We start from the raw sequence: 71,345 nt of genomic DNA on the forward strand, positions 1-71,345 counted from the left end.
GGAAGGTGTTCGAAGGGTAAAGTAATATTTGATGAATGACTTCTGACAGTTTTGATTGGAGGGTCTGGCTGTTAATGTCAGTGTTACAGTAGGAGGATATTGTGTGATGGGGCATTTGAAATCCAGGGGTTCCTAGTTACAGTGACCATTATTAAGAATGGCTGCTTGCTGAATTTTTCCAAGTCTTAGCAATAGTGAGTGACCGTGTTAAGGTAACTCTTCACGGGGGAAGATGTAATTTTGATCCTCTGGGGCTGCAGGAACCAGTTTCTCCTGGTTGAGGTGGGCAGCTTACTGATCTGCAGGCTGGATGTGTCTTGCAAAGACAGATGATGTGATGCTGGTGTGCTTTGCCCTCCTGTAGCATATGGTTCAGTTCATTGTCTGATAAACAGCAGCAGGGAACTGGTGAACATCTGGTTTAGGAACCCAGACCTACATTGGTGTGAAAGACACTTGGTAAATTCAGGTTACCTCTAACAAGTTTTTAGTAAGCCCAAGCGCTGGTCAGTAGACACAATGTATTTATGAAATGCTTCTCACCATGTTGAAGCCTCTGTCTGATACAGATTGAAACTGGACAAATAAAGACATCAAACCAAGTTGTCTTGTTCTTATCCCTCATAGTGGTTAAAGTATTTAAGTGACTCTTGTAGTACTTGCATAGAAGTCCATTTCTTTCTCTAAGGAAATTTCACTTGAGTGGTTTTCATCTGTTCTGAAGCTGCTCCTTTTTCTCCCTCAGAGCAAGTTTGATAACCTTTATGGCTGCAGAGAGTCCCTCATCGATGGCATCAAGCGTGCCACAGATGTGATGATTGCTGGGAAGGTGGCAGTGGTGGCAGGATATGGGGACGTGGGTAAGGGCTGTGCCCAGGCCCTGCGGAGCTTCGGAGCCAGAGTCATCATCACCGAAATCGATCCCATCAACGCACTCCAGGCAGCCATGGAAGGTGGGAGCTCAAGCAGAGCAGGAATTTGGGCATCTGACAGGGTCCCTGCAGTGCAGTGTAGAGCAGTAAATGAGAGCTGGCCAAGAAGGGTTCAGTGGGTTTCAGCCCTGTCCCTGCTGAGGTACAGTTGCAACCAGTTTAATTGTAGGAATTCTTTCCTTGCAGTTAGGAAAGGGGTTTGTCACTAGAGGCCTTGAAGATGTGTTGGAGTCAAGGATTCAGAGACCATAGGGTGGTAAGGCTGAGGGATTGTCCCTAAGTTATGTGGCTCTGATCTCCATTAAAAAACACCTTCCCCCCTCAATAGGCTTTTTTAAAGAGCAATGCCATACTGTCTTTCCAGCTGAGCTCAGGGATGCTCTGGAGCTGTTCTCTTCTGTGTTTGCCTCATGTAACTGTGCCTCTTGGTATCAATTTATCCCATTTCTGTTCATACCTGCCAAGAACTGCAGGTGTTGTGGGGGCATTTTTGTAAATTCAACCCCCTGAACCCAGTCTGAGTGCTGTACCCCAGACTATTCCTCTGGGCATTGAATGCACAGACCCACAGATTTGAAGAGGGTCGAGGGATGGATGGTTTTTGTGCCATGTTGGTGTTTTGCAACAGCAGAATCCCACTACCTTGTATCATCCCTAGGCCAGGTGTGGGCAGAAACATTTGACTCATTCTTTCTCTGTACTCTCCTACTTCTGGTGTTGTGTCCCACTTGTTAATAAATGTTGGAGGTTGTTTAGAGAAGTAACTTCTTCTCTTTTCAGGTTATGAAGTTACAACCATGGAGGAGGCCTGCAAAGAGGGCAACATCTTTGTCACCACCACTGGCTGCACTGACATTGTGCAGGGCAGGTATGGCCAAGCCACTTGCTTTAGTGAAAGCATACCTATACAGTTAGATTTCGGTTTTTAAATACAGTCATAACCTGTCAGCAGTGTGGTTAGGGTTACCACACAGTCAGACTTCTGGACATCAGAATTTAGCATGAATTTAGTGAGAAATTAAGTCTTTGGTCAGTTTTGTTGGCTTTTGCCACATTGCAGTTGTTCCTGGCTTATGGAATCTAATGGTGCAGAAACAAAAGCTGCAGAGCGATAGATTGACTTTTGGAGAATGAGGGCATCAGGGCTGAATTCTGTGTTAGGCCAGACAAATGTGAACAGAGGAGAGGAGGCAGGTAAAGGTTGAAAGTGATTCCATCAGTGGGTGCATATAGCAGCTGAAACCAGCCTGTTCTCAATGAACTGCCCTGCAGCGTTTGGTTACTGCTTTGTAGATGTCAGTTTATAGCCCCAGCTCCACACAGACTCCTTCCTTTCTTTGCCATGATGACTGTACATGTTGTAATGGAAGATCAGATTAGGTAGAAGGAGATCAGGCTATTAGTGTCTAGAGATGTAAAACTGCTGGGAACTTCAAAGTCATGAAGAATTTTTTTTCTGTGTAAAAAGTAAAGTAACTGCAGGTATTTGTTTTGACCAATAAAAATTTTATTACTTTCCACACTGGGAAAATACTTTCTCTCCAGTAAGCTCTTATATCCTTGGGAAATGTCCTTCCCTAGAAGCTTGAAAGTCTTTTCCAGTAGACTTCCCATGCCTGGAGGGGTTACCAGCCCCACACACTTTGTGAGAGTCAATGCAGTCACTGGGCTGGGCACTAGTCAGGACTGCGGATTAGAGCATCTGCTTTGGATTAACTTTTGATGCAACTTTTTGTCTTTTGCAGGCACTTTGAGCAGATGAAGGATGATGCTATAGTGTGTAATATTGGCCATTTTGATGTGGAAGTTGATGCCAAGTGGCTGAATGACAATGCAGTGGAGGCAGTGAATGTCAAACCTCAGGTGAGACAGCCTTTCCACAGGCTCTCCTCCTGGAAAGAAGCAATGGCTACTCAGTGTCTGTTTCTAGAGAGTATTTCTCTTCAGGTTCTTTGGTGTTTCTGGCTTTGTTGGAAGCCACTGTTGCTCTGGTCAGAATGCAGATTCTGCTAACCTGGAACAAGCTGCACATGATATTCTTGGTTGGACATTAAAGTGATTGTTCCAGCCAGTGCCCGAGTCCCTCTGGAGAGAGGTACCTGGTATGGGTACATCTTTCTCCATGTGTTCCCAGTTCCTTGAGAGGCAGGAGCCTACCCTTAGTGCTTGTTGTAGAGACAATTAATGTAATCAAGTCCATTCAGCTTTGATATTTGGGGCATGGGGTTTGCACATGTGCTTGCTTTGATAGCCCTGAGCTGAAAACAATGCCATAGCTCGACTTCAGAAAGCAAGTTAGATGAGAAATACAGAACAGATCATTAGAGACCCTATAAAACTTAAGAGCAGAGCCCATAGATTGCCTTGTGCCTGCCCTGAATTTCCTCTTGTAGAGCTGTTTGCTCATGTACTGCTCTGTAGCAGAACAGATGTGATCCTAAGGGAATCTCAATGGAATCTCTTTTGGGATTCTATCAAGGTTTGAAAAAATTCACACCTCTTTGTTTTCAAAGTGTAGTGTATTTTTTTTAGTCTACTCTGAGACTGAAGCTTCAGGAAAGCATATCTGGATCTCTGCCAAACTTAGGTTTCTCTTCCAGACTTGGTGGCTTCAGTTTAGAAACCAGTGTGGGCAGACCAGGCAGGATGTTTCACCCTTGCTCAGCTTGCATGCCCACCATGTATTTGCTTTTAGCTCTGGCTGTGGCTGCACAAGGAAAATCAGAATCTGAAAATTTCAGGTTTTTAGCTGTGTGTCTTAAAGCAGAAAAACAAAACTGAATTAGATCAAATTTGTTTTCTGACACCAACACTGAGGGAGAACATCACATAAAGCAAACCAGGCTTTATCTGACTTGGTGTGGGACTTGTGGTTACCTTTTGAAGAGGGAGTGTTCTTGCTGATAGCAGGATTCTGGGACAGGTTTTGTACTTTTTAATAACACCACACCCAAATATACCTCTCAGATCTTCATCTGCCCTTCCAATTTCCATAACTCCCCTGTGCTTTCTTGGCCACCTGCATCAAAGTCTTACCAAGTGCTTGTGGGAGGTATGTTGGGACACTTTGCATGGCCTTAACCAGGTATGCAGTTACACCCTCAAGTTCTCACTATGTTCAGGTTTGTTCTTGCCTTAGTGGAGCTGACTCTGTTCAGCAGCTCTTATCCTAAAGGAGCCCACAGGTACCTGCCTGCTTTCTGCTAGCTCAGGTTGTTTTAAAAATAAATCTTGGACTGCTTGAAGAATAAACGCTGTTGAAGGTTAAATTTGGTGTTAATATGACACCATACAAACTGCCCTCACAGAGGCAGTAAATCCCTTTTTATATATTTTGCTTTGAGAAGCAGTCTGGCATTGATAAGGTGCAGTGTGGTCCCAGCTGTGAAAATTGTAACAAGTTTCTGATTGTAAAACAAATAAAATTACCTTTTGAAAAGGATGGAATTTGGGTCAGGGTTGTCCATATGGGTTAATGCTGAAGAAATCTAACTTACTGAATACTCAGATTTTTACTAAAGCTTGGCAGCTTCTTTTCTGTGTCCTGAACCAGAGAGGGGAATATAGTACAAGAGCAAAAATCCCTGACTTTTTGTGAAGACACCTGTCTCTTGATAAGAGGATTAATGCCAGGGCTGAAGGGGTGGTTAACTTCAGTTGGAGGTACAAAGTAATTGAGACTGTCCAGCATGAAAGTTTGAACACTGTGCTGATTTAAGAGCTATTTAGTACTTTAATAAGAACATCTTACTGTGCCATTGTGACTGATGTGTTGCTTTCAGAGGACAGGTGAGAAGGAAATAGGTTTTTTACTGGAAAGCTGGTGGGTTGGTTTGGCTCTGGGTTTGCACTGCAGCCTTGCTCAGCTGTGTTTGGGTATCAGAGACTGACCTGCAGCACAAACTCAACTTGAGAGGTCAAGCAAAGGTCAAGGTCAAGGAACTTAGGCCTATAAATTATTCCCATATAGTGTGAAGGGAAGTGCAAAGCAGCCAAAAAGTCCAGAGCTAAGTAAATTCCAATGGGGAAAAGGAGGAGGCATTTGTCTAAGTGTGGAGAGAAGCTTATTGCTTAGGTAATTTGAATTCTACTTCTGGAGCAATTATGTGAGTTTATGAATCAGCCTGTATATGAGATGTGTTCCCACAGTACTGATTTAAGCCTCTGCTGGTGCCACTACTATTTTTGTATTTCTGTGCATTAATTTTATATTTTCTGTGTTTCTGTGTGCATTGAATAACTCCAGTCAGTACAGGTTGCTGAAGGTGTGGGGTTCTATGCACAAGCCAGCAGCTGTCCAGGGGCAAGTTCTATGGATATTATGAAAGGATTTAATATTTTGACATCTAAACCACCCAATTCAGACTTGAAAACTGAAATGCTACTTTAACTGCACAACTATCTTTTGTAGTTCCATCTGTAAATGCAGATTTGTTATAAGCAATACTGTAGCTGTTCTCAGGGTTTTTCATGTTCTGCTTCCCATCTGGTTCCTTCTTTATTTTTTGTTACTTCCTCCCATAATCTCATGATGGCCCATATGGTGTTTTTTGGGTGGACTGAGCACTGTCACTGGTGGTCCACAATGGAGAATTTGCATCCAAAATAACTGCAGCTGCTCAGGGGGGGATCATTCTTACCCCACTTGATGAGTGGTTTTGGGCAGGAGAAATCAAGGCTGACTTAGGGCTGCTCTTTGAGGTGGTTACTTCCTGCATGTGTCTTGCTAAAATTACAATAATCTGTCATGTGAACCCGAGAGGCAGAAAATGGTGATTGAAGCATAGCTGGAGCAGGCAGGTGGAGGCACAGACCTGCTCTGAAGGCAAAATGCCTGTTACAGAAAACATGGTTTGTATTGGTTTGTTCTTGGCATCTCTGCTAAAGACCCGCACAAGGATCTTTTTTCAGAAATGGGTATTCTTGCAATTACAGTTTCATCACATGTGTCTTTTAACTTACACACCAAAGCTTTAAGAACAAAATTGAAAATTGTGTTTTACTTTAGAAGCTAAAAGTTATTTAATATTAAGTTTAAATAAAGCTGTAAAGAAGGACCCTTTTAGGTCTGTCACAGTTGCTTTGCAGTGCTAGCAGAAGATAAATGGTCTGAAGCATTAAGTTTTGTCAAAGTTGGTTGCTGATTGTTTTAAGTATTTCCAAAGTGCTTTACTCTCAAATACTTGGTATGACATGAGCAGTAAGTACCAGTTAATACTGAATATTCTTGTGACTTTATGGGCCATATTGGTGTTTCATTATTGCTTTAATGTTGTAACCTCCTCCAGGGTGAAGGCAGGGCAGAGAGGAGCTATTGAGAGTGGAAAGGAGAAGCTGGTTTAAGTTTAACATTGCAGGAGTCCAGTCTGCCCTAGGCAGCTGGGGCACATGCTAAGTGACATTATCTCCTGAGCTGTGTGGGACAGTGACATTATCTGTCTCCTGAGTTGTGTGGGGCTCTCACAGCTGAAGCCCTGTCTCCTTAGCCCATCTGAGCCTGGATTCTGTGTGCAGAGTCCTGCTGTCCCTGGGGTGGATCCTCCCTTGGGGAGATCGTGCCTGTGGTCCCCCAAGAGGAAAGCAGGAGCCAGGACAGCTGTTTATTGTATGTATTGGCCTTGCAGAGGTGGGAGCAATTCCAGGGGACCTTCAACAGGCTGAGGGCTCTGGCTGTTACCCTGTGTTAGATGCCAAGGCTCTGGACTGCTGCATGCAGAAGGTGTTCCCTCTTCCCTGCCACTACACACCAGTTGAGACCAGTGGGCATAGATGAACTGGGATTTACTGCTAGCAGCACATTCCTGTCACAGCTGGCTGGGACTATACCACTACATGTGGAAAAGCCAGGAGAACTGGAGAGCTGGTTAAAGAAACTGGAGAGCTGGATAAATACAAAGCAGATGCCAAGATAAGTGTGCTGTGAAGCTCAGGATTGCTGCAGGCTTTGGAAACACCTGGGATGGAGATGAGAGGGGTGTCTCTGTTATAACTGAAGTGCTGAAGGGGGGAGGCCCCCTGAGCCCCCCAGGTTTGCCCCATGGCTGACGTGGCTGTGGCACTGCTGTTCCCACAGGTGGATCGCTACACGCTGCGCAACGGCCGCCACATCATCCTGCTGGCCGAGGGCCGCCTGGTCAACCTGGGCTGTGCCATGGGCCACCCCAGCTTCGTCATGAGCAACTCCTTCACCAACCAGGTCCTGGCACAGATCGAGCTCTGGACCCACAGTGACAAATATGCTGTGGGGGTCCACTTCCTGCCAAAGAAGGTGAGTGACAGCCACATAACGGTGCTGGTAAGGAAGCCAACATCAGGCGTGGCTTTGTTTGTGCTTGTACTCATTTTCCTACTGAAGGTTCTGTCCTTCAGAGATGTTTGGCTTCAGACATGCTGGGTGTGAATGGGCTGTTCTTTGGTGTGCAGAACTGGGACTTGGCTGTCCTGTGACAGAACATCAGGCACTTTTTGACTTCTCGAAGGTGCTGGGAAGCCCTGTACTGCCTTAGGGTAGTTGGAAAGCTTCTACCCAACCAGCTTGTTACTTCTACAAACCTGTCCAGCAGAAAAGTATCATGGGCAGAGTTGAAACTGGAGTGAAACTGAATCCCTTTTACTATGGTTGATAGAGTCCCGATCCCATTTGCACCTGAGAGAGCTTATCACAATCTGGTCCTAATAACTTCACAAGATGCCAGATTTCCTTGGATTTCCCTTTAAACTTATCTCTGCATTCTTTGTTCTTGGAAAAGTCTGGATCATGTCACAGCTTGCACATTCCTTTTAGAAAGCTAACATGGTTTTAATTTTCCAAAACAAGCCTGAGAATTTGAGATGTTCATGAAAAGAGATGCTGGAGTTAAATCCCACTGCCTTTGGAGCACAACCAGGTGGGAGAGTAAATGTGAAAACACTTTCCATTTGGGAAGTAGAATGTGTATGTTTGTGCTTACTAATGAGGTGTTTCCTGAAGAACTTTTTGCAAACTCATCAGTTAAGGATCAAGTCAAACATACCAGAAATGCAGTGTAGGAGTGGATCAGCAAACTGCCAGTTGATTGAATTCAAAGGAACAGTCTTACTGACAGCTCTCTTGAAAATGAGAGCCCAGTATTGCTGATAAAATGTGGCTTCATCCTCTCACTGAATAACAATTTTTAATAAGCATATTTGAGGTGGAAATACATAGAAATGAGAAGAAATGCCCAGAGCAGTTAAACATGAAGTTTCCTGTTAGGGGAGCATGTGGCAGTGATCTCCTCAGGTTCATCGACTGTGATAAAACACTTCTGACCCTCTGTGCTTCACAGAGGGTTTTACTCAAAGAATAAAGCAGTCACCTTGTCAGAAACAACAAAATAGCTTTCTCTGATAATTTTTTGGGTTAGTGCCTATCCTTGTTCTGTGCAGTTGTTTTGAGGTCCAAATGTAAGATTTAACAATTACCAAGTACCTTACACTGCACTTTCTTTGACTGCAAGAATATTGCTTTGATCAGCCATTACAAACATGCACACATTTCTGCAATGTGTGTTCCTGGAAATCTAGGAAAACCCTTGTCTCCACATTCTTGGCACCAAATCTGTCCTGCTCAGCTTTGATTTTAAGGTGAGAATGTCTGCTTACCTTCATCTAACTTTGTGTGTCTCTTATGTCTGAGTCTTGAAGTCCCCAAGCTGAAGCAGCTGTGAAAAAATTGATCCCTGCTGCTGCTTGAAAATCTCATCTGGGAATTGTCAGGGACTCTGTTCCTTTTTAAGTGGATGCAATCTGTCTTACATTCCCTGGAAATACACCTGTGAGAGCTTCATACCTCAGTCTAATCAACCAGATAAGAATACAATTTCTGACCCTCCTTTTTTCTGTTTCATGGCATCCTGACAGAATGTACTAGGTTTAAATACTTGATTCCCTTCTAAACACATGCCTTCCCCTAAAGTTTTCTTCTTTTCATGGTTTGCCTGTCTCTTTGGTGGATTGCATGGTTCATTTCCACCATTTCAACCATTTCCCCTTAAGTTTCTGATTTTGTCTTGTCACTTTTGGCTGTACTGGTTCCCAAGAGGCAGGTCCACTGTGGTCATTGTGAGCAGGCTGAGCTGCAGTGAGTTACACCCTGTGCAGATGGAGCTTTTTACCTGGCTCAGCAGAGTGGTGGCTTTGTTACCACAGGCCCTTGGATGGGGAAATCCAGGACAAGTTTTTGAATCATTTAGGCCCTGCTGGTTCACATGAGCTGCTGGTTTGGCCCTTGATTGTTTTGTTGATTTACTGCTCTTCAGTTACATTGCAGCCTTTCATGTCTGCTTAACTAATATGAGGGAAATATTGCTGGTTTTCTCTGTGCCACTAGGATTTAGACTTACCTTGTATCTGTTTCTTTTGCAATGATTCCCTGGTTTTTTTGCAGGAATTACAAATGGTCAGATTTGTCCCTGATCCCTGCTTGTGCTGTACTTTTTACCTCTGAATATCCCCTCTGGCTGTACATCCCCCTCTGACACAGCAGCTTGTTCACCACCCTCCTGTTTGTTTTCTGACTCTGCTGGAACACTTAACTGCCTTCTAACTTTATACATTTTTCAGTTTCTTGAGTTTACACATCTGCCTGACACTTCTGGGACAGAGATACTATATCAGCTTTTCTGTGCTTGTGTCCTACAGCCCACCTTGGTTTTAGTCTTCATGAAGACAGTGCCAGTAGATACAAGTAGATCTGCTGAACTGGAGATTCTGGAATGAATTTCATTATTCATGTGCCCCTAGGATGGGATATCTGGAGAATGCAGGAATTTTTTTCCAGTGTTAGGACTTAGATAATATTGTAGGATATTTGGTATGTCCAGGTGTCTTTGTAGTGGAAACTGGGGCTTTATCATTCTACCAAACTGGGTATTCTTACCTCTGAAGAGTTTGAACTCTGCTCTTTGCTTGCTGGATGGGTATGAATGTGTAAATGAGATTGAAATGGATTTGATTATATAAAATTTTGTCTCACTTAAGCTTGACTCCATCAAAAGCACAAGCTCTTCCATGTGAGCACAAGTCTGTGCTCAGACAGGTGAGGGATGTTGGCAGGAAAAAAGCTGTGTCAGTGTATGTCCTCCTTGGGGCTGCTGTTGGTTTCCACATATTCATTTCTCCCTATGGACTGTGACTTCCTGAACTAATAAAACTCTGTTCTAATGTTCTTGTCTCAATGTTTTGTTTTCCAGCTGGATGAAGCGGTGGCTGCTGCTCATCTGGACAAGCTGAGTGTGAAGCTGACGAAGCTGAGTGACAAACAGGCCAAATACCTGGGCTTGTCCAGAGATGGGCCCTTCAAGCCAGACCACTACAGATACTGAGCAGGTGGCACTACCCAAAGACCAAAGTGCAGGGATACAACCTTCCAAAGCTCTTGTGTGTGCTGGGCTTCTGAGGACAAGCCTTTTGCCATTTTCCCCTCAGTGCTGCACAACTCTTCCCCTTACAAAGGAACCTTCAGGGCCCTGTCAGTGGAAGAGGTTCACTGACTCCTGGAATTAGAACTGGTTACTTAGCTAATGTCACAGTGAAAAGAGTCCTATGCACCTTTTGTTGGTCTGTAATGCTCCAGTAAGGGGAGCAGGACAGAAGGTGACTAAATGAGAATGTGTAGTCTTGCCGTACAAGTGGCTGACAGCTTTGAGCAGGCTCACCAATGAGGTGGGGAACGGTTTCTGCAGGGAGATGCTTTTGCCATGCCCTGCTCCAATCAGGTGAATCCCATTAGGAGACTGGGACTGTCAGGCCCTCTCCACAACAGTGCCCTGGTAAAGTGCATGTTGTGAAACTGGGGGAAATAGGGAGGGATATGAGTTGCTTGGTCTCCTTGCTGTAAAATCAACTCAGCCTTCTATTCACAGGTTAGAGCTGAAGCTTTTTCTTGGGTTAATTTATTCCATCAGCTTTGATCAGAACAAAGACCCATTTTGTGCTTCTGCCATACCAGCTTGAGGAGGGGTGAGGCAAGAGAGACTTTTAGCTTTCCAAGTGTGTTGTGAGCAGCTGAGGAGCCACTGAGGGCGTGGTTTGGGGTTTAGGGTCCTTGTTCAATCCTCTGCAGACACCAGCAGCACACTGCTACCCCCAGCTTGGTTTCTCTGAGTTGTCATGTCTGCTGTATCATGTTTGTCACTGACTTCAAGTGCTTTTATTAAAGATCTGACTGTGGCCTGACTTGTTTTGTGCAGTGAGATGTTTTGGGATTTACCATGGGTTTGTTTACCTTTGTGTGGTCTTTAAGCTACTGAAAATACTTAGTGTACCCACATGGGGTGTCCTCAAGGCAAAAGCCAGTGCTGTGGCTGCTCTGCATCTCGTGCTGTGGCTGTGGAAAGCTGCTTCTCAGGAAATATTTGAAGGCCTGAATCTTAAAGGATGGTCACTCTGCCCACACAGAATTATCTCCATATGCCATGGAAGTTTTTTCTTGCCACTGTCCTCTTCAGTCAGCATTGTACTGCAGACCACCTCTGTTTATGGATGTAAGAAGATAAATGGTGATGTTACAAAGTGCTTGAAATTCTCAGATTCATGCCCAAACCTCAGTGAGCAGTTGGAACAGATGGTGTGGAGTGTGAAGTGTTGGAAGAGGATACAAAAGAGATAAGTAAACAAGGCGTTGCTCAGTGTGCAGATTTTTTCATGGTTTTGTTCTGTTTTGACCTCTAAAAATCACCAATTTGAACTGAATTTAGGTCCCACAGGGGCACCATAAGTGACTCCATAATCATTAATGGTGATTATCCTTTCTAATTTTCCTTTCTAATATCCTTTCTAATTGAAATGTAGGTGTTGTGCACCTTGTGCTTTTGACAGAGTAAAAGTGGTGAAAAATGTCACTGGGAGAACAAATGCAGTAGGAAAATAAGGACTCCTGGTATCCTTATTCCTTGGTTTCCACTACTTTGGGCTTTGCCTTCTCAATCCACAGCTGAAATCTGCTATGCTGAAGTGCAAGGCTGTAGTTCTGCTCTTGGATTCCTAAAATTCAATTAGGAAGGGCCACCTGGAGGTCTCTGGTTCATCCCTGTCCTCATCCCAGGGCCATGCTGAGATGAACTTGCCCAGGAGAGTTTCAGTTGTCTTGGGACTGATCACATCATCTCCTTAGGCTTCTCTCCCAGATTGTGAAGTCCCTCTGGTGAAAGTATTTTTCTGTGCATTTAACTGGAATTTCCTGTGTTAAAACCTGTGCTAGCTGTTTCTGTGCCTCTGGGAAGGGGCTAATTCCATCTTTGCTACATCCCTGACTCTGTAGACAAATCAGGGAAGTGTCCAGACCAGCTCTAAAAAGGTCTCATCTGCTTTGCAAGGCCCTGGGCCACGGCATTAAAGTACCACTGTGAAAACAAGAACTGCTCTGTGACTTCCTAGCACAGCGTATTCATTATTAATTCATTCATAATTAACCAAACCAATGAAAGTCTGATTTGCTGCTGAAAATCCACTATTGTGAACAAGTTAGCAATGTGGGATGATGATGGTTTTATTTGATAAAATGCAAGATTTATATTTTGGATCTATTTATTAGGTCTTGTGTTTATTTTTTGCTGCTGTTGAGGAAGACTGGATCAAGCACAGGCCCTAATAAAACCACTGCCAGAATTTCTGTGCCTTCTTCCCAGTGCAGTTGTAGTTTGGTGGCTGCAGCACTGCTGTGGTCAGTACCTGTCAGCAGAGTGGTTTGGAAACTGGAACTGCAACATGAGCAAGCTGAACGTTTTTGTTCAGCCTTTTTTTGTGCACTTCACATTCTTTAGGTACAGCTGTTCAACCTCAGTGGGGTCATCTTAGTTCTCACTGTGGGATGAGCAGTTTGAACTCTTTCTCAAGTGCAATTCTGAATAATCTTTATGGCAAAATACACAGATTTATTTTTTTTTAAAATTCAGAAGCTTTCCAGGATGAATGGAAGACTTTGAAACCTGGCCTTTGGTGTAGCAGCTGATTTCCTTTAAAAAATGCATGTTGTTCCATGTTGTGACTCCCTGCAGTTTTCTTAACGTGTACAATCCACATTACAGCAGAAGTGTGCCCAGGTGGGCAGGGAGACCAAGGGCACCTGGGCTGTCCCAGGACTGGTGTGTCCAGCAGGACCAGGGCAGTGACTGCTGGGGGCCCATCTCAAATCCTGGGGTCAGTTTTGGAGCCACTCACAAGAAAGAAATTGAGTGTTGGAGTGTCCAGGGCAGGGAACGGAGCTGGGGAAGGGTCTGGAGCCCCAGGAGGGGCTGAGGGAGCTGGAAAGGGGCTCAGCCTGGAGAAAAGGAGGCTCAGGGGGCCCTTGTGGCTCTGCACAATCCCTGCCAGGAGGGGACAGCCAGGGGGGTCGGGCTCTGCTCCCAGGGAACAGGGATGGGACAAGAAGAAATGGCCTTGAGTTGTTCATGGGAGGGCTAGGCTGGATAGTGAAGGCAGTTTCTTCATGGAAAGGGTGGCCAAGCATTGGCACAGCTGCCCAGGGCAGTGGTTGAGTCTCCATCCCTGGAGGGATTCAAAAGTTGCATGGGTGTGGCACTTGGGGACATGGGTTAGTGGCAGACTAGAGGTTCTGGGGGAATGGTTGGACCTCCATGGTCTTAAAGATCTTTTCTAGCCTCAGTGACACTAAAATCACTCAGCCTTGTTGCTTGCTTGCTCTGTAGTGGCAAGAGCAACTCTGATGCCGGAGTTTTGCTAAATCATTCACACCTAATTTCTTTGCTCTTTTCTTTGTTTTCGATCCACACACAATTAATTCAGAGTTCACTCTAGCCTGGGGTTGAGAATGTAGATTGCCTAAATACAGATTGCCAGACCCATTGTGGTTGCTTTACAGTGGTTTTAGCAGGAGCTAAATGAATGAAGAATAGCACTGAGGAAAGCCTGGCATCTGTAGGGGCCCAGGCTGGGGAGTGTTCCCTCCCCAGCACCAAAACCCCTCAAATGGGCTCCTCTGGCATCCCACATCTGGCTGTGAGTCAGAGGACAGTGACAGGCTCCAGCTTTTCTCACTTCTGGGCTTTCTGCACAGCAGATGTCCCAGCACTGGGGTGAGATGTGAGCCGTGGGCTCCCTGGATCCAGCCAGGGGATCCTGGAGAAGGGGAGCTGGGTCACTGCGAGCACAGAGTGCACGGGCAGGGCTGGCAGGGGGAGCAGGGAGCAAAGGTGAGGTTCAGTCTCAGACTGGGGAAGCTCAGCCCGTGTTGTGTCTGGTTGAGCAGGGCCTGGATGCACAGAACTGCATTTGCTCCTTGTGGAAGGTGAGAGGCTGTCCCAGAGCAGCCCTCAGGCCCCTGTCCCAGCCAGGCTGAGCAAATGAACAGTCCCAATGCAGCCCTACCTTCAGTTCAGCACCTCCTTCCCCCCAGCCTTGTTTGCAGGCTCATTTTGAGGGGCAGAAATGCAAGAAGTGAGATTTTCATGTGTGCCCAAAGGAGGTGAGTTTATGAAAGTGGGCTCTGGGAATGAGGAGAGCTGGTGTGTGCTCCCTTCCATACAGTAGCAACTGGCTCAGATTTGCAGCTTCCTCCCACCCCTGATCTCCCCAATACCATCAACCACTGGCTGAGAACTGGGATATAGTAAGTCCACTCTAGTTAGTAGCTGTTCCTTAGATTTAGCTGTTCCTGGCTATTAATTTAGCAGGGCTTTTCCTACTGTTTCTACTTGATCAGGAAAAGAACCTCAGTAGTAAAGTAGTGCTAAACCAGATCCATTTCCTCACTGGGAAAAGCTTTTATTTCATGCTGTGTCCAATTTCAGGTTGTTATTTAGCACCTTCAAGTAATTTTCACTGTCCCATTGCCTTCAGTAAGGCTGGGTTGTTCTGGGTGGTTACAAACATTGTCATCCTGGGACATCTGTCCCTGCAAATTGATGGAACCTGGTGATCAAATGAAATCAATGATGAAAGACTGTACTCCTGGTCTTCAGACAGCTCTGATTTGGCCAAAAGTAGTCAAGTATTTCTCAAATGTCTGCCAGACTAAGATTCTGTTAATGCTTTCCTTATTGTTACCAGTGAAAACACACTTCTCTTGTACATAAGGCGCCTCCTGCCCATGTTTTCCCTCCATTGTTGAGTCAGAAGTGATAACAGAGCACAGGCCATACATTTTTCTCCATTTATCTCAATCAGAAATGCCAGACTCTGAGTTTTAAATTTGCAATATTGTCTTCCTAGGCCCTGCTCTTTATCTTTTTTGCAAGGCTTCTATGACATGGAGATTGATGGAGATGCACAGGTTGCCTTGGGAAGTACAGATCACTGCAGAGGAAAACAAGGCATGGCTGAATAGATGCTGTACTGAGGACTCTGAGGTTCATGACTGAGCTTGTTTTCATAGCAGTCTTTCTTCCTGCAGATGTTATGAAGCTTCTCAGAAGCTATTGTGGGGTTTTTTTAGCCTGTGGAGCTTTTTGCTAAGACAAATCAAATGTAGTAAATGTAGCCTGGGAAACCTCAGCAGGGCTTGCAGTAGCATTGCTTGCCACTGGACAGCTTTGCACCGCTGTAGCAATTACAATTATTTTTCTTCGCTTTTAAAATCCCCTTCATGCCTGTGGTTTGCACACCAGATTAGGGGAAGCAAAAACAAACAATTGACTGTCAGAATAATAATAAACAACTCCATTCCTGTGCAAAAATACTTCTAGAAGTGGATGGGATTAAATAAAATGGGTTTAAGGTTCTGCAGCATCTTTTTTATGGGATGGGGACACCCCAACTTCTTGTCTACTTCCCTGAAACTGCACAGCAGAAAGATTAAATACTTTAGGCTACTTAGAAAGTTTGTACTAAAATTTTCACTTATTGTTCCATCTGCAGAGTCCAGAGACACTTTTCAGCAAACCTGGTACTTTTCTATAGCACCCTGGTTTTGGTTTCATTAACTGGAAAATCATTTCTGTAAGGGAGTATTTAATGGGTTACAGTCACAGCTTTGTGCTCTTTTTCCCTGATGGAGCAGCAGCAGTTTGCAAGTAAACTGAACAGATTGCAGAGGTTCAGGCACTCCTTAACTCCTTTTTAATTGGGCAGGAGGTTTTGGGTTGAGCCTGGGCTTCCTGTCACCACCTGCCTTTTTATTAACTTGTGTCCACTAAGAACAAACATTTGGTGGCCCTGTTCTTCCCTCTCTCCAAAACTTATGTCCTATATATATATATATATTTTATTAACAACTGGCTGCAGACTCCTTTGATCCTTTTTGGGGGTCTGTCCTACCACTGAGATGTCATTTTGGAAATAAAAACCAACATCTCTGACCACACTCCAGACTTGGGGGAAAGGAGCAGTGGTGGTGAACGTTGAAAGGAACACAGGGAAGCAAACCACCCACTCTGCTCACTTGGTGCTCCAAATATTTGCTTCCCAAATGGAAAAATTAATATGAATTGTATCACAGTTTTATAGCCAGGAAATCTTTGAAATACTAAAACCTTTGTGTTTAAAGTGGCCTGGCTCCGTCAGATATTTCTGAGGTCTTTCCGGAGAAGGAAGGACCCCTGGCTGTAGAATTACTTTGAATGCTCCTATTTTCACTTTAGAAGACTCTAAGGTTTGATTTCTTTCATCAACAAGTGAAAGAACATTCTTTCAATGAATTTAAGTATATATTTATAATATATATATATATTTTAAATGCCACTCTTATTTCTTATGGAACACAAAGAAGAGTGAAGATTCTCACAGTTCATTTCTGGCTATCACTGTTGTAAGTCACATACTGCTGTCCTTCACCTACTTGAGACAGTTGTGCACAGTGAAGGGGAGCCAATATGAGATTCCAAATGACATTTTTGTTGAGGAAACTTCCCAAAATGGCAAAGATACCACAAGAACACTGTTAAGTAAATCTAATAGATTAGCTAAAATGTGGAGAGTGATGAAGGTGTTATTAAAGAGTTATTAAAGTCAATAGATGATTTCCACTCACTCAGAGGGGTCTGCAGTGGACCACTAGGGAATGGTGTATTTTAGTCTTTTCCTGCCTTTATCTGTATTAAATGAAGACCACATGTGAAATGTGTTATGACATTAATACAGCCATTTTAGGGCTCCCATATTTCAGGCAGGGTTTCATCTTTAAGGATTTCCTGTATGGAAAGATATGTGCATATGCCATGGAACAATTGAAATAGTTTCTCTCATTTCACTGAAAAAACCCCAAAACTTGCAGAAATTACTAAAGCCTCCTTTTCCTTCTGGGAGACTGACTTGACCATATGTTGGCCATCTGCATATCATCTGAGAAATTTGCCAATAAAATCTTTGTATTACCTCATGTGCAGGCCCCACAGATTTCAGAGGGCCCTTGCAGAGTGGCTGATTGTGCTTTCCCGCGTGTCCCTGGCCTGGTGCTGCTTCTCCAGGTGGGAATGGTGTCCCACAGGTCCCCCTCACATCTGCTGGCCTCGCACGGCCGCTCCTGGGCCTTTGTGGAAATCAGGCAAGGGGCAGGATTTCATCTCCCTGTTCCAACCCTCCCTGCTGTCACTGTGCAAGAGGTGAAGATGCTCATGTTGATTCTGAAGGAGCAGGAAACCTTGAACTAGCCCATCTGACATTTGGGATGTCTGTGTGCCCAGAGCAGGGGTAATTTGCTGGTGAAGGGGGAGAATATCCCACCAAACCCCTTTCTAGCTGTGGAACTCCATTTTACAGCTCTCAGAGCCATTGCTGTGGGTGGCCACATGCACTGGGCAGCCCAGAGCCCCCCGTGTGCCAGGCTCACCCTGCAGCGTGGGCAGCCAGGGGACCCTGCCTCTCTCCCCCCTCTCAGCACACCCCCCTGCAGGGCTGAGCAGGGACAAGGACAGGGAGATTTGGAGCTCCAGAGGAGGCCACAAAGATGAGCTGGGAGAGCTGGGGGTGCTCAGCCTGGAGAAGGCTCTGGGGAGATCTAATTGTGACCTTTTAGTATTTTCAGGGAGCCACTATGAAAGATGGGGTCAGACATGTCAGCAGGGCCTGTTGTGGCAGGAGAAGGGTGGTGGTTGTAAACTGAATATAGATCTAAAGTAGATACAAAGATTTTGCTTTTTATGCTGAGGGTGGGCAGGCCCTGGAGCCCTGGCAGTGCCCAAGGCCAGGCTGGACAGGACTTGGAGCAGCCTGGGACAGTGGAAGGTGTCCCTGGCCATGGCAGGGGTGGAACTGTGTGGTCCCTTCTAGCCCAAATCAGTGATTCTAAGAACGAGGAAATGCACTGTGGGATTGTTGTGTGTATTCCTGTTCTTTGTGCTACCCAGGAGCTGCTGATGCCTTTGAAAAATACCTGTTGGAATCTGGGCTCTGGCAAAATGAAAGCTGAGAGAGTGGAAGTTGTACAAAGAGAGGAAAGAATTGTTCATGGAATGCCAAGATTCAGCAGTGCCTGTGTGTGTGCCCACCTGTGATGTCCTCAGTTGTGTTTTTATGACCACATTTATAAGGCTGGGGACTTCACTCATTGCCTTTTGCCAGAGCTTGCCAAAAGTGACAGGTGACTTTCTCACCCCCGGTTAGAAAAGCTTGTAGTGCTTCAAGTGGTTTGCAGCTGGCCCAGGAAGCAATTATTTCTTTCCAACTATTAAATTTACTACAAAACCATAAGGTTATATTTCTGGCTGGCAATGAATAGCTGCTTGCTGTGCATTCTTGGTTTTGGAAATAAGGTGCCTGTGGCAAATGTGATGCAGGTATTGCAGGGGTAACTGGGATTTTGGAGTGCAGTAACCACAGCAGACCATCTCACGTGTTTCCTGCTGGATTCTGGAGATTGCTATGTGGGGAGCACTGTCCAGAAGAGCAGGCTGGAGCTTGGAAAGAGACAGAAAAAAACTGTTCCTGGGTTTGTTAGGGGAATCCATCATTGATCATTTTCTTTTCCAGGTCTGACTGTACAACTCAAAGGCACATCTTGGACTTAAATAGATCACTGGGTGTGGACAAGTGTTGAATTGGTCTGTTTAGTGTGTTTAGAGAGTCAATTCTGGCCATAGAAAGGTCTATTTAATCTTAAAATGCTATGTTGAAATATGATTTAATGTTCTTTTGCATTGGCTTTCAGTACCATTTAATGTCTGCACCCAGCCAGGGAGTGAGCTGGAGGTGGCAGTACCTCCTGAGGAGTGTGTCCCACGCTGCTCTGAGAGGCCTCTTTGCTGGGATGGATGTCACTTGTGGAACAGAGCTCCCACAGAGTCACAGCTGTGACACAGCACACAGGAGTTCTTCCTTGGCCCCTTGGTTTGGTTATACAAATCTCCTGTTGCTGCTCCAATCATTCTTTTCATCATGGGTTTAATGCTGTCCTCATCTCAAAGGGGCCTCATTCAGTCTTTCACCACCCTCAGCCAAGGTAGCATCAGATACTGCTCACTCTCCTAGAGAACTTGGAAAAAGTCATTTTACAGTCCATCAAATCTTCCCTTCTTTCAGCAATTCCTACAGGCTTTGGTTGGTTTCCTTTTGGGGGCTTCCAGAGAATCTGAGCAATTAGCTTGGAAAACTATGATGTGTTTAGAGGTAGTTTGGTAGGTGTTAATTCTACCACTTGTTTTATCCATCAAGATAAACTTGGATTTTATGGGCCTTGGATGTGACAACAAGCAATCAAGCCAGGAAAATACAGTATCTGTTTTAAATTTACACAAGGCAGACAATATGTGGAGAAGCTAACTGATTTATTTCTGTTTCATCCCACTAACCTGTAATTGGGGTAAAATTTCCATTAGTCTCTAGGAGGACAATAGCTCTGTCACAGAGCATTCCTGGGACAGTCTCTACTCTTGAATTCCAGTAAGTTTTCAGTGGAGACATTTTGGTGTGTGACAGGTAAAAATGACATACTCCATCTTTGTCATGTGCATGTTTTATCATCTGTGTGCTGATGACATTTCAGATGGGACCCCGGGGGGACTCCTGCACTGACAAACATCCCCTCACTATAAATAACTGCTCAAACTAAATACATTGAAGCAAATATTTGGTGTACATATTTTGCTGATTTCTGCATCCTGTGTCAATACCTCATGCAATGTGATCTTTACCAATTCACTAAGGCTAATAACAATTTCAGAGTACTTGATTATATGTATTCTCTGGTCTGATAGATGAACTGCAAAGAAAGCAAAGCCTCTTTCTAATAAATTCCAGTTATAAAGAAGACTTATTAATAAATCAGATTTAAAAATACACTACAGATAGATGCTGTATTAAAAAGTATGTGCATATATGTTAAAAAACAAATTCCCTTACAGTCGTTGACAGCTTTTTTCCTTTTCCTTCATTGCCTACATGCACCATCCTGTCTTGTCTGGCTCAGCTGCCGTGTCTGTGGGTCCTTGGGTGGATCTTGGCACTTTGATTCCCTTGTCTGAGAGCCCCAAGTTTGTGCCACATCTCCATCAATGATGTGGACGATGGGGCAGACGCCCTCAGAGGTGTCCAGGCTCACAGGCCTGGGAGGAGTGGCTGATGTGCTGCTGTCCAGAGGGGTTGAGGCAGGCTGGACAGCTCAACAAGGAGGAGCACAAAGTCCTGTCCCCTGGGGAGGAGCAAGCCCAGGACACTCCAGGGGACACCCAGCAGGGAGCCAGGAAAGGCCCTGGAGCACCTGGTGAGCACCAAGCTGACCAAGAGTCACCAGGAGGTGAACAGTGCCCTGGGCTGTGTTGGGAACATTGTCACCAGCAGGTCGAGGAGGGGATCCCTCCTTGCTCATCACTGTGGAGCTCATCCCTGGACTGCTGTGTCCAGTTTGGGCTCCCCAGTGCTAGAGAGACAGGAGCACACTGGAGAGAGTCAAGCATTAGGAAACATTTCTTTTTCTGGTTTTAATGGTGACTGAGGGTTGCTGAGCATCGGGACAGGTTGCCCAGGGAGGTGGTGGAGTTTCCCTCCTTGGAGATGTCAAAATTAGCCTGGATGTGGTCCTGGGCAAGCAGGTCCAGATGGATGGCTTCCAGAGGTCCCTGCTGACCTCAGCCATTCTGAGGTTCTGCAAAGCTGGAGTAGGAGCTGCAGTTGAGAGCAGCTGCTTGTTGGATTTCTGGCTCTCCTTCCTTCCCTTTGCTCCCACTCCCCTTGACCATGGTAAAATATAATTTTTATGACCAGCTGCACTTCCTGGTATGAAAATTATCTCGTTTCCACATAAGAAGTAGTGTGATTATTGGTATGTTTTTAGTATCAATCAACAACAGCTTGTTATAGTTATGAGAATTTTGAAACAATTTGAATTTTGAAACTACCTAGTAAAAGAAGGAGCCACATTCTAAATTCCATTATAATGTATTGTTGTTCCTTCTCATCTTCTTTTTCATAATAACTGAGTAGCTTCCAGATTCCTGACCCAAGAAATCTGACTAAAGACACACATATATTTACAAGAATTCAAGCTTATATCAGACATGTCAATTGATGTGCTTTATAAAATGTAAGGAACACAATGACATTCTGTCATTATTAGGGCTCTTTCTTAGATTAATCTGACAACTATATATATATATATATCTAGTATGAACAAAAATTTCTGTCAATATCTGACCTTAGTTTAGAGTTCTGGGCTTTAGACTGATAATTAGAACTAAAAAAAACCCTTTATATGGCTTGAGCCCCTTTGGAGTGTCATCTGTGTCATCTTTTTCTGCCTAGAAGATGTTTGGAGCCCTCAGCTGTGTTTAGAAATAAATTAGGAAGCAACTGTCTTCTTAAACAGACCTGCACAGGGGATTAGAAAATTCCTGATTTGGATTAGAAATTTATGGCTAGAAAAAATCTGGTTGTGAAAGCTAAAGAGCACTGGAAGGGACCCTGGTGCAGGCAGGTGGAGAGAACAGGGGAGATGTGGGTTAGGCCTCGAGTGCTCCTGTGGTAACAAAGAATAGCAGTGGGATAAAGGGAAATGGCTAAAAACAAGGAAGAAGAACAGAAGAAAAAGGAGCATAAGGGAGCAGGGGAGAGACACTGTAGGTACAGAACAGAGGAGGTAAAAAGCAAGAGCTGGAGCCTGGCAGATAAAAAGTCCTTGATGTCAGGGACATTTTCTGGGTATGCTCCCTCCTTGCTCTCCTGGGAGTTTAACCAAGAAGGGTTTTCCTCCTGTATCTCAGATTTAAGGCAAAGAGCTTCAAGAACAAGAGAAAGAAATCTTCTGTTGCCTTGAGCTTCAGCCATCTCTTTCTGAGCCTTTAAGTGTTGATACAGCACGTGATGTATTTTTTCCCCTGGTTTCTGCAGCACTTGGACATTCTCACCTGAATTCATCCTTGGAGATGGTTGTGGAAGTTCCTCCAGCAAGAAAGGGCAAAGAAAAGGATTGATTGCTTGGAGTGGTTTGCTTCAAGATATACATGTGGGATATACATTCATCTTTTATTGATCATTCCTTTCTTCCTCAAAGTCCCAGATATATCTTCCTGCTTTTGGGATCTGTACATGCAGTGTCCTTGGCAGCAGGAGAAGAAGGGCTGAGGAGTTGATTCCTACAGATATGGGGGGGGGGTGAAAAAAAAATCTAATCTTTATATTCCAAGGCACAGATACATTTAGATTTCAAAAATATAGGCATGCCATACCCCCTGGAGTTACTGCCTGGTGGCAGAATGACCAAAACCCCTGAAGGTGGATGCTTAGTTGAGAATGATTAAAAAATGTCCTTATAGCCTTGGGTCCATCTTTTCAGGTGGAATAACCTTGTTATTGTTATTCTTGTCCTGATTTTTGTTGAATATGTGAAAATGGACTTCACCCCAAGCCCTGCATTTTCAGCCTGATACTTTGGCTGTGCTGAAGTATTTTTTCCCCCTGCAGGGAAAGCCAAGCTCTAGTCCCCCACTGGCCCAACCAGTCCTGTCTTAGTGGCCATTTGGCTGTCATGGGGGCAGGTTTGGTGGTGCTGGTTAGACAATTCTGCAGACTGGCATTAATATGACCCTTCAAATAACCCTCAAAACCCACAGGAATCCAGAATTCATCATAAAACACAGCTCTTCTGCTAAAAATGCCTAATCAATGCCTATCTCTCTGGTTATCTGCTCCCAGAATAACATCCAGTTTGTGCCAACATTAACCCCATATTAAAGACTGTCCACTGAATTTTAAGAGGGGAAAATTCAAGCTTCAGAGCTCTCTATTTTGATTACTATACACACAGGACAATTTGAAATATCCACTTGAGAAGCTAATGAAAGACAGAAGGCTTGTTGTGTTTCTGACTTGGCTTAGCACTTGGGGTTTAACATCAGGCACTGGCAGATTGTCTGGAAAATCCGGCACTTGCACAAAGCACAGTAGTGACAGCAGGAATTCAAGTGTGGCTTGCAGGTTTTGAAGGTTGGTACACAGTTAGCAGCAGGTGGGGGCCTTGGCTTTGGAGATACCTTGCGTTTAGCGTTTTTCTGGAAGAAAAAAACATGAGAATTCATAGACAGGTGAAATGAGGGTGGGGAACAGTGGGAGGTTCTGGGGGAATGAGCAGGTGGCTGTGGTAGTGGGAGCTGTGCTAGCAACGCAGAGGTGTGCTGGGGCTGGGAAATGGGAAAGGGTGGCTTGAGACCAACCTTCTGAGCAAAGTGACAAACCTCATTTTGACCATGACTGGATGGAGCTTTGGAAAGGGTCTGTAGGAGAGAGTGTGGCAGCAGCGAAGAAAGGGGTGCTAAAATGTACACAGGTGGTGAAGTTATCAGTAAAACCAATTAAGGTGTTATGTTTGGATCTCCCAGCTTTTCAGATGAGTAAAAACTCCCTGACATTCTCTTGTTTACTGAGCTGTGACACTGAGAGAGCAGGGGAGTGACTTGGAAATGCTCCACCTCATGAGCCCAGTGGCCCTCCACCCATGGGAATCCTGAGCTGCACACAGAGTTCAGGGAGTGGGAAAAGACCTCTCATCTCCCCCAGGAGTGCAGCCTCTCTGCTGGGGACTTGAAGAGGTGGAAAATTTTAGGTTGCTCAGCATGTACTTGAGACCTGGGAGAGATCTCTGGAGCCCAGCAGCTGCAGCCACCCTGTGTACTTCTGGAACTCAGACTTATGGAATTGTTTGGATGGGAAGGGATTTTAAAGGCCATCTCATCCCACCCCTTGCCATGGGCAGGGACACCTTTTGTTATCCCAGGTTTCTGTAGGCCTTGTCCAGCCTGGCCTTGAACACTGCCAGGGATGGGGCAGCCACAGCTTCTAATTTTCTTTCCAGCATTATTGTTTCACATCTATTTATATATTTAGAGCTTTAAGCTGTAGGTAAATTATTTAAATCAGGGAATCACAGTAAAAGCCTTGCAAATGAATTCACCAAGGGAAACTCTAGAATTTTGTAACAAACTATTCCAATCCAACAAAGTTTTCTGAAAAACCACCTACCTTGGAAGATTTCTTGTTCTCTGCCTCTTTCCTGCTGACTTTCTGGGATTTTCTAGTTAAATCTTCAATGAGAATAGCACAGCAAAATGTGGAATCAATGTTACAGAATGTTATTTCAATGAGATAATCCTATTTTTGTGTGAGAGAAAACAGCTAACTTCCATTGCAACCACATGGCTGCAAGTTTTGCAGTGATGTTCATCTCAGTTCAGAGTGTTTGAACTCTGTCACTGCTGCTTGTGCAAAACAGAAGAACAACTGATATTTGTATTTTAGAAGGGATTTTTACACATTGTTTGGTAGATGCAAAGAGTGAATTATTTCAGAGAAATAAAATTAAAGGTCTCTGTAAAAAGATTGGGGTGCACATGCACAGTAGTCACACGAACAAAAATAGGAAAAATCTTTAGAATTCCGTAATTTCTTCTGTTAAAAGGTGGTGCTACATGAATAATTTTGGAAGGAATTAACAAGTGTACACTGCTTTCCACAAGCAAAAACTCTGCTGATTTGGCATAAACTCTGTGATGCCACCTTTCATTCTGCAGTTCTTTATTCCTTCTCCCCCCATGACCTCATTTTACATAATGTTACTTGCAAAGGTGTTTCATTCCTGTGCCTGTAGCTTTGCTCTCTCTATATATTTGTCACCACTTCTAATTTTAGATATTTATAACTGTGTAATTTCCATGGGGCCTGTTTTGAGCTTAACACAGCAACACTGTTAAAGTGTGAGACACTTCCCAGCTCACCAAGCCATTGTGGTATTTTTGATACCTTTATTCTGGGTGTGAGTTTTGTAATAAGCACTACCTGTATGTAATGGATGATTGAGATAAATACCATCCACATCCCCACTGGAGAATGGTGGCTCCTTACCTATTCCAGGATCCTCTATAAATATATTTTTGGATATTTGCTAATTGCTAGGATTTACAGGGTTGCAGAATGAAGAATAAATATTTTGAGCTGCTTTGGGGGGGGTTTCATTTATTTATCTTGTATTATTATAAGTTAGGGTGATGCATCTCTAAGAAGCAGTGGAGAGAAATGTGTCACAGCTCAGCCCATCTACCACATCTAAAGCATGGGCTCACTTCTGTGAGAAGATGGAGAAATCAGTGGAAGGGATTGTATTTCATATCCCTGATTTTAATTGGGTAAAAAAGCCACTGGAATTGTGACAGGGAAGGCATCAAGGACCACAAGGACCACAAAAAATGATATAGCTTGGGAGGCTGCAGAACAGCACAAGCTTTGCTAAACCCCCAGTTAAACAACATTGTTTAAACTCAATGCTATGGATTCAGAGGTTCAGATTTCTTTGGAAATGCATGTGTGGGGCAACTGTTTCTCCTTAAAGATATGCTGTCCTGAGAAAAAGCATGTAAAAAATACAGGAAACAAGGGAAGAACCAGAGTGCTTAAAACTAAAGCTCTAAAAACCTGCAGAAAGGATCTAAACAAGAAAAGCTTTATTTTTTTTTCATTATTAGCATTTTGACACAGTTATGAATGTTCTCTAGTTGATTATCTCCAAACAGCTGTGAGCTTCTTGAGAGAAGAAATTGGTGTAAATAATAATAATGTGAAAATAATGTGTAATAATAATGTGTGAATTACATGGAAAGAGTTAGGGCAGACATGAAGAAAGAATTTTGTGAAGAGTTAAGCATCACCCTAAAGAGGGTCTTCCCAAGCAGGACAGGTGGTTATCTGCCAGTAACTGTAGGGATAGAGCTGGTCTTGTCTTGGATAGGTAAATAAATGACCCTTACAGTGCTCTTTTCTTCCCCTGTTTAAAGGCCAGGTAATCTGTGGTTATATTAATACCTGTTAATACTGTTGATTTTTCTGCCACAAGAGCAGACCCTTAAAACCAACCCTCACATGATGTTTTTTCTTATATGCATGAGATTTTTCAAAGGAAGGTTATATTAGCACAAAACCATTTTACTTCAATATAAAAAGGCTTATAGGGTGATAGGAGGTGAAGTGAAACATGTAAAACTAAAATAAAATGTATAATTTTTTTTTCCTCTAAACTGAGATTTACTACATTGCCATTCTTGGGTGGTGCAGCCACCACAGATGTGCATCCTATGAAGCCAAGCAAAGTTATCCAAATAATCCAGAATAATTAACAGCAGTGTTTCCTGTTAATCCTGTTAATTTGGCACCAAAGGGCAGGTTTTACTCACCTACTATGGAGATGGGTGGAAGATCTGAGAGGTCCATTTTGCTCCTTCTGGACAGGTTGCATTCTGTCTTCTCCTCAATGACCAAGTGGGAATCAGCAGCTCTGAACAGGCTGTAGCAGAGCAGGAGGCTGAGGAAGAGGTTCTTTCTTGCCATCGTGGGGAGGAAAAATTCCATTGTCACGAAAACCAAAGTTGTTCAAAACCTGTAAAAGTGATGCAGGGATATGAATCTCAGCAATGGTTTCCTGTCACATTGTGCAGCTTTAGCAACAAATCTAACAATTATTTTATTTCCAGCACCTTGCCTCTGGTATTGGAATACCTCAGATTGTAGTCATAAGAGTGGAAAAATGCTGTCTCAAATACAACTCCCTGAGATGGTCTTTTTTCCTGATTCTTTTCTCAAAAGGTTTATTTCCTGTAAGATGTGATGATCCTCCCAACTGAGGAGGTTTATAATGATTAATATATGGCCACGGGCAGAAACTCAACCACATCAACAAACTTTACCCAGAAAATCTTGTCTACAAAATTGTGCTAGAAAACAGAAAAATAATGACTTTAAACTCTCCCCCCCACCCCTCAAAATTGTGTTTCCTGTTAATTTTCTGGTCTTAAAAACAAATCATGAAGTGATATCTTGTTTTATTACAGCTTCAAGTGGCTGCTCTAACCCCGTATAAATCACAGCCATAACTCATGTGAGTTATAAAAGGCCAGTGCCGTAAAGTGTTTATGTGCCTTGGGGTTATGCACTGAATAACTTCCAAGATGTGGCGAAATCTGGGATTTGGGGATACTCATGGAGCCACCTGAGCTGTGGAGAGAAGCCATTCACCTGAGATGACAGCCCCTGCAGGTAACACAGACTGTGTCACCAGCCTGGACTCCTTTTCTTGTACTTTCTTGTATTTTAAAGCTGATGTTTATTTCAATGTGCATCAGTTTTCTGCAGTGTCATGGTTATGGGAGCCTTGTTCCCCCAGAGGCACTCTCAGTCTCCAGATTTATGAGTGGCTTTGTGTCAGTGAAAAGCTACTGGATGCAGTAAAAAGAGTGAGTGAAACCAAATGTTTTGGGCCATTAATCTGGTTGCAATGACTTCATTACCGGGGAGTTAAAAGATGAAGAGTTTCTGCATTGGGAGGGCTTCAATCGGTCACTGCTGCTACACCAAGTCTGTTCCACACCTGCTTTTATAGCCCCACTGACCCATGCTTCCCTGGGAGATGGTCAGTATTATGCTTCTAATTCCAAGTGCTTGGGATCAGTTCTAGAATTGTCTGCTCTGCAGACCATGATCATGTAGCAAATCAGTGCTGGGGCAATTGAGGCTGCTTCCACTGGTGGCTGTAGCTGTGCCATGAGGACACTCAGCTCTGCTCTGGAGCCAGGCTGGGAGCTGGGGGGAGTTCAACCTGGAGAAGACAAGGCTCCAAGGAGACCTGAGAACCCCTTCAGCTCTTATCTAAAAGAAGAAGAGCAACTTTTTATCCAGACAGAGAGTGACAGGGCAAGGCCGAATAGTTTTAAATTAAAAGAGAGAGATTTAGATTGGAGACAAAAGTTCTTTACTCAGAGGGTGGTGAGGCACTGGCACAGGGTGCCCAGAGCAGCTGGGGCTGCCCCTGGATTCCTGGAAGTGTCCAAGGCCAGGCTGGATGGGGCTTGGAGCAGCCTGGGATAGTGGAAAGTGTCCCTGTCCATGTTGGAACTGGATGGGCTCTAAGGTCTCTCCCAACCCAAACCAATCTGACAGTCCATAATTCACTCCTGGATCTGTCTGGACTCCATTGGGATTTGCAGGGACACACTTTCTGGATCCTTAGTGGTTTATACATCTGCATGAGCTGCAACTGAAAGAGATGTATCTGAGCCTGGAGTTTTACAGGGGAGGATTAACCTCTGAGGAGGCAGTGCTGCTGTGTCTGCACCTGAAATGCTGCACAGCTGGAGTCATTCAAAGCAGAGGTGAAAGTTCAGACCGTGGCTGGATCAGAGACTGTGGGTAGGAGTCTCCTTTGAATGAACTGATTCAAATTTTGTCATATGAGATGTGAAGAGCCTTTGATTTGATCTTGAATCACCTCCAAGAGGAGAGGGTGCATCTTGTTAAGAAGATTCCAGTAACCAAAAGGAACAAGTCCTGCCACGAGAATTTTTTGTTGTCTTGGTAAAGTCATGGGCTTGAATTTTCAGCTACTGCAGTTTAGCAAAGTAACAAGGTGACACTTATGTGTTAATTCTTAACCTACTCTGATCTTGCAAACAGCAGCTCAGCCCTCGCCTATGGCAATTGCCCATTTATAATGGGAGTATGTGAAAATATTTGCTAGGTCAGTATCCTACCCTGATCTTTTTCTTATCTTCAGAAGAGATGCCCTTTTATTGGCTTTTTCTCATCTCCTTTCACAAAAGATGTCCAAACCTCACTGAGATTTCTTAATGCTTCCTAAAGGCTGCTCTAACACATACCTACATGCATAAATAACCATTAGGTCTTAACCATTCAGGTTGTAATTAGAACTTCTTTTCATCCAGCTGATTTTACCAACCTGAGTATCCCTGGTGGTCTTCATATCCCAGGTAGATGCTTACAACTCATAAAAGAACTAAATAATGACTTGTGTGCCCAAAAGCTTGTCCATGTTTTCCAAATATACATTGGTCAAATATAAAATATTGCCTAAAAATCTTAACCTGCAAAACACGAAAGTTTCCTGATTTTTCAGATCTAAGCTTAAAGGGATAAAAGAAATTTTTTTAGGGTGAAGGTGATGAAACACTGGCACAAGTTATGCAGAAAGGTGGTCATGCCCCATCCCAGAAAACATTTAAGGTCAGGTTGGAGGGTCTTTGAGCAACTTGATTTAGATGAAGATGTCCCTGTTCATGGCAGGGGAGTTGGACTAAATTACCTTTAAAGGTCAGTTCCAACCCAATCGATTCCATGATTCCATGATACAGGGCTTGTTTGTGGCAAGTGGATTTGGGCTCTGATTCTTTCCTTGCCCTGAGCTGGAGTGAAGAGAGCAAGCTGTGAGCTGGAAGCTGTTTTACTTTGCACATAGTGCTGTTCATGCTGCAGATTTTGGTTTTTAAAGCAACTTTTTTAGCCTTGTTGCAGGATATGTTCTGTAAGATACCTGTGGTGTTCAGGTCAGCATGTGCTGCCCACCTGGAATATTGGCTGGCACAAAGCTGCCCCCAAGGTACCGTTTAAACAAGCTCACACCCCAAAATGTTGTTTCTGTTGTATTTCCTTCTTGTCTTTATCTCAGAAAAATTGACAATGGATGTGATTTTGTCTGAGCAAACAGTAAAATTTTACAACTGACATCTGTTCACTTCAAACAGCAACACCTGAATGATGGCTGGGGTGGAAATGCAAACCTGGCTTGTTTTGAACCCTGGTGCACATGGGGGTTTTTAGTTACAAGCACTTGGGTGGTAGGGATTCTACAGCCCTGGAGTGAGTGTTTGAACCCAGAAATTGCACATGTTTGGGGAATATGCATTTGATTTGCAAAACTCTATCCATTAACTGGAAAAGCAATGCTTCCTGGAGCAGCAGAGTCTGCGAGGTGTGAGTGGCTGAGTTTATGGAGGGTTGAAAGAGGAGGAAAAGGGAATCAGAAGTGAAGTTAAAAGGTGTTTGTGGCCCCAAACCTGCCAGAGCTTGAGGAGTGTTTGGACAATGCTCCCAGGCACAGGGTGGGATTGTTGGGGTGTCTGTGCAGGGCCAGAAGTTGCACTTCTTGTTCCTTGTGGGTCCTTCCAACCTCAATATATTCCATGATTCTATGATTAGTCTTGGGTTTCCTCTTTTTCATCAAATTGCAAAACCCTTCCCTTAGTTTATTTTCTGGCATTAAAGAGAGGATTACTTTTCCATTTTGCCCATTATTTTCCTTCTGGGACTAATCAAAGGCTGATTAAAGCAATCAAACTATTTTCCTTACCTCTAGCTATCTTCACATCTGTTTCTGTCTGAGCACTTAAATTTAAAAATTTATTTTCCTTTTGAGCCCCTAACAATTTAGAATAGCTTTAATAGTGGAATCTTGAGAGGAGGGTTCAGATTTCCCTAATGTTAAAATGGGTGAGGAAAACTTTAACATAGGATTTTTCAGTTTTTGGTTCTGGAGACACAGTCTTGCCCAGCAATGAAATTTAAGCAGTGAACTTTAGTTGCAGTTTAGCAAATTATGTAAGGAAATAGTTAACAAGTTGCAGTGGTCTTGATTGTCAAGGGAATGACAGAATTTTATTTAAAACCAAAACAAAACCAGACATTTGAAAGTTTGTTGACTGTTGTTAGAGATCACAGTACTCTTTTCTGTGCCATTGTCTCTCTGCTTTGGACTATTATATTCAATATATAAATAAAGCATTTTAATATTTTCCTCAATTGTTGTCTTTCACAAGCATTTTTCCTGAATGTAAATTTCGAAAATGACATATGATGGGAAACAACTTTTTTCTCTTTCTAATAATCTATTTTTTTTTGTGATGACATATTAGAAGTCTTAATGGAAATTTCATTTGCTTGGAAACAGCCTGGTATATACAACAGTTTTGAGGAGATCTCATTTCTCGTCACAGCTGATTTCACTCTGTTCAGAGATTTATTTTCATCTACAACAGAGTGAAGAATATGAGACATTCATGCAAAAAGTCTGCCATGAACACTGGAAGGGACAAGTTGAAATTTTCTTAGACAGATTTTCTGACAACTTCAGATTGACTCACCAATCAATCAGTATCTTTATAAAGAGCTGAAAACAGATGCTTGGGAAAATGAGATGTTAAAGCAGGTGAACAAAGACCTATAAAATACAGAAAACCATCTTACTCAACACTCAGTAAATCTTCACCTACACTGGGCTCCTGAGCTTCTGCTTTGAAAAGGATCCTGGAATCATTAAGGCTGGGAAAGAGCTCCAGGATCACTAGGTCCAACCTTTGAACAAACACCACCATGCCCACTAAACCATAGGAGAGGGCAGAAAAAAAGGGAATGCAAGAAAAAAAAAAAACAAAACAAGAATTAGTGTCTGCCTTGAAAAGTGTTGAGATTTTCATAGGGTGAGGGACTGAAAAATTTGGGAAATGAAACACGGAAGTTAATGGGATGACTGGGGATCTCCTGAGGGAAATTCCATGGTCAGCTAAAACTGTCCCATCCATTCTGCAGAGCAATCCCACCTCAACCATCAGGTTTCAGCAAAGGATAGCAGTAAAAAGGGAAATGGTGTGTTAAGGAGCACTTGGAGGGAAAGGAATGGATCCCCCTGAGAAAAATGGAAATCACCAGAATTCTGCTGACTCAGCCACAGGGCTTCCTCTGCCTTACAAATTTCCTAACAACAGCTTAGACTGACTGCACAGAATGCACAGAGATGATAGGTGCTTCTTCAAGGCTGTAAAGATGTGAAAACACATGAGGAAAACCAAAGAAATAGCTGCTACTCCTCCTTAAACTACAAAATAATTGAAATTGAAATTTATGCAAATTGTGCAATTGAAATCGATTGAAATCGTGTCCCCACATAATATCCTGGTGCCTCTGTTTGGATTCTGGCCTGAATCTCACTGAATTTCAGTTATTTCACTCAGTGCTGGGGGACTGGGCTGGTAATCTCAAGTGCCCCTTTTTGGCACAGGCCTGCTGGGCACCTCTGAGAGAAAAGTGACACACCTTGCTGAGAGTTTTTGGTGTTTGGGTGGACACCTGAACTCCTCAATCCCCTCCCCATGTTCTCCCATGCCCCCCCTGAACAGCTCTTTGCCATCCCAACCCAGCACATCTGCCTTTAACATTATTAAAATAAGAGGAAAGTTGAGAAAATCCTTAATGTGGAAATGTGACTGCAGATTGGAAATACACTCAACACATGCTCAATTTCAGCTGGGTTAGGGTGGGGTCTGCCCTTTATTTGTTGAAGTGGAGCCTTGGAAGCATGAGAAGGGAAAAAACAGGATGTTTCTGTTTTCCCATTGTGTTTTGGTTTTAGCTCTTACACCATTTGGAAATTAAATTTTCATGCTCTTCAAATCCAATTGAAAAGACAAATTCTTGAGTACATCCAGAAGAAAAAAAAAAAAAAAATGAAAGGAATTTCTAACTTTCAGATTTCCCTAATGTTAAAATGTGTGAGGATGCCCCAGCCCTGGAAGTGTCCAAGGCTAGGTAGGAGGGGGCTTGGAGCAACATGGTCCAGTGGGAGGTGTCCCTGTCCATGACAGGGGGTGGAACTGCATAATCTCTAAGGCCCCTTCCAATCCAAATCATTCTGTGATTCTATGATTTTATCATTCTACACCAGGAAATATGTTTTCCTCAGCATTTGGATCTATTAATGTTTTACTCAAGTTCCACTTAGCAGTTGTGCCACCATTTATGTTGGTAGAGGAGAACCCAAACAGGTTGTCTTACACAGCTTGCCCTCAGACTGAGATGAAGGCTTCTCTGGGATTGCTCTCAGGTCATTCTCATTCCTTTGGTTCTTCCAGACTCTATCTGGTCTTTTGTGTATTTTTTTTGTCATTCCCAAGTACAGGGGCCTGGCCCAAGAGGCACTGTCTCTTCTCTAATTCCTCTATACTGACCCCACAATCAGTTCACTAAAGTGAGTTGTGTTTGTGGCACAGAGAGAACTGCACCAGAGAGAATTCTGTAGTGTTTGATGCAATATGCTGTTTCTGTGCAATTTTACCTTTAACATTTTTTTTAACTTACTGAACTCAATCTACTCTTCTTGCTCCTTTTATTTCAATTTTCTAGTCCTACTTTCTGTTTTCTTTCATTTTCAGACATCCACTGTTCCCTGTTACTTTTGACAGAATTCCTTTTAGAAAATTTTCTCTTTCCTGCTATGTATTTAATTCTTTTTCCTTTGCACACTTTTATTGCTTCCCTACCTTTGTCCTCAGCATCTCCAGCTGGATAATCCTGAGGAATGAAGCAGTGAAACTGGATGAGATGCAGCAGTGCAGAGGTCACATTGAAACACTTTAGCTTTAGAGAAAAAACCCATTATTTTCTGAAGGTAATGACTTCTGGATTTCAAATGATAGAGGAAGAACTGGCTGTATTGTTAACAGCATGACCAAGAATGAGAATATGATGCAGCTGTGTATAAAAAGGCAATTGAATCCAGGGTGTCTAGAGAAGTATCTTGTAACTAAAATATGAAAGTGTTTAATATTGTATGCACATACTGGTCTTCATTTAGAGAATCATGTCCAATTTTGGTCACCCATGTGGAGCAAAAATGTGTGTAAGTCAGAACAAGTGCCAGCAAAGAATAGTAACTGCTCGAGATAAAAAGTGATCCAGCAACACCTCCAGTAGTTCTGTGCTTTACCCCCAATTTCCTTATACTCCACTGGCAAAAGTTCCTTTTTTTGCATCAATCCTTCCTATGATTTCCAAATCTTTGGGGCTCCTTGATGCCTACAGAGCAGTTATGAAGGTCAGATAATATAAAAAGATTTGCCATGTGCAGGAATATGAAATGACAGGCATAATTTGGCTTGATATATTTAAAACCTCTGATTTACAGATGCTGTATATATTATTGTGTACATAAATATAAATGCAACCATTTTTAACTCTGTGTGTGTGTATGTGAGGGAGGGAACAGCTCAGAAACATCCTGTGTGTATTTTTCTCTCAGTTTATTAGGCATATGTCAGGCTGTTTAGACCAAAACCACTTGAGCTTGGATAGGCTGGAAATGAAGAAAACAAATTTCCCTCTGGAAGATCTTCAGCTGAGTTCTCTGTGCCATCATAGCTCAAATTCCAGGTAAAAAAGGTGGGAATCACACTTTATGGCAGTGAGGAGCCAAGACTCACTGGCTTTCAGAGACAGCTGTGGTAAGACTGAAGAGTCCTCTTAGAAGAAAAACTTGTCCATCACAGCCTCTGCAACTCAGGATAAATGGCTCTGCTTGTTCTCCTTTCTCCTACTACCTGCTTGGAGCCATCCCTGCTCAAATGCTCTGTTCTTTGTTCAGGATGGAAAGGTTCAGAGGAGATGTAAGGGAAACCTTTGCCATGTACAGGATAGGGAAGCACTGCAATTCTTGCCTTGAGATATTCAGTTTCCAAATTCAGGGAAATTTAGGAATGAATTGGATGTCTGTCAGTCAGTCTGCTCTGACACTTCTCATATTCAAAGCTAACACAGATTCAAGAAGAGCCCCCAAAGCAGAGAAAACTGCACCCTCCCAGGAACTATTCAGTGTGATGGTACATATAAAGCACCATCAAGAGTTGGATCCTTGTCTCACTTTCCATACAGATGTCAGATGCCACAACTGAGGATGGAGTGACTCTGAAAACTAGAAACAGATTAATAACATAAATACTCAGACATAATTAACATCTAAGGAAGTAACTCTGATGTGAGCTGCATTCTACCCAGGTGGAGAAGGCCCAGAGAATGAAGAATTCTAAAGCCTGTTTGCAGGGATGGGGACGAATGATGTGGCTTTTGATGAGAGCTACTGTGTTCATTACAGTGTTTGCAATGGATTTAGAAGTGACTACTGAACCCATAATTTAGATGAACCTTGAGAAAGTAGCCTGAAATCCCCAGAACAGGACTGGGTAAACAAAGTGCTGCTAAATACCTAGGAGGGGAAAAGTTGTAATGAAGCTGCAGCTTGCAAAAGCAAACAAAACCATTGGGATCACATGGTCTGATTTCTTCCAGGACAGGCTGGAGACCCTGCCTAGATTTCAGTATCTCAGGCTTAGCTGAACCAAGTGATAACATCTCTGGTAATTCATTGCTCTAAATTTGTCTTATTTCAATTTCTAGGAACTGAATCCTTCTAAACCTTCTTCTTCACTGTGGAAAATGTGTTTACTTTCTTTTTCCCCTCCTGAGAGGTGCTTGAATGAGCAAGTAACTTTCTAATAATCTCCCAGCTCAGGTGAACAGGTTGAGCTTTAGAATTGCTAAATATAAACTACTTCTCTTCCAGTTCTTTGGTTGTCCACATGGTTCTCCTGTTCAACTTGCTAATTTTACATTACAAGCAGAGGTAGTGACCTTGACTGTGCTAAATAATCTCCTTACTCCACTCTTCATCTTCAATCAAGTTCTCTACCTTCTACTCCAAAATTTTGCTAGAATTTGAGGCAAGCCGATGCCCACACAACAGCTTAATTATCCACAGGGCTTGGATCCATGTAGCTTAATTATCCACAGAGTCATTAAGTCAGTGAAAATTATCTGTTTATTCCCTGTCTTACTGAAAGTGAGTTTCTCACCCAGCTTCATCAGTTTAACAATTAGTAGATAATCTGAGATGGCTATTTAGCCTTCCTCCAAGGTGCAACTTGGAATTTAAGCTGTTTCTGAAGAGCATAATTTTGTTTCCTGTTTTTATTTCTAATTTTTTGTTTTAATACCATCAACCTCTTATAATATTTTTTCCATTTGAAATGGCATGTGTTCTTGGTCCCAGGTTTGTTTGGAGCTGAGTGACAGGACTCTTCAATTGTTTGAAAATGTACTCATGCCTTCATACTGAGATTTAGGGTTTTTTTTTTTTAATTTTTTTTTTAACATTATTTAAGTATTCTATCCTGTTCCTCATTTTCTGCATGTTTAGATATTTCTACCTCAGCTGGGAGAAGCCTAAGATATTATGATTTCCAGCTCTATGGAACTGTCTCTAGAAGGGTGAGCATGTAAGAAGAGAAACCAGGGAAGTACCTTTGAATATTGTTTGAAAGAGGAAGCTGTCAAGCTATTGCTGCTCCATTTTTCATTTTCTAGAGAAACACCTATTTTAAATACTTATCCCTTTGCTATCTTGTAAGAGCTTGCCTTGTCTTGTAAGATGTTACTTTTTTGACATGTCCTCCTCCTCTCTTCCAATTCATGACTAGGTACAGGCTTTACAGACATGAATATGTGAGATTTCCTGTTGGTACTCCCTTTGAAGCATCTGTTGTTTTGTGGCTTGTTCTGTTCGTACATTCAGAAACAAATCAGCTTTTATGTTACAATCAAAACATCTAAAATGTGAAATTGTTGGGGTTTTTTTAATAGAATATTTGGTCTGTGATTGGTGGAGGCTGATGGTGGATTCATCTCTGAAATCCTTTGAGCAACAACAATCCTTCTGGCTATGGAGTAATGTGATAACTAAGAGCAGTTGTTAGTTTGTATCTGGTGGTAAAAACAACAGGAATTTTCTGCCTGTTCCTGCTGATCAGTTTTAAGCAACTTCCTTGACAGTCAGAGGACAGAGCTGACAGATGTGCTGAGGCTCATGTGATGCCTGTTTGCTGAGGGTGGGAAGCAGAGTGAGGAACAGGAGCTGTGGTGTTGGCAGAGGTTCCCACTGTGCAGCACCTGCCCAGGAGATGGGGTGCAGCTCCAGGAAATCAATCCAGGCTGTTTCATCCCAGACTTATTGGGGCCCTGGGTGTTTCTTCCCTGCTCAAAGTGATGGGGCTGGCTCTGATAAAGCCCAGCTGAGATCAGGATGCTGGGACAGAGCTGGGAGGTGCCCCCCAGGCACTCCCTCCTTCCCTTGGATGCTATGAAGAAGGGAGGAATTCCTGTGCAGTGTATGGCAGTCACACCCACTGGGAAACCAAGGGAAATTTGAAGGGGCTATGAGTAAAGGGTTAAATTTAAAAGAGGATGCTAAAAATCTTTAATTTGTATTCCATGTATAATGGAGTTTCTAAATATATCCTTTTTTCTGCCTGTGTCCTTCACATCCTCCACGAGAGGGTCTGACTCAAATTACTCTTGGTTTGTAAACACAATTGCTTCTTGAGGGCACCACTTGTGTATTGGTGACACGTGTTGGCCTGTCCCAGCTGAGAGTGCTGAGTGGCAGGAAAGGAAACGGAGATCTTCCTGGCTGCTAATGGGGAGAACAGGAGATTTCTGGACATTCCTTCCTCATCCTGGCAAGGCTGTGTTATCCTGACTGTGGCACAGACATTTAAGAACACTTGGAGCTATTGGATTTGCACGGAGTAGCTGCAAACTTTATCTGTTGTGCCCACATGTCCCTGCTAGATATGAGGAAAAGGAAAGTAAGAATAAGGTTATTTGTGTTGCTCTTGTCTGTGCATGGGAAATACTGGGATCAGGGACTCAGATGTCGTGTCCCATGTGGAAGGAAGATATTTGAGCAATCCTGGTTATCTGTGCAAGGCCAGTGAGAGATCTGGACTGTCTCTGCAAAGCGCTGGGAAGCACAGCTTTTCCAGGGAAGGAGGGAAATCCATGTGTTGCCCAGAAGTGGGAAGTAAGGATGAAGACATCCTTCTGGAAGTGGCATATTAATGGACTAACTGCCCACAGGCAAACAAGAAACATCTAAGAACAAAGTAACGATGAACAAACATCCAAGAAAAAAAGTGTGTTGTGCATTTGGGCTGAGAAATGCTGTTTTGGGAAGCAGGAATGAAAAAGGGATTGGGATTGAGGTGGAAATGAGTTTGCAGTGTAACACTACTGTCAAAAGTGAAAACTGAGCTCTCAAATGGGAAAACTGGAGCAACTTCAGTAGGAGGGGGGATATTTGAGATTGGTGTGGCTGTGTCCAGAAGGCACTCCCAGAACACCACTAATTTACTGGAAAACACTTGGATAAACCAAAGAAATTGAAAAGTGTGTCTTAAAAGAGCCTTGAAGCTCAATTCCTGAAATTCCAAAGGGAAAATGGAGTGTTTTGGAGTGTGCTTGGCAGGACTGAAATGAGAATGGGGAGAAAAATGAGTTTTCAAGCAAGATGACAAAGTTCTAATGAGATGAAGCTGCCAAAAGTAGAAGCCAGATCCAAAACATTTCCAGGACTCGGACCATTCTGGTTCAGAAACAACTGTACTATAGAACTTCTGCCTTTGGCTTTTCTGCTACAGAAACTTGATTTTTTTTTTTTTTTTTTTCCCCTAAGAAATACAGCTTCTAAGAAAAATTGCTGGAAATTTTTTTGCTTGTGTTATGGGCTAACTAATGACTAGAATGTCAGTTTTATTTATGATCTTACCAGTCTCTGAAGCTGTGCCAGGTGTGTGGATGTTCATTTCAACTCCAGAATTTTGAGGACCCATACAATCACGGAGACAAAGATGTTGCTTTTACACTTATGGCAAGTTTTTCTACCAACTTGACCTACCTCTTTACTTATTTATTTCCAAGTGTTTTTTTTTATTATTTTTATTTTCATTTTAGATTTTTTTTTGTTTTGTTTTAGGGTTTTTGTTTGTTTGGGTTGGTTGTTTGTTTATATTTTTTTTAATCTTACATTTTGAGAACTCTGAAACCACTTTAGGTCATGGAAAATAAGTTACCTCCAGAGTGTCAGGTATTGAGTCAGACCTATTGAAGCAGCCCATTTAAAAATCTTAGGAATATGCTGAAAGAATGAGCTTTGAAATTCAACATATATTCCCATCTCAGTGGGAAACTTAAATAATACATACATAGATATTATTTATATATACATATTATATGTGGTAACATATGTTACATCTGATGATTTACTATGGGCTACTGGATGGTTCCCCACTGGGAATTGGCCACTTTCTGAATTTTTTTTTTTAAGCAAATACATTTCCACCCACAAAAATCATGGATGTCTGTGTCAGCTGTGCCTTCCCAGAGTGTTCCCCCAAAAGAACATCCCTGCTGCCATCAGCAGCTGGATCTGGGACCTGCAGCTGCTCCGAGCACAGCTCTCCCTTCCAGGGCTGCTTTCCACTGGCCAGGAAATGGCTCAGCTATGGGAACTTTTGAAAAGTTCATGGCAAAATTAATTTAAAATTTTGCTCTGCAGGCAGATAGGAAGAGGCTGATGTGCGCACACAGACATTTTTAATTGGGATATTTCTACTGTCAGGACAAAATCCATACTTTCTATTTTGCTAAACAGTTAAAGTTATCATGCTGAACGGATTCAAAATGCCTAATTCAATACTATTTGTAATGTAATGTCTTTCTCATTATCCCAGGTTGTTTTTCTAATGGCATGAGCATTTCAAAATACAGAGAGAAGCAAATGGAAAAGGTGCAGCGAGTGTTCCCTGTGGAGAGTGCTGCCTTCTGTTTCCTAATGACTCAAATTCTATATACTCACTGCAAATTAAATAAAAATTTAACCACTTGAGTAAGAGAAAATTTGAAGAGAAATTATCTGATTTGAAAGAAAAAGAAGACTATTCCACTTAGGTTGGGATTTTTTTCCATTAAATTGGGGTTTTTACTAAAAAATTCGGGGGTTTTCCCATTAAATTGGTTTTTTTTCCTAAAAAATTTGGATTTTTTTCCATTAAATTTGCCTTTCTAAAGGAATGTTATTAATATTTTTAAAATAAACGATTTAATATTTATGCAAATATCCTCCATGAGCATGTACAATTAATTAACAATGTGTTAATTATTTATTCAAGGGTTTTAGTAGGTGTTCAGTCTGCAAAATACTGGGGACTGATTCACGTGTATTGGTGTCTGTGTGTAACACATTGAAGGGAATGCTAAAGGAAAAAAATATATAATTAAACTGGCACAATCCTTCAGTTTTCCCTGAATTGGGAGTTTTACATGTACAAGAAAAAGGGAAGATAATTAGGGTAAATACTCTGTTATTTGTGTATTTTTGCATTTGGACTAGAATGCTGTGAAAGCTTTCTGAGCCTGCTTCAGTGGGAAAAAAAATAATTAATGTGTGAAGTGGGAAATTCACTGGGAAGTGAAACTCTGATATTTGGAAAGCAAACATGGGATGTTCTTGAGGAAAAAACCCCAAACCAGAATGAAAAACCAAACCCAACAAAAAAGGCTCCAAACCACCACCAAAACCAAACAACAAAAATCCCCCTCAAGCCCTAGTAAGCACCAAAAGACCTTTCTAAAAGAGATTAAACTGTCTAAAATGAGAGACTTCAGACTATCCAAGTAAAATGCCTGGAATTTTTAAGGAGTAGGCAAGGGACAGTGCAGTGATACCTCTGCAGGGCTTTCCGTGGCTTGGTCAGAGCCTTTCTCACATTAAGAAGATGCCCAGAAACTCCAAAATTTCCAAGCACAGCACCAAAGGCACTTTAGAATGCAGTGTGCTCTCCTTTGCCTTCATGATGTGGCTGAAAGGCAGCAGAAAGAGAGCTGTAAAGTATAGATGGAGAAATAAAGCGGGGAAAAGTAGACAAAAATCTGGACAACAGAAAGAATTTCATAATTTTTGGAGAATAACAACCACAATAAAATCACCAATAAAATTTTTCATTTTTCCGGTGATTGCAGGGACTATAAAATTGATGGAATTGAGTAGCAATTGATGTTAAAAGAAAAGTTCTGGTGCTGCAAACAGCAATCAGAAATGGTCTCTGCATTTTCATATCTTGTTAACTGTGTAAAGCAACTATGGATCACACAAAATTAAAGAACATTAAGAATACCAATGGAAGACTGGAAAATGGGATATGTGTAGTATAGGATTACTTTTTGTGAGGTGCTACAGAGAAAGCTGACAGGGCAGGTCAGAAAAATCGTTACGGTCTGCCAGTTAAAGAAAAATAATATCACTCCTAAAATAGATAAAATCCAATCATTCATCTTACAGGAGTTATGAAAGCTTCAGGAAAATATTTATTTTAACAAGATATCATAATTTTATTAGATAAAGGCTAAAGACAGGAATTAAATAACGTCGCTAATCGATTGGAACAGTGTAAAAATACAACTCGGGAAATGTAGGTTGTTAATTTTAAAATAATGTAATAAAAGAGTGAAGAGGGCTAACATCTAAAATAATTTTAGGAAAAAAGCTTAGAAGCAGACTAAATGAAAAAGCAAAATTTGCAACAAAAAATAATTGAAGAGGTAGAAACACCAAACAGAATCAAAACAACCTAAATCGCAGGCAGTGCTCAAAAAATAAGGTTTTGGAGCGGAACAGAAAAGCGGAACAAATAAATGCAGAAGAGCAAAATGGTAAAATAACAAAGTTAAGAGAGTTTTAAAAAACTTTCCTGCTTGTCAGAGCCGTGAGGGAGATCTGCAGGACTGACCTGAGGGAAAGGAAGGCGAATCTCTCCGGCGCAGGGCGGCAGGCGAAGCGGGTGGGCTCGCTGAGGGCAGCAGGGCCCGGGGAGGATGCCCGGGAAGGCCTGAGGGGACTCGCTGCTGGCGGAGCGGGAAGGTCGCTGCTCATCGGGCCTGAGGCCCAGCAGGCGCTGCTCTCCCTCGCCCCTCAGGCCAGCGCCGCCGCCGCTGCTCCGCGTCCCGAGCGCAGAGCAGGAGCACTGGTGGTCACCCTATCCTGCTTCAATTTCTGCTTTTTCTTAGTCCCCTTCGCAGCCACCCACCCCCGCTCCTTTCCCCCCACCTCCTTCTCTCTTTGGGAAAAAAAAAAAATTTTAGTGGAAAGTTGACCCTCAGCCCCTCCTTTTTCCTCCCATTTGTAACCACCAGGACAGAGCCGGTCCCGCCGTCTTCAGGCAGAGGCGATTCCAGCTGAGATTTTCCTGTCACTCAGGTAGAAAAGGACAGACAGGGAGGGAAGGAAATGGCCTGCTGATAAAACCCCATCTGCCTACAGTGCTTTACAATGCTCGTTTCGAGCTCCTTGCTGCACATTCCCTGCCCGGCAGGCTCGCTCCCCGAAGATCGCTGTAAACGCTGGGCAGCTCCTCAGCCATTCCCGGGCAGGAGAACCGGGAGCTTTACACTGACTAACTCCACTCCAACGAGATAGTTCTGTGGAGTCACCAAAAGTCAAAATGCCACGGAGGAAAGGCTTTTTTTTCCCCTTAAGCCTGGTTAAGGTTTGTACAAAGCCCAGATAAGTTTACCTGAATGTGGGCGCAGTTATTCAAAACCTATAAAACGTCCCTTTATAATTTCAAGGTTTACATTATACATCTCTGTGGTATATTAATACTTCTTTTTTTTTTGACCATTTTGCAGCCAAGTGCATGTCATGTGTGCCATGAGGGTTGGGTTTTGGGGCTTTTTATGCCTACTTGGGTAAATTCTGTGCGAGGGGATAGAGAGAAACAAGGAATGCTTGAGCTCTTAAGCTGCTCGTGCTTGCAGCCTGGGGCACCAAAAGCTTCAGACTGGAAGAAATGACAAGGTGGCAATGGGTATTTTGAAAGCTGAATGATAAAATTTGATTTAACGGCCTCAAGAGTGTATAATAAAAGCTGATTGAGGGGTTGAAGCTTTGATATGAAATAGAACTGCAGCCCCCTTGCAGTTCTCTGTCTTATTAGCAAGTCTGTTTCTTTTAGTGCTGAGAATCTCACCAGGACTATTCTGGGGTAGGAAAAATGCTTCTTTGGAAGGTCTTTTTATTACTTTTTTTGTTTCAGTCAGCCTCCCAAACTGTGGCAGTTTAAGTGAGAAAGATGATAGAAAGGTAACACAAGCTAATTTTACAAGACTTGAAAAGAAACATGGATCCATGGGAATTGCTGGAGCTGGAACTACTCCTTAAAACCCCCAGACTGGAAAATTCTGTAAATATCTAAAGTTGTTATTTTATTTTTTACTACTCCTGATTGAAGGTACTGGCAGTTTTTGATGTTGCAGTGTTTTAGAGTGCAGAACATCTGCTAAGGGAGATACACGGTGCTTAGGCTGTGTTTTATCCAAAAAGCATCCAGAATATTAGCTTGGATCTTGGGACACTTAGGGTTTGCCCACTAACAGAGTTCCTGCATGAAGGAAAGATGTGTCCAGCCACCAGAAATATGGGGGACAAAATGGGACTTCTGTGAGTGCTTGAGAAGCAAAGTTTGAGGGACCAGGTAGAGACGAAGCTAATGAGGAAAAATACCTGAGTGGTGCACGGAGCAGCTTCTCAGAGGAGCTGTGTGAAGATACCTGGAACAGCAGGGGGGACACAGACCTGCATGAACTTATGGAATTTCTGGGGCTCTTGAGAGATGTTTTTCCCTTGTTCACTTTTGTTGGGTGATGGGTTAGAGATGGGGCACGCTCAGTTTCAAAGGTTTGGGATGTTCGTTTCTGAAACTGGCATTTATCACATGAAAAACTTTAACAGCAACCATATCCTTCATCTGAAAGCATTTCAATTACAGAATTATGTGCTGATATCTGTAGGGGAATTTACAGCATTAGCAACCTTCCTTTTGAAAGTGCAATTTCAAAGTTCATGTTGAAAATTTTATTTTTTTATATCCCACTTAAAATTAAAGCTTAGTCTAAACCTCCCATTACAAACCCCCACTTTTCAGACACCGCTGTTATCTAAATTAGGGCCAAATTCTGTTCTTAGCTTACCTTCTAGCCTTGAGACCCTGAATTTGCATCGCATTATATTGGAGACATTTATGAGATGCAATTAATTTTCTCATTTTCAAGAGAAAGAAATCCCTGGGATTTGTTCTGTGCTGCTTTGTACAGAAACTCCCCTGTCACAGTGGACTGTAGTTTGGGTTGTCAGATGTGACGCAGAACATCTGGTTTGCATTCAACAATGTTGTAAAAAATTGGTGTGTGAGCACATTTGGGCCTCTTTTCTTTGCTTTATCTCAGTCAGTGTTTCATTTTCTTCTTGTTTTTATTTTCCATTCTTTTGCAATACAATAAAATGTATTTTGCCTTTTCTTGTTCCCCTTATTCTATAGGTAGCACACCTTGGCTTTTCTTTCTTCTCTTCTGTATGTGAATGTTTTCTCTAAGATATTTCCTCTAAGATATTTTTCCAGCCAAGTTTCCTTTCCTTTCTGATGCTTTTTTACATTTTCCTTTATCCACCTCATTTTTCCTACTATCCATGCTTTTTGATCTCTCTCAATTCCCCCCATTTTGTTAACCTCTCCATCTTCCCATAATTTCCTGTGGCTGCCCTTCATCACTCTTTGTTCTCTGACTCCTTTGTGCCATCTCCTCCCTGCATCTTCCCCCTGTGCATCTCCCTATGAATGCAATTAGTGGCATTGGGAATGGATTGAGACAAAAAGAGTCCCCACAATGATCTGGGTACATATGGGGTCTGTTTGGTTCACACCAGGGTGAGTGTGGACCCATCATCTGCAAAGCCCTTTGAAGAGTCTGTAGATTGTTAAAGATCATGTGTTTTCATGGCCTTGTACCATCATATAAAAGGATTTGATGTCTTTCATGGATATATGAGATCTGACTTCTCTCAGCAACATCTCTTTGATTTTTGGAGTCATGTTCCTGTGAGAGAAAGCAGCTGAGAAACCTTGGTTTGGTGCATTTGTACAGTGCAAGAATCTATTAATAATTTTTTTTAACTTTCATCTCGGCTGCAAATGTTTTTAGTAGGAAAACATTGATCTTCTGAAAACTTTCCCATCTTGGCTTAAAAGGGCTTTTTTCATAATAGATAAATACGAAAGTTAAATTAAAATGCTGTGGTTTACACGTCTGCCACAGGTTTCACTCTGCTTCTGTGACATGCCCATATCAGCAGGTGATTAAAAGTATTTACTGGAATGACCACCTGAAGGGACAGTTAAAGATTTCACATGCTTGTCCTGCTCACTCCTAAGAGGAAATAGAATATAAGTCTTTGGGCAGCAGAAGAGTGCTGCTCTTGGATGGGAAACCCTGGCAAAGTAGAGTCAAATTTCAGCATTTTCAAGCTTGGAGATTCGGTTTGGTTTGGTTTTTTAAATCCAGGCTGAAATCTTCTCCTGGAAGAACAAGCTCTCAAACCTGTATTTTGTAATAACTTTCTTTCATCCTCTAATATTAAATGAGAGCATTGATAATGTGCAATATCAAGTTACAAAGCATCTTGTCCTGGTCATCTAATGAGTCTGCTGTGATGTAAATAAACCCAGCATTAACTCAGAAGTGATATTCACTGCAGCTGAGATAAGCAAAGCCAAAGAACAAAAGTTCTAGTTTATAAGAATTAGATGAAATTCATACCCAGATTGGTGTAAACTCTGGGTAATTAATTGGCCTGAAATATTATCCAAAGAAGGTATGGATAATTGGGTTCAGCCCCCCTGAAGATACCTATGTTTCTTGAGACAATTAATCATTTGTGCTTTAAAGCTGCTTCCCATTTTCTCAATCAGCCCCATCTAAGAAGGGCTATTAATCTGATAATTTACTTTTCAGAACTTGTTAGTCAAGGCAGGACAGAAGCTACAAGTTCTGTGGGTAATTTAAGAGATGGATTTGTGCTGGTGGCTTTCAAGAATCTAAATCACTGTAGTGGAGATCAAACACATCTCTGAAACAGTTCAGTCTAAGCCAGAGATCACACGGTAGGAGAAAATAAGCAGGCCAGGAATTATTATTTTCTGCAACATTTCTAAAGAAAGATAAAACCTATATATGCACACAGAGCACTGTGGTCCAGACCCAGGTGTGATTCAAGTCCTCTACTTAAAATACTTGGGTACAGAGGTATAGAACAGAATCAGGGAATATCCTGAGCTGGGAGGGACCCCCAGGATCCCCCAGCCCAGCCCTGGCCCTGCCCAGACCCCCCAACAACCCCACCCTGGGCATCCCTGGCAGCGCTGTCCAAACGCTCCTGGAGCTCTGGCAGCCTCGGGGCCGTGCCCATTCCCTGGGGAGCCTGGCCAGTGCCAGCACCTCTGGGGAAGAACCTTTCCCTGAAATCCAGCCTGATCCTGCCCTGGCACAGCTCCAGCCATTCCCTGGGTCCTGTTCCTGTCACAGAGAGCAGAGATAAGAGCTGCCTCTCTGCTGCCCCTCATGAGGGTGTTGAGAACCCCAATGAGCTTTCACCTCAGGCTCTTCTTCTCCAGCTGAACAGACTAAGTCCCCTCAGCCACTTGTCATACATCTCCTCCAGACCTTTCCCCATCCTTGTGGCTTCCTTTGGATACTCTCTAAGGGCTTAATGTATTTTTTTATATTGTGGTGAGCAAACTGCCCCCAGGACTGGAGGTGAAACCTTTGCAGAGCAGAGCAGGACAATCCCCTCCTTTGCCTGCCTGGAGATGCTGGACCTGATGCCCCTCAGGACAGAGATGTCTCTCCTGGCTGTCAGGGCACTGCTGACTCACATCCAACTTGCCATTGACCAGGAACTCTTCCTGCAGCTGCTTTCCAGCACCTCATTCCCCAGTCTGTTCCCACACCCAGGATTACCCCATGCCAAGTGCAGGATCCAGCACCTCCCCTGGTTGAGCTTCACGTGGTTGGTGATGACCCAGTTCTCTCATTTGTTTAAGTCCCCCTGCAGGGTCTCCCCTTGCTTTAAGGGAGTCAATAGCTCCTTCCAGTTTTGCATTATCTGTGAACTTGCTCAGTTTCCCTTCCAGTCCTGCATCCAGGTCATTTATGAAGGTGCTGAAGATGATTGAGCCCTCTGGAATCTCACTAGTGACCTGTGCCAGGCTGATGTCACCCCAGTCATTGTCACCCTTTGTGCCCAACCCATGAGCCAGCTGCTCACCCACCCCATGATGTGGTGGCATGGACATATTTCCCAGAAGAATCCTGTGAGAGAGTATGGAAAGCTTTGCTGAAATCCAAATGAATTACATCTACCAGCTTTCCTAGACTGACCAAGTGTTGTTCCATACTTCCATACTTTCATACTTCCATAGAAGTAAATCAGGTTGGACAAGCAGGACTTTCCCCTCATGAAGCTATGCTGGCTGTGATCAATGTCTGCATTGTCTTCCAATGTTTTTTTTTCAATACTTCCCAGAATAACCATTATTTTACTGGGCACTGAAGGGAAACTGACAGGCCCGTAGTTTTCAGGATCCACCTTCTTGCCCTTCTTGAAAAACAGGACATCTGCCTACTTCCAGTTGGCTGGGACCTCTCTGGATTCCCAAAATCACTCAAAAATCATTGAGAGAGGCTTTACAATGACATTAACAGCTCTTTGAAGATTTTTGGACAAATCCTATCAGGCCTAATCTATTTTTAGGGACTGAGCTGGGGCAGTAGATCCCACACAGTTTCAGGGTCAGCTGGGATTCGATCATCCTCACAATCATGGTCCTCCAGCAGAGGACTCAGAAACCCCCCTGGTCCATCATTCATTCTTTGTCTCCATCTTCATCAAGAATGACTGACCAAAGGGGTTCCAGTGCCCTGAGAATCAGCTGAAGTCAGTGCCGTGCTAAATCAGACACTTGTTAGAGGTTTGGGAAGGCACATGTGAAATACCTGCCAAACTGCAAAAGCATTTCAGTAGAAGGAGCATCAGAATAGAAATTTGCAGATTTTACATCTAATATTTTAAAAAGAGAGTAAATTATCATCGTCAAGCAAATCCTTGTCCAAATGTGTGAAAATGGATAACAACAATCAAAATAGAGGAATGAAATGTCTGAAGCATTGTCAGGATAAGGTTTGAACAACACAATGAGTCATGAGAGTTCCTTTGCAGAAGAGCTACCAGCACTCAGTGAGGTCTTCCATTCTCTTACATCTGAACTCCTGATCCCTCCTGAAAACAGCCAATTTGATTAAAAAGGTTATATCTGATTAGTTCTTCCTTTTGCATGGGAGTAGATGTACCAAATATCCCAGAAATATCAGGTTATGCACATCTGTCTTTGCAAAGCTCAGTGGAAAGCAGTTTAAAACATTTGTTATTTCAGTGATACATCTCTTGCTGTTGGTTCTGCAGAGTTGCACTAGTGTATTTTTTTTTTCTGTGATAAGTAAAATAAGTGTAATAAGTAAAATAATAAGTATAGTAAGTAAAATATGTAAATGGAGAAGATGGGCATGTTTGGAGACTGTTAGAGAAACCTCAGTGTTGGCAGTGGCAGAAGTGACACATGAAGTGAAAGTGAAACCAATCTGATTTATGCTTTGGAGTAAAATATTGTGAATTGTTGCACTGCATTTTGATGTAATAATGCTACAGCTCAGGAGAATGTCTTACCTTTAGGCTCAAGAGGTCTGGTGTCCAATGGTTGCTCTGAAAGTCTGTGAAATCAAAGGATGCTCTTTCACTAGAAACAGTGAAAGGGACTGAAATCCACGTGGCTACAGGCTGGTGCTGGATTTATGCATCATAAAAACCCCCAAACTCCCACTCCTTGTTGATATTCTGGTTACTCTTTCCCCATCTTCTCTCATTCCTTTTCATTGCTTGGAAATTCATAATGTTAGTTGTCTTTCACTTTCATGGTGATCTAAAGTATTTTGGCCAGATTTGACCTATTTTCTTTACCCATCACCCTCATTTTTAGAACCTTGTGTAAAACAAAATATAAGATTTTGTTTTGCAATTTAAATACTTTAAATCCCTGAGAAGTAGAGAGAGCATATTGACGATGGAAATATTGAAAATGTCAGAGCTTTTGGATTGGAACAATTACAGGCAAAGTATTTATTGGAAAGCTTTATCCATAATGCCTTTCATTATGTAACTTAATAATGACAACAGCCCATGAACAGTTAATCCTAACCTTCTCTTTCCACTTTCATACTTAATCAGGAAGAGTTTTAGCAGAGGGTTGAATGTTTTCAAATTTGTGTTATAAACTTGTCTCACTTGATCCTGCTTTCATTAAAAAGAAAAAGAAAAAAAGGAAAAACTTTAGAGGATGTGTTCATAGAGAAAGTTTCTTCACTTGCCTGAAGAATAAAGGCAGCAAGAGCGAAGCATTATGTACAATGAAAGGAAGAGAGGGGCGATGGTAATGCAAACTGAAAGGTGAAAGATGTACTTTTTATTGTCAGTAACGTTCTCAGGACTTTAAACTGTAAAATGTTTTTTGGGGAAGGAATTTCCATTACTCTGTGAAGTTCCTACTGTATTTTTCATCACTGCAAAACCTGGTGCATCACTATGGCTCAAATGTGAAAAATCTTCACTATGTATGTATATTCTATAGGTAGAAAATGAGGTTTGCTAAGTGCTTAAGTATTCTACATGAAATTCTTACATTCTTTGCACTTTAAGTTACAGGCTATAATGGTTGCCATGACCAACTCAATAAAAGAAAAGCAACGTTTTAATTAAATAGCTAATTTACATCCATCATTCATAGCTCTGTTAATTCATGTTATGTTCATAACATTTTTCATATCTTAGTGAGTTACTGTGCTGTGAGAGATGTATCTGAGCACTAAAACAGGCTGTACTGTTGGGATCTTTCAATGTCCTAAATCAAATTTATTTGCTCTGCTACAGCCATATTCTAACTAATCACAGAAAAGGATTTTAAGGACCCCATAATATTCAGTAATGATTACCATTTTTTCTGAGTCAGATATTTCTCAGTAGTACTGCTGTATGGTTTGAGATAAAGCACATTTTTTTGTGGCAATGGAGCTTGAAATGGAGGGGAAAAATATCCACTACAAAACCAGCATCACAATACCTTTTTGATTTTAAAAATTATTTTGGCTTTTACTTTTGTACCATTTAAAAATTAAAATACTGGAAATGAAGATCAGTATTCTAATTACCCTACAAAAAAAAATTATCCAGGCTTGCCATCCTCCCTCAACAAATGCAGAAAAAGGTCTCAGAAAGTTGCTAGAATTTATCTGAAAGTGCAAAACTTCTTTGGCACTTGTGCGAGAGCTGCAAACCGCGCAGACGTGAAACCCAGCAACGGATTTAGAGACCAAGGCACTGAATTATTCAAATAACCTGAACTTCCATCTTCTTATTTTCAATACCAGAAAAGCAGTGGACATCTGATCCTTGTTAATGTTATCAGTGTATTTATAGGTTTCAGAATTCTGTGTAGGTCATAAAAACATCTTGTGTAAATTTGAACATATATGATGATGTAGCATGTTAATAAATTTGTTAAGAGTTGCTGATACAATAACAAAAACATTTTGGAAGCGGTTTAAAACAACCCAGCTCAACATTCATGAAATCTCTCCTTAAACAGAAAACTAAACTCCACAGTTCAGAAGCCACTTATTCTCCCCCACATAATATAAAGAATTTGAGGCTGGAATGTGACAAAACTCTTTAAGAAATAAAAGTATATATGTTTCATATGCAAAGATGTTTATGAACTTTAGCTGTCCCATTTCTAAAGGCAAGCTTATCATTTAAAAAGCAGAAAAAATACTCTGTCTTGCAGATAAAGGAGATTCACAGAAATTAATACTTTAATTTAATGAAAACTTGTCACCTTTTTTAATACATTCCATTTATATTTCACCAAAAAAAAAATACGAGTAGTTATAATCTTCAAGTTTCAACCAACCTGTGCTGGTATTTTAAAAGTAAAAAAATATGTATCTATTTATGCCTACATATATGCAGAATATTTTAACTGTAGATTTTTCTGGCCCCTGTAATTTTGTTTAACCTTGCTAAACAATCCATATCACATCTAGAGTTCTTGCTGTATCTTCTGAAAATATTTTGTTGTAATTTAAAACCAAAAAATATAAAATCATTAGTAACTTACAAATAAAAGCAAAACATCCACTTACACCACAAAGAGTTTACTCACCCCAGGGATGTAGCTGAGGAAGCTCTACTTCCAGCCAGACTGGAACGTCATAGAAGTGCTGCACATTGACTGCCAGTTCTGGTTTTTCTCATGGAAAGAAATTCTACCGCAAGTCAGGTGAAATTAATCCTCCTAAATTCTTTGATTTCTCTAGACCTCCTTAGGTAACTCAGCTTTTAAGGCCTCTATCTAGATTTATTTTTACTGGAAAGGAGCCACGGGAGCACAGGAGGGAAGGGAAGAGCTCTGGGAGCGCGAGGGCTCCTGGCCCTGCGGTGTCAGCCCACGGCAGGGAAGCACAGCAGGATGTGCTCTGGACATCTTTTTTAGCTGCATTAGAGATGAACCTCCAAGTGCATTTACCTTTCTCATGGACCTTCCTCTGGCTGCACTTTGAACATCCTGGTCTGGCTTCCTGGTTTTGTAAATCAGTCGTGAAGTGAAGGAAGGACGCGAGCGGTCTTGGTTATATTGAATATCCAAAACACGTTGGCAGGGGCTGTACTTTGGAAGGGTTATAATTTCTTCCCTCCCTCTCTGGTCCGATGCCAGCTGGGAATCCTGCTGCCAGGTCATCCCATCCTTTAGTTACACAACAGAGGTTTGTACATCAGGGATGTAGGGTGCAGGAGACCCACCCATGGGCACTTCTGGAGAAGCAAGAGACTTCTGACTTAGTTCTGCTTTGTGGGTTGTGTTGCTTGTTTTGTGCCTTTGGTGTTGGCAGCTATCACATGTTGAAGGCAAAGCCCTCCTCATAAAAGGAAGTCTATTGGTTTGGCACCTTCCTTCCATGAATTACAAAGTGATCAAGTGGCCTGGGTTGAAAGGGACCTTTACAGTTCCAGCCCCTGCCATGGGCAGGGACACTTTCCACTGTCCCAGGCTGCTCCAAGCCCCATCCAACCTGGCCTTGGACACTCCCAGGGATCCTGCCCAGCTGTTCTGGGCACCCTGTGCCAGGGTCTCCCCACCCTCACAGGGAAGAATTCCTTCCCAATATCCCATCTATCTGTGTCTCCTGGCAGTGGGAAGCCACTGATTGCCCCTTGTCCTGACAATTTAGGTCCTTGTCCAAAGTCCCTCTCCAGCTCCCTCAGAGCAACTTCAGGCACTGGAAAGCTGCAATAAAATCACCCCAGAGTCTTCTCCAGGTTAAACCACCCCTGTTCTCTCAATGCTTCCTTATAGGAGAGGTGCTCTAATGATGAAATGTTCAAATTGTATGAACCACTCTCAAAGAAAAGAAAGGTGCAGATAACACCAGAAGAAAGAACTCTTCTCTACCTCTGTCTTGCCCTTGGTCATCACCCCCTGTTGTGTGAGTCAAGGACTGGGAGGAGAGGCTGTTCTTCCCAGCCACCAAATGGGCCTTGTATTGATGACACTCAAGGGGATGACACAAGGACAAGGGGAGAGGAAAAAGTCTGGAGCTACAGCATCCAAACTGATTCCTGCTTCCCTGATGCCTGGGCAGGGCACTTTGAAGTGAGCCCAGCTCCCACAAGACCTGCTTGATCATCACCTCTGCCACCAGGGCCTGGGGTAGGTTCTTTTCAATTTCCTTTTCTCAGCTCTGCCTTTCTCAATTCTAAGGGCATTTACTCAAATGGAAATTTTTATTAAGCAATTACTAAACATGAATAAGTATTGTGCAGCCTTAAAAACCTTCTCCTCCTTTTTACTGCATGCAATTCTTGTGGCTATTTATTTTTGCTAGCAGCATGACAGCAGTGCTGGGCTGAAAGCATTGTACAAGGAGAGCTGTGCTTTTTCACAGCCACAGCTGTGCCACACACAGGCTGGGAGGGCACGTTGGTCAGTGCTGAGGATGGGCACTGCAGCTACACATGTAAGCAATCCACTCCCTCCAGTTTTCCCAAGAAGGCAATAAGAACACAGAACCCCTTGAAGCAGATAAAAGCATAAAGATTGGAACCACAGAAAAGATGGTGAAATAATGTCTCGCATTATTTCAGTGAGAAGAAATATCAAAGGTCTTTTCCACAAGTTTTGGGTCAATGCAGGCCCTTGGGTGAATGATGGTCTATAGCTGAGAGTAAGGCTTTCAGTAGATAAAAATATTGTTTATTATCTGGTTATGAAATTGTTTTGTAGTGACTTGCATTGTATGCAGACAAGATAGAAAACTAAGAACAGTTAAGCCCTCATAATTGAAAGGGTACTTCATTTTAAGATGCAACCACAGAAAATCTTTATTTAATTTTTAAGGGGAAACCATGTAATTTTATTTCCTTTTCAGTATTTTTACTTGATATTTCTGTTGTTCAAATTTCTTTCATTTGCATCAGGCTGAGTCTGGCCTTATATATGATTAACAAATAACCTTACCAGAACAAGCTGGAGCCTTCATTGCAAAACTTCTGATTCTTTCAGCTTCCTATGACATTGATTACACAGGGAATTTTCCCCCAGAGATTTTGGTTGTATATTCACCAAACATGCCTCTTCAGTACATAGTAGTTGAAAATTTAGCTGAGAAAGGTAATTACATATTTTTTGTAAGTGAAGCTATTTTAAGACAAACATCCTTTTGCTTTTTCCTAAAACTGTTATAATTCTGACTAAAGATGCAATGTAAGATAATACAATATTATCTAGGATTCAGTCTCTTCTCTCTCAAGCTGTATGTTTTTCTACCATCCCCTGTGAAGCAACACAATTTTATTATGCGATTTTTTTGTCAGCCTAGAAGTGATAAATAAAATTCATATATTTCATCATGAGAACCAAATCTTCAGGTGATTGAAGTCAACCGGTCCAAGTGCAGCTTGGCTGGTCATTTTAAACCATCTGTAAATCTTGACTCATGGTCCTGTGTAGCCAGTGTAGAAACTCCCAGTAATACCAGTTTGAGAAGCCTGTGCAAATGGGCACAAAGGACCAACAAAAAACTAACTTTGAATCAAGGAAAAACATGTCTTTTCTCAGGATTTGCTAGTTAACTCCACAGCCCCATCAAGATGTGCAGGAAGGCTCTTACCTTTGCACTTACTTCAAAGCTAAATGGCAAAATCTTAATGGACAGGAATCTGGAATTAAGGCAGTACCCAATATTGACTATCCTTTTTGATCAATTCTTCTTGTAGGCTTTATCTAATTTCCCTTCTAATTAGGCTGATTGCACTACAATGAAAAATAACATCTATCAGAACAATTGTGCACCCAGTGAAGGCAGCGTATTGCAGAGAAAACTTTGGTGCCTTGTCACTAGCCATGCTCAGCAGTTTGTTTTGGGACCAGGAGTCACTGTCACAGTGACATTGTTGAGTTGACGTGTGTGTAAGGCACAGACCTGCTCTGGGTACATGTGGCTGTCCAAGCCATTGTATATTTGGGAAAATCTGAAAATGCTTGCAGCAGCATCAGAGCAGAGGGCAGGTTAATAACTGCTTTATTCTAAAATCTGTTACAAGACAAAGGAACTCAGATTGTTCTCATCAGCCTAAAGAAGGCACAGAATTCAGATGAGCACGTGGAAAGTGAGAGGATAAATCAGGGACACAGTTTTGATCTTTTCCCTAAATGGATGATGTCAAGCAACTGGCAGACACAATTGCTGTTTGTCCATCAGAGCTGGCTGCAGTTGAATGTGACCACAACACTGCCAGCCAAAGTAGCTGCATCTTGGACAGGGACAACGTATGAAGCGTTGTAAAAGAGTTGAGTAAAGGTGTAAGTGCTACAGGCAGGGCAGGGTGCCAGCACTGATCTGCACCTTGCAGCACTCTGCTTCCAGTGCAGCAAAGACTTGGTGCTCACAGCTCCCCTCTCTTTACATAACATGTTCTCCTTTGATTTATCCAGGGAGTAAAGAGATTTCTTTTTAACTTTCCACTCCTGCTTGCATCAATTTTATCTCAGTATTAAAATATCCCATTCCTCTAGTCTATTACATGGCCTTCTAGTATGACAGCAAAAGTGGGCAAGAAACCTTTCTCATTTTTGCATGAACTTCCTGTCACATAATTTTTAAATTCCTGTGGTGCCAGGATGCTGAGGGGTCCCCACCTTCCCAGTGTTCCTAGTAGGGCCCCATGTCTGCTCCAGCCAGCCTGGAAAGGGGGCTGGACTGGGGCTGCCTGTGGCAGCTCTGTCCTGCCTGTGGCAGCTCTGTCCTGCCTGTCCCCCACCCCTCTGCAGGGCTGGAACTGGTGGGACAGTGAAGACAGAAGCAGAAGAGCCACATTTTGGGGAAGCCCCACTCCAGTGTGGCCATAGGGCTGGAGGGGGTCCAGAAATGACCACGGTGGTGCTTGCAGAGCACGAGAAACTTGGCGGATTCTGCATCACCTGATGGCACTGACACACAGAAGGGATCACCCTTTACCTCTGCAGGACCCACACAGATGTGTCTTCCAGAAAGAGCAGGCACAAAACACCTCTCTGCAGTGTTCCCACACTTATCTCTCCTATTTGCCATCCAACTCCTCTAAGAAGAGTTCTAAAAAGTGTGATGTCTGGCTTTAGCTAAACAAGCTCCTCTTCGACTCCTGAGTAAAAGATGTGTTCCCAGAAGTGCCCTGTGAGTGGGATGTGCTACTCCAAACTTCCATATGATCCCTATGGTTGCCTTATTTATAACCAGTGTCATCTATACAGTCAGATTGCATTTAATGAATGGTTTTGTGTAAAAGACATGGATGCTCAGTTTCTTTTGTGCCTATGGAAAAAATGTTAATCGTTGCCAAGATGATGCTTATATGGCCAGGGGCACCCTTGGTGCTTTTTTGGGAACTGTGAAGAACAAAAGCCTCGCTCGAGGTTGAGACACGTCACTGAGCTGTGGAGCACATTGTTTCCCTGTGACTAGACACAAACACTACAATATTATCTACAATAAAATGGCAGATTTTATTGAAGGGAGGTTTTTCTGTTCTGCTGAGTGGGCAGACTGAAGCTACTGTTCTCTTTTTGTTTAGGACAGGGTGTCTGTATCCTGTCCATAAATCCTGGACAAACATCTAGGAGCAACACAGAGGGAGTAGGAGGTTTGAGTAGAGTTGGCGTGGGCAGGGCTCTGCCTGGTTTTGGCATCTGAGCCACAACACTGCTCCAGCTCCAGCTGAACCTCTGGTGCCTGGGACATTCTGTTCCTGCCAGTGCTCCACCACAAATGCATTCCTGAGCAGCATGCAACATCTTCATTCTGCTGTCGATGGATGGCACAGGCTCAGCATCTCCCTGGCTGCAGGGGTGGCAGATGGGAGCATGGCTACTGCTCTGAGGGGATTGCCAGCTCTGAGAAATCCATGGAAACCACCCAATTTCTTCAACATCTCTTCCATATCTGCTACCTGAACTCAACTCGTAGTGGAAGAATAGGTTGTGTGCAGCCCCACAGACCTGGAAAAAAATACCTTACTTAGCAGAAGTTCCACTGGACCTGGTATTTTCACCAGAAGTTTCATTTTGCCCCAAGTGTGGTTTTAAAGCACAAACTTGGTTTTCTCAGCTGCAATGCTCCATCTGTCACATGCTTAGAGAATGTTGTGGCATTTTTATACTGCACCATGACTTACCTGTGCCAGAGACTCAAGTAATTTTAATTGTATCATCCTGCTCAGAGAATACACATATTTTACTATGCTTTCAGTTATAGCAATTATGTTTAGCATTGTATTGTATTCAAAGTGTCTGTTAGACAGCAAAAAAACTGAAAAAAATGCTAAAGATATATGACTTCTTAGGACTATAACTTCTATCCTGGAGTTATTTTTCTGGTGCCCAGAGAAGGTGTGGCTGCCCCATTCCTTGGAAGGGTTCAAGAGATGGGGCTTGGACCAACTTGGTCTAATGGAAGGATCCCTCTTTTACTGTCCAAAGACAGAAAATGGTTCACTTAGAGTATCTTTTCATCAAAGAAACTTGGGATCTTTCAAGACTACTCAAAGTGAGTGATGAAGCAATTTAACAAATGCACAAAGTTTTGTTTTGTCAGAAAATGTTTTGGGAAGCCTAAGTGAATGTGTGTTCATTAAGGAAGCAAGAATAAACAAGACTAGGAGGAGGTTTCTGTTGGGCAGACATTGAGCAATAAGCAGTTGTACTGTTTAATCTGTTCTCTAGGACAGCATCTAGTAAAATGATCCATTGTGTGGGGAGACATCTGTGCTTATGGGCTTTCTGTGAAAATTATGAAACTTGTAATAACTCAAACTCTGAGTGTCTGACAATGTAGATAGTGAGTGAATTGAAGAAAAACTTCAAAGGCTGAGTCTCCAGACACAGAATAGTGGGTCTGTTGGAACACATTTAGCAAGCATGTAATTACCACGCCATTTCTTGATTCTGCAGGTTTTCTAGGACTCAAAATAAGATTTGCCCCATTTTTTTAATACTTAAAATGAAAACAATATTCATTCATCTGTTTGGATCAGGTTTTGAGAGGCTTGATTTATCAAGGCTGGTTAAAGATCTGTGTGCTTGAAATGGGTAATGGAAGGAAAACACTATCACTACTTAAGGCACTATCCATAGCAGCATCTGGCCTTGATATCCTCTTAGATCTAGGACTGATCAATTCTAGTGTTTGAAATTCTGCAATGGGAAGGTCACATTCTCCTCCAGATGTACCATAAGGTTTTTTTTTTCAGTTGGCAGCATCTCCCTGAAATAGTCAGTTTGAAATAATACAGTCTTTGGGGCTGAGGGAAGGTTTAAGGCAAAAGTCTGGTGAGTCCTCAAGAAATAATTCCCACATTAAGAATGTTCTTTGTTCTTGTATTTTATTTTTCTTTGCAGAGGTCAATGCTTATTGTTGTTCCCTTAATAAGTGACACTTTTTTTTTTTTTGCTTCTCCTCCCTTAAGGTCTCCATTTTGTGCAATGCTGCAGTGCTTTGTGTAGGTTGTGTCTCTTGCTCCACATGGGTGTAGGTTTTCCTGAGGATGGGCATTGAACTGAGGGAAATCCTGAGTCACTGAAAAGGGCACATGGGGACCAGCACCATTTGTGTGCTCTCATGTCCTCCCCTGGATGCAAGGCTGCTTGTGGCAGTCAGTGTTCTCTGCTCTTCCCTTACCCACATACATCAACTTCCTGATTCCTATTTCCCAAACCTGAGTCTCTATTAATAATTTGAGTGTGGCTGCCTGAGACTAATCCAACCGAATTAATAATACATAATAATATTACCCTGATCTGGTGACCAGCAGGTCAAAATGAGAGTGAGTGGCAAGGTAAGGACCTTCCTGCTAGCTTTGGCTATTTAAAAGCATTCTCAGTAGAGAATATGAAATCCTCACTCTGAGGATGCTGAGGCCCTGGCACAGGGTGCCCAGAGCAGCTGGAGCTGCCCCTGGATCCCTGGAAGTGTCCAAGGGCAGGCTGGAGCAGCCTGGGACAGTGGAAGGTGCCCATGGCAGGGGTGGAATGAGCTTTAAGGTTCTACCAGCCTAAACCATTCTATGATTCTATGATATTCTGATTCTGTATGTCTCTGCTTTTGCTAGAAATATTGAGGTTTGTGGCTTTTCCCTCTGTCTTTTGTAAAAAGTGAATTTAAGGACCACAGACCAATACCCAAATTTGTTTTCAGTGTTGATGAAGGGGCATCACTGACATACAGGCCTTGGTGTGGTTTGCTAGTATAGCCTTCAGGCAGGGAGAGAAAGAGGCTTGCAAATTCCTGTTCCAGCTTAAGTGTATTGACCTGGAAAGAAGAGACATTCTTCAGACACAGAAATTTTTATTTAAATGGAAAATAAAAACAAGAAAGGAGGCCAGAAATGCCATCCAGCAAGGCTGTCAGTACAGACCTAAGGAAGATCCCTGAAAGGTTGAGAAATACTTCAAAGAGCTTAAAAAATTGTCAAAAAATTAGAGCAGCAGCTGAACTAACTAACTAACTGTGTGTTAGGTTTTTTTTCCTTTCCTTTCCTAAAGGAGCCACCAACAGGTAATGATTTCTCCAACTTGTTCCACGTGTGTTTCAGTGCAACACCTTTTCTTGGTAAATATTTCAAATATTAACTATTTTTGGAGGGAAGTTGTTTTTGACTTCTCTCAGACTCCATGAAACCAACTCTTTTCAGCTTCCAAAGCAAGAGCAGATACAGCAAAAATCTGAAAATCTCTGGAGATGTTTCCCCATGTTGGATTGATTCAAAGGGGCTGCCCATGGAACTGTAGTGGTGTATTTATTGCTGCAGGAACTCAGCAGCCTCTAGAATTTTCTTCTCATTGCACAACTTTGTTGTTGCTTTAACAAAAATTTTGATTATATGAAATAATGACTTGGGTTTAAGCCTAAATATTCAGAATTATAACTTTTCAAAATGACAGCTTGAGAGGTTGCAGTATTTCCATGAATATAGAACCAGCTGTATAATTAAGAACAGCAAAAACTGCCATTTAGAAATAACAATAAATTAATTTGTTGCATCTCTTCTTTATTTATTATGCAGACTTGTCTGTAAAGAAAAAGAAAAAAGAACAAAAATGTGTCATACATTTATATTTCTGGTGAAATAAAATGTATTGTTTTCTGTAGAAAATTCTGGCTGAATTAAAGAAAATGAACTTCAGAAATAATAAGAATTGCAGGGGGAAATAAATTGAATTCTAATAACTTAAACTCACTGGAAGTTTATTTAGTCAATTTTTATTTGATTTATTTATTTACCCTCCTCTATTCCTATTCTTTTTAATAAGAGCTTATAATATTAATAACTTATGAGAAGTTTAATAACTTATTTAAAATTTAATAAATTATTAAGCTTCTAATAATTTATTAGAAGGGGTTTTTAATAAAAAGTAAATTAAAACCTTCTGAAGCAAGTTTAATGAACTTCAGGAAGAATAAAAATAGCAGGGTAAATAAAATTTCTAACTAGTTTAATAACATCTGTCTTCTAATATCTTTATTAAAGACCTGTTTTTTATCAAATTGTGAAAGAAATTCTTTCTCAAGGAAATGGAAAACCTCCTAAGGTAGTTTTGAGATGCAGATGGTAGCATCAAGGAATGCTCCTGTATTATTTCTCTTTGTTCAAGTATCAGCTTTCTGCTGTTTTGTGTGCTCCCTCAATTTGAGAGAAGTTCAAGGGGTTTTAAATATGCATTTTGAAAATTGATCATTGACTGCAATTTCAGAAAATGTAACCTCTCAATCAGTTTTGTAATAAAGCCCAGGCTGAGCTGAGAGATAAATAGAGGCTTGATGGTGACATATGAACTAAAAGAGAAAGAAATTACAGTTCTTTGCTTGTCCTTGCTGATAGAAATCAAGCATTTCTTTGAACTTCAAAAATACTGCTTAAATAGATTTCTGCTGAAGGCAAAATGTTTACAGACTGTAGCATGAAGAGAAACATCTGCTGGTGGATGACAACTGAGAACTGAACATGGACCACAGTAGAACAACATCTGGAAGTGACACGTGCTGAGTCTCCCTGTGAGAAATGAGATTTTATGGTATCTGTGCAAGGAATGTGTCACTGGAAAAGTGCTCAGTGCTGGGACTGTTTTTGTCACACTTTTTCCATTGGCCCATTTGTGTGTGAATGAGCAAACCCTGAAACCTTTTGGTGTTTTCCAGCAGCTTTTCCACTGCTGAGGATGAGTGAAGTTCATATAATTTACGAAGCCTTCTGTCTCCAAACACAAACTGGAAGGCTTTCTGGTGTGTTTGAGAAGCTGCACTTGAATGAGGCTCGGCAGAAGGGTTGAAATGAAATAGTGGGAGCTGAAATGTGTGGGACTTGCCCAGCAACACTCTGCCCAATCCTGACAAATAACTGCTGTAAACCTGCTGCTGGGGACATGCTCCCCTTCCAAAAATCAGGCTGTGTAGGCACAAAGCTTTACTTCGTGTTTCTGTCCTCTTGAAAGCTTAGGGTCTCTCAGCATAACCAATGGGACAAGTTTTTAGTCTGAATTTTCAGTTTCCTTTTACTCCAGCAGCGCAGAAAGAAAAAGTCTTGACCAAAAATCTATACATTTATAGTGGCCTTCTAACGCCAGCCCATGGTCAACACTCTCACAGAATTAAAATTTTGATCCCAAAAAGAGCATTTAGCCACGAGCATTTGCTGATTGTTCCTCAATCCCAGCCTCACAATCGCTCTGCTGCCACCAGCTCAGTTTTTGTTTGTCAGGACAAAGTGGTTTAAGCTACCAAGGCAGCAGCTGCAGCTGTGCCAGGGGAGTTTAGCTTGGATATCAGGGAAAGGTTCTGCTTCCCCCAGAGGTGCTGGCACTGGCCAGGCTCCCCAGGGAATGGGCACGGCCCCGAGGCTGCCAGAGCTCCAGGAGCGTTTGGACAGCGCTGCCAGGGATGCCCAGGGTGGGGTTGTTGGGGGGTCTGGGCAGGGCCAGGGCTGGGCTGGGGGATCCTGGGGGTCCCTCCCAGCTCAGGACATTCTGTGATTCTGTGAGACTCCAGTGTGAGGAGATGTTTGGTTTGCTTGGCTTTTTGGTTTCTTTTCCCCTCCCCCACCTTAAATGGAACTATGGCATAAATTTTGCTAGAATTAAGAATGATGATTTACAAAAATATGCCTGTCAGGAGAAAATAGCTCTCTTCTCCACAGAAACTCCCTTCTGGTGCTGACCAGCAGGTGCTGAAATGCTCACAGTCAAGAAAACTGGGAATTAAGTCATGAGTGTCCCAAGGGAGCCCCTTTCACCTATTAGGCTGATTTTCAGGTACATCCAAGAAACCCAATTGACTGATACACCCAGTTCATCTCTCTCTCTCATCCATACAAGCCCCACAGTTCAATATCCTGAATCAGACACATAACAGTGATTATATTCCAGCTGCCTGATCTGAACTTTATCTGTTTTCCTGGAACTTCAGAGCCCTGAAGGGATTTTGTGTGACCTGAAGGTTTTTGTGGCGGTGGCTGTGCACAAAGTAGAATTCAGAATGAAGGTTAGAACAGCCTGCAGACTGTGATTCCAAGTAGCCAAACTGATGGTCTCTTCAGTACAAAGAGAAGAGAACTTCCTTTCCAAGGAATCACTAGTTGGCAGAAATGCTTTTCATGGGCTGGGATTGGTATTTCTGGCACTCTCTGCCTTTTTTTATCTCCATAGAGAAAAATGGGTCTTGTTCACACATAGGCAGAGCTCTAATCCTAAATGAAAATAGCTTTGAGGTAGGGGGGAATGTCTTTATCACAAGGTGCTAAAGATAAAATTAATTGGTGCTGAGAGAAATTACTGGGTGTGGGCAATGAAGAAAGCTGGACTCATTTTGAGACATTCTTTCAGGAAAAGAAAAGGGATCTGGGATCACCATGGCTTTTTGTGCCTTCTGAAAAGGCCACAGCACCATGTGGGGATAGGAAATTTGGCATTTGGAGCTGGCAGCAGGGGCAAGGCTGGCAGGAGCATAACAGGGCAATCACTGGCTGTGTGTGGCAGCTTGTGTGACACTAATCCTTGGCCTCATCAAGGATTAAGTGTATAAAAACACAGCTTTATTCCACCTTATTGTATTTCTCCCCTTACTAACCCAATTAACTTCTATTCAGGACTGCTGAGTACAAGCCAGATGTGTCCCCACATGTGTCCCTCAAACCCCTTCAGGAGCTGGATGCCTCTCTCACATGCATTAATATATCACCTATTATTACCACAATGGTGTATTTAATTTCTATATATCTGTCAAAGCCATTCCAGCAGTTTAATGCCTTGCCCTTGCCTCTCTCACTGACTCACAGTGGTCCAGCTCTGGAGTGAATCTTTATCACAGATTCCACTTATTTTCTATGGAGAGAATTTGGAGCTCAATCAACTCTGTTTTCTTGCAACTCCGAGTGAATCAGCTGCACTCAACAGCATTTGAGGCTTACAAGCTGCAGAGCTCCTTCCTAAGGGAGTATTTGACAAGAAACCCAGAGCAAACAATATCAGATGGCTCTGAAGTGGTGGTTTTGTGCAGAAATTTGGGAACTTAAAAAATACTGGATTATTTTCTTCTATATTTCTAGGCTTTAGTGTACACTTATATTTTGGTTTCAGGCTTTTCTGCCTGACTGGTGGAGAAATTTTGGTTGGTTTGTTGGTTTGGGGTTTTTGTTGGCTTGTTGGGTTTTTTTTAATAGAAAACAAAGTGTCTGCACTACCTGAACTCCACTTCTTGTAAATCAAACAAGCATAATTTAAAGAATACACCTTGCTCTTTCACACCTGGATACAAAACCAACTGTTCATTGCTACCACAGGTCTTTCTGTTGGTTGATTTTGTATTGCCACATAGAAGAAGTTTGCCTTTCATCCATTTGAGTGCCCAGATGTGTTAAAAAGATGATGAGTCTACTGCATGTCTAAAAGTGGCTCTGGTGGCTCCTTTCCAAAGACAGGCGATTTTTTGTGTGTTTGTTTTTAAAATTTTCTTTTTCCTCTTGGTAGTCCAGCTTGCAATCAAATATCATCTACTTCTGTGAAACTGAAAATGCTGTTTACTGTAAAGGTGTGCTCCTTAAGTTGTTCTTGTTGGAACTATGAGAGTTGTGTCTTGATTTTTGCAGCCCAGTTAATGACTGGAGGGGTTACTGAGGGCTGGCCCATAAATGCCCAGGTTGGTGGGCAGGGTGAGGCTCCTCTGCATCTGTGGGGGATGGAGTCAGGAATGTTGGGTCCATTATCCTAAATAACCTCACAGAAACATCTTTTTTTTTTTTTGTTTCAAGATGTAATTAGGTGTAAAGGACGTTTGTGGCGAGAATCCAATCGGCTGGTTAAAAATTAGACAGAAAACTTCAGGTCTGAGAACCGAATGGGTTAGAATTCTTCTGCGTGCTTCTCACTGTAAAGGCTCAAGTGATGAGAGCTGTGGATGTGGTTTAGTTCCCAGAGAACCCTTTTTCAAAAATACCAGTCTCATGGGTGCAGGGAAGAGGAATCTGGACATTGTCTTCATTCAGGAAGGATTCTGTCAGGAGCAGAGATGGCATCCAGCTGTGCAGAAATCAGTCCATGACTGTGTTTCAGCTATATTTCTGACCTAACCATTTATCTTCTGTCTTCTCTCTGTCTTATCTGGGCTAATACAAAGAGACAAGAAAATCTTCCCACATACTTGACTGTGGGCATTGAAACAACTGCAGTTTCAAGATCAAAGTCAGACAATTCGGGGTGAGGGAGAGGTAAAAGCTGCAGTTACTGCTACAGAGGGACAAGGTAATGCAAATAAAACCAGATGTCTGCAGTGTTAATACAATTATCCATCCGATGCTTCAAGGGAAATACAGCTCAAAATTCAGTGAAATCATAGGCTTTTTGAACAGCATTTCAACAGCAAGGAGCATACTTTTGAAACAGCCCCTGCTCCTGAAGGCTCTGCCATCGATGCAGCAATGGGAAAGCAAAGGAGCATCTTAACAACAATCATTAATGGAGGTAAAACCTCTGTCTTGATTAACAGGAGTATAAAGGCAGATGGGGCAGGGCAGAGGTGAAGGTTTGGACTCTGTAAGTGATCTTGTGACATGGACAGACAGGATCTGGAGCCCTGTGGGATGGAATGATGAGATGTAATGCTGGAAGATGTTGGCTTTTAAAGTGATGCCCTTTAATGACTCTTTTAAATGCCACAGAGGCAGAGTGACACTGCTGTGCAGATTCCAGAACCCACCCACACCCCCCAGGTTTATGATGTTCACAGCAAGCAAATTTGGGGATGTAAAGTCTCTAAGTGAAATATTCTGTTTGGAGACACGTGCTAGGTTTTCTCCAGTAGATCTGCATTGATGTTAATTAGTTAATTCATTGGATTTTAGAAATTAAAGTCTGTGACTATGATGTAGCTCTTATTTCTTTTCCTTCCCTCCTGGCTAGGAATGTAGATGATTTTATATTTTTTCAATAGTTTATATTATTTTTGTTTATTTACTGAAAGAATGGGTGTTGGAGGAAGAAATACATTAAGTTTAACTCTTCCTTGTGAACACAGAAAATGTGGCATAGGTTTCACTGGACTCATGTTCATGATGTTTTATTTCAAGTACTGTGGGGAAAGGAAAGGAAGGAAAAAAAAAATTCTTCATTGGCTTCCTGAGGCAGGAACAGAAGAAAGGAGGGATGGTGTTTGTACCCACCCTCATCCAAACTGGCAGCCTGCATGGAGTTTTGCACTGTAAGGCAATTTTTTTTTAAAGTACTGTCCAGGTCAGGTCACCTCAAAAACACATGTTAGCCAGATTTAAAGAGAAATAGGTATTCTGTTTCATGCACATTTCATACAAGGATTTGGAGTCTTTTCTGAAAAGAGAACTAGTAAGAAAGCCAACACTGAGGCTGTTCCTGTGGTTGTTATTACCTTGCCAAAAAAAGCACTTTGGCACATTATTGCAGGCACTTATAAATCACTTTTTGGCTACTCCCTTACCAATATGATGACACTACTTGAGGAGCACTATTTCCAAGTCCCCCAGATTAAAATGTCTTTGGTTTCTTAGAAATCTTCTGCTTCTTCTACTGCCAGCAGTTCTGGTGTTTATGACTCTCTGGACTTGCAGAAATAATCTGTAATTGTTCTTCTTTCCACTCCCGATCTTAGGACACTTTGCATGTTTGCCACCATATCTCTTTGTCTTCTGATGCAATTTTATACTCTGCTATTCTTTTCTAGGTTCTGTTTTAAAACCTGTGTGTGTGGAATTATTGAATCAAGCAGTAATACTTCAAGAGATTTATTTTATGCTTTTTATAATGAAGAATTTTGAAGCACAGAGTTTGACTTTTTGGATGCGCTAAACACGAGGGTTAGGGAATACTGTGTCAGTTAAGTATAAATCAGAAAATACTTCTTCATAAAATCAAAAAGTTTTACAGAAATATTAATGAACTTTCTCCAAAGCACTTCCAGGATTTGATGAGCTCGTGGCTGCTTTTTTTTGGTATCTTCTTACCTTGGCTTTGTGCTTTTTGTGGAATAGTGATCTGAAATGTTTGACTGGTTGTTTGGTGATAGTGCTTTTGCAGTTTTGTTTTTTTCTTCCCCCTTCATAAAAAGGCTTTTAGGGAAAATATCTTTTTTCTAGGACCCATCCTAATCTCTATGCAGAAGCAATTCAATCCACAGCTGTTGCAGCTCCACCAAGAACTTCTGTCACCTGCTCTTGCTCTGCTCCAGCTCATCTTGTAGCAATGCCCAAGGTGCTAAATGACCATCCCTGTGAACCTGGGCAGGCTTTTGGCAGAGTCCTGTCTGTGACTGTTGTGCATCTGAATGTTTAATTTCTTAAGTCCAAGGCAGTTTTGTTATTGTTGGGAACAACTGTAATTAAATCTGAAGGTTCCTTATAAAGACTTTCCTTATTTCTGTGTAAAACTTTTGTTACAAGCTCTGCTAACTGCTTCAATCTGGCCCCAAGCTCTCAGAAGGGCCCTGTGTATTCTTCTGCCTATTTCTGTCTTGTGTTTCATTTATGTAATTTTCCCATGTTATTTTCATTTGGGTTGGAATCATGGAACCACTGAGGTTGGAAAAGACCCTTAAGACTGAGTCCAAACATAAACCTAACACTGCCAAGGCCTCAGTGCCACATCTTCGTGTCTGACAAGTGCTGAGGTTTTCTGAGAGGCTCTTCTGTGTCCTGCACAGACAGGGACCTGCTGATCATGCAGGTGATTTGTGCTCAGCTCTCTAAAACCACCTCAGATGGATTTTTCTCAGCCCCATCTTGTCTTGCACCAATTATTTCTCCCCTGTCCCTCTCCCTCCATCCTGATTTACACTTTCCCAGTCTACATACTTAAAAGAAAATGAAAATGTGGCCAGATTTACAGGTCTTCATTTCCAACTGTGCATGATTCTGATTTTGTGACTGCTCATTTTAAAGCTATTTAGTGTGCCACCCTTGGTTTGTGTGGTTGTAGTTTCTCCATCACTGTTTTGCACCACACTGCATCCCTCTCTGAATCTGTGACATTTGGCACTCAAGCTTTAAGAATAACCTGCACATATTTCATCTGTACCCCTCAGGTTGCCAAAGGCTTTGCACAGAGGAATCAGCTTCACTACAAATAAGGAGTGGAGAGACCTTTATGTGGAAATTCAGTGGTGGAAACAGGCAGGATCTGCTGATTCCCAGCCACATCCCAGTTACAGGTTGGAACTCTGAGTCCCATGAACAGAAGCTCAGTGAAAACAAATGTAACTAATTATTATGAAACTCAGAGTTGCTTATAAATTCTGGTTTTACTCCAGAAAACAAAGCAGTTTTAATGTTTTAAGTCAGTTAATTCAGTCCCTTCTCGAGTGCTTTGATGGAAGGGCTGGCTTCAATCTGGTTACATCTGATAGAAAGGGCTGAGGACAATGATAGAAAACAATTCTTACTCATTTAATCTTGGGATCCAGTGGGATTATGATTTTTTTTTCATGTGGCCTGGCTGCTGTGCTGGATGACAGAGTAACAATGCCACAGTCTGAACACAGGAATGAAAATCCATTAATGGATCTTCAGAGGGGCTACAATGTGCAGCTGTGCAGCCCTTTCTGCTGGCCAATTTAAAATGCAAAGAGATAAAATCTCTGCATGGCACAGTCCCTTCCATGAAGGTACAAAACTGAGTGAATCCATCTGCTCCTGGGAGGTCTTCAGCTCCAACACTCAGAATCCAGAGGGAGCAGGGGATGCACCAATTGTCAGGCTTCAGCTGAGAGCAAGCAGGATCAAAGAAATCATATGTAGTACGGATGGAAATGTGGAACATTGCTGTAATTTTAGATATTTGTTCTTATTTCAACCACTTCAACTTTTTTCCCTCTTTATGTTTTTTTATTTGTTAGTTTTGTATATATTTTTAAATTTATTTTTTTTAAATTGGGAAAGATTCTGTCATTTCTTTCTCTCCTTTAGGCAAGAAGAAATACAGAGAAATGCAATGAATGTCAATGCCTCCCTCTGATCTCTCAGTGCCTCCAGGGCCAGCAGTCAGAACTACCACAGGAAAAATATAATTAATTAACTTAGTGTTGCCTATTGCCCAGCCTGGAAATGAAACTTGAGATAATTTTAGTAAGGAGGTAATATAAAAGAGGATCTTTATTTGAAGGCCTTCAGGAGCAGTTATGGAAAGATGACCACAAAAACCCATTCCCCCCTACCAGGGGTGAGTACATTTTTATAGGATTTAGGAAATTAGCAAAATATTAGGAAAATAGCTGATAAAAAGCAGCAATTAGGAGCACAAGTGGTGATGCAATTCCCCCCCAAGTCAAGCCCCTTCTCTGGAGACCCCCACCTTGGCTCTAGTTGTACTTTGCCCATGAAATGTATCTTGAAGAGTTCTTCTCAACCTCGGTAGCCTGGAAGAACCAAGACAGCACAGGGGCCTTGTTCCCCCCAGGGCTTGGAGCTCTGGAATTTGTTTTGTCTTTTTGTTTAGGGAAAAGCCATGGAAAAGTGCTGGGAGAACTGGCCACTAGTACAATAGGTGTCAGAGTTACAAATAGATATGTGAAAAATACAGAGAACATAGAAAATAAAAAAAGACAAAACCCAAACAGCATCAGAGACATATTTATTAGCAGTCACTGGCTGGTTGCAGGGTGGCTCAGAGAACAGAACAGTTCCTTTTAACCACTAGTGGGGGCACAGCTTCTAGTAAAAAGAAATAAAGATTTTATTCCATTTGCATTGTCAGATTTGGCAACAGATATTTTTGGCAGTTACAGAGAAACACCCCTAAAACTCACTCAGTGGATTTTCCCCCAAATATTAAAATCACCTGTGGTTATGGGAATATTTTCTCTTCCTGTAGACACTTGCAATACTCCAAGCAAGCAAAGTCACCAAGCCATTCTTAAAAGGAATTTCTGAGGAGCTTCACAGATGCACAGAACATCATTCCTGCAATTATCAGGAAAAGAATGGTTTTTATTAGCAGGGAATTGGAAGGAAGTTCAGCTGGTAAAACACAGTCACTTCTAAAACTGAGCTGTATTATCTCATGTTTTGTCACATTCTAAATTAATTATAACTGAGAAAGAAGGGAAAAAGAAGTAAAAAAACCCCACAACCTTGGAAACATGTTGTTTTTATTAGAACTTTAGAAAGGTGCTTTTTGTGTTTCAGGTTTGCTTTGACAAATTGAGTGTTGATCAATGGTTTGCATTAGAGCTGGACTTCATGACAAATAAGTTTGGTCCATTTGCACATTGGGGGTTAATCTTCTAATTACAGCTTCAGGTAATGAAGTAATTTCCCCCAGGTTTGCTCCCCCTCCATTCACTTTGGTTTGCATTTCTCAGGGCCTGAGGCAGTGAGGTGTCCTTGACTGCCAGGCCTGGAGAGGAATTGTGAAGACAGCAGCTGGCTCTGTATGTGGAGTTTAGAGTTATACACTAAAGAATTGCAGGGTTACAAATATATGAAAAATTTACAAGCTAAAATCCTACGGCATCAACATGAAATAAATGAAATGGATGATCCAAAGATGTTGCAGTATTGGAAACACTCTAATCTCACTGAGTAAAGCAGTACATGTTGATTTTGCCAAATTGCCACGGAAGCCTGGAGCTGGTGCCACAGGGGGTCACCAATTCCTGCAGCTCTGCCCCCCCAGCTCCAGCTCATGGCCAGAGTGGTTTTGCCATTTCCCAGCCATTCTTCACCTCTGCACACCTGGCCTGTGCCCAGCTGCTGCCACTTGGAGCTTAGCCTAAGTTAAAGCTGGCCCTAATGCTTGTACAAGGAGAAATGTTATAGTTTTGGGCTCTTTCTGTCCATTTAAAATATAGTCTCTTAATTTTAAGCAGGAAGAAAATCAATCCTTCAGCAAATATTTCTCACTGATGGATGAAAAGGCTCCCAGCAACTGGATGTGCTCAGTTTTCTCCTCCTTGGCTTGGATCACACAGCTCCTGATTAAAACTTTAAATATTAATGTGATTACTTTGGCATATCAGGATTTTTTTTTTTCCTGGCTAAGGTTGTGTGATTTCAGGCTCCCTGGAAATTTCTGGTCCCTTTTGCCCCACCTTATCTTAGGGAACACTGCAAATTCTAATTTACCTGATACTGGACAGGTATCATCTAAGGGGAAGGAAACAGGTAAATAATGTCAGAGCAATTTTAAGTTATTTCAGATTTTAAAAGATAATTCACCTTCTGAGCATAGGTCACATATAAATGTCATCTACAAGTTTTTTCATTAACCAGCCCACTCAATCTGCTAATCCATACTATTGTACAAAAGAATCTCTATTTTCTCTATTTTATGTGATTCCAGCAGTTATGAAAAACACAATACAGCTTAAACACAACAATAATAGGGGAAGCATGCCATGGACAAGGCATGTGGAAATGGAACTGTTAAATGTCATCTTGGGAGGTTTTCCAGGATCAGTGGGAATATCTGGCTTTATTAACTGCCATACAGAAAAAGAATTAGCTTGCTTAAACCCATAAGGATGCAGTTATCCACTTTTTCCCTCTTCCTTCATCACTGCTTCCTCCAAGTTTGTAAAGCATACCGTGGATTTCCCTTTATCCATGTAACCTGTTTGCTATGGTCGATGAACAATGACAGCTGATGCAAAGCATATTTCCAGATAATTTGTACATTTGCAAGGAACTAATTTTGTCTCAAAACAATTTATTCCAGGGATGTCAACAGCAAGAAGTAGAGTTGTTCCAGTCTTTGTTGAGAATGATGGGGAGCTCAGGATGAGGAGCTGTGGTGGGAAGGCTGTGACTGGAGGAGCTCTGGGTTACGCTGGTACCACCCCAGCACCCTCACTCAGAAATTACAGGCAGTTAAAAAAAAAAGGAGAATGTAAATTTAATCTTTGAATGTTAAAGAGTGCTGAACATGAGCTAAGCAGAGCACTTAGAATCATGGAATCAGGGAATATCCTGAGCTGGGAGGGACCCCCAGGATCCCCCAGCCCAGCCCTGGCCCTGCCCAGACCCCCCAACAACCCCACCCTGGGCATCCCTGGCAGCGCTGTCCAAACGCTCCTGGAGCTCTGGCAGCCTCGGGGCCGTGCCCATTCCCTGGGGAGCCTGGCCAGTGCCAGCACCTCTGGGGAAGAACCTTTCCCTGAAATCCAGCCTGATCCTGCCCTGGCACAGCTCCAGCCATTCCCTGGGTCCTGTTCCTGTCACAGAGAGCAGAGATCAGAGCTGCCCTTTGGGAGGAGCTGCAGCCCCCGGTGGGATCTGACCTCAGGTTCCTCCAGCTGAACAGACCAAGTACCATCAGCTGCTCCTTGTGGGCTGCCTCTCAAGGCTCTTCATCCTCCTCCTGTCCCTCCTTTGGACACTCTTTAACAGCTTTAGGTCTTGTTTATATTGTGGTGCCCCCAGGACTCGAGGTGGGGCCACCCCAGTGCAGAGCAGAGTGGCACAGTCACCTCCCTCAACCAGGACACTTAGAACCAAAGCAAGGATTGTGCTCCTCAAGGTCATGCCCAAGCTTTGATTTTCACCCTAAA

At 42.3% G+C, this 71,345-nt stretch overlaps 2 protein-coding genes across 6 annotated transcripts in view; one reads left to right on the forward strand and one right to left on the reverse strand.

Moving 5' to 3' along the window:
• AHCY (adenosylhomocysteinase) overlaps positions 1–11,129 on the forward strand; it is a 24,291-nt gene extending 13,162 nt beyond the window's left edge. For both annotated transcript variants that reach the window (XM_015647752.2, XM_015647754.2), the window contains 5 exons: positions 746–953; positions 1,713–1,800; positions 2,678–2,795; positions 7,006–7,200; positions 10,145–11,129. In XM_015647752.2, the coding sequence (XP_015503238.1) occupies positions 746–953; positions 1,713–1,800; positions 2,678–2,795; positions 7,006–7,200; positions 10,145–10,276 (741 nt within the window). In that variant the 3' untranslated portion in view covers positions 10,277–11,129. The remainder of the gene's footprint in view (positions 1–745; positions 954–1,712; positions 1,801–2,677; positions 2,796–7,005; positions 7,201–10,144) is intronic.
• Positions 11,130–19,590: 8,461 nt separating this feature from the next.
• Positions 19,591–51,166, reverse strand: ASIP (agouti signaling protein). Of its 4 annotated transcripts, none has more exons than XM_019008719.2 (5): positions 41,552–41,854; positions 26,495–26,697; positions 24,294–24,355; positions 23,145–23,326; positions 19,591–22,411 (listed from the first exon to the last, which is right to left on the reverse strand). In XM_019008719.2, exons 2-4 carry the CDS (start codon positions 26,667–26,669, stop codon positions 23,150–23,152), a joined length of 414 nt encoding a protein of 137 aa, XP_018864264.1. In that variant the 5' UTR covers positions 26,670–26,697; positions 41,552–41,854; the 3' UTR covers positions 19,591–22,411; positions 23,145–23,149. The 4 variants fall into 4 exon arrangements, with proteins under 4 accessions (XP_018864264.1, XP_015503421.1, XP_018864263.1 ...); XM_015647935.3 differs by adding an exon at positions 40,491–40,624 and having other exon boundaries at positions 19,591–23,326; positions 41,552–41,852; XM_019008718.2 differs by lacking the exon at positions 41,552–41,854 and adding an exon at positions 50,924–51,166 and having other exon boundaries at positions 19,591–23,326.
• Between the last annotated feature and the right edge of the window lie 20,179 nt (positions 51,167–71,345).

Source organism: Parus major, chromosome 20 (assembly GCF_001522545.3).
Source record: "Parus major isolate Abel chromosome 20, Parus_major1.1, whole genome shotgun sequence".
NCBI classification, from domain to species: domain Eukaryota; kingdom Metazoa; phylum Chordata; class Aves; order Passeriformes; family Paridae; genus Parus; species Parus major.

Coding starts and splice junctions, on each gene's coding strand:
- ASIP (XM_019008718.2), bottom strand. CDS start 26,669: ATGGAATTTTTCCTCCCCACGATGGCAAGAAAGAACCTCTTCCTCAGC. Junction 24,356..26,494: donor TCCACCCATCTCCATAGTAG/GTGAGTAAAACC, acceptor TTCTCATTGAAG/ATTTAACTAGAAAATCCCAG. Junction 23,327..24,293: donor AGAACAAGAAATCTTCCAAG/GTAGGTGGTTTT, acceptor TTTTTCTTCCAG/AAAAACGCTAAACGCAAGGT.